Below are 72,089 nucleotides of genomic sequence, written 5' to 3'. Positions count from 1 at the left end.
CTCTGCTCCGTGCCCGGCGTCCTCTCCCCGCTCTGCTGTCAGCGCGCGCTCCTTCCCGGCGTCCTCCTCCCGCTCTGCTCTCAGCGCGCGCTCCTTCCCGGCCCCTGTGCTTAGGGCGCGCGCGCGCACCCCTCCTCTTAAAGGGGCCGCGCGCGCCGTCCTAAGGAGTCCCCGGCCAATGGCCGGAGGACTTCATCATATATAAGGCACCTCCTCCAAAATGGAGGTGCCCGAGCAATGTTGTTTGCACCTGTGTCTCACCTGTGCTTCAGCCCTCAGGTCCCGTTGCCAGTTACCTGCCAGTTTCCTGCCAGTTTCCTGCTAGTTACCTGCCAGTTACCTGCCTGATTCCTGCCTGAATACTTGTTACCTGTCTGCCAGTCTGAGGTCCGACGGTCTGCCTTACTACTCCTGTCAGTCTGTCTAAAGGACCAGCCTGCCCGCTCACCTGGGAGCGCATATCAGCTACCTGCCTGCTTGCCTGAGGTCCGACGGTCTGCCTTACTACTCCGGTCAGTCTGTCTATGGACCAGCTTGCCCGCTCACCTGGGAGCGCTTCTCCGTTATCTGCCTGCTTGCCAGCCCGGAGGCTCCGTTGTCACGTGCTGTGACCACCAGCTATCTCAGAGACTCTTGCCCGCTCACCTGGGAGCGCATCTCCGTTACCTGCCTGCTTGCCAGCCCGGTGGTCCCGTTGTCACGTGCGGTGACCACCAGCTATTCCAGAGACTCTTGCCCGCTCACCTGGGAGCGCTTCTCCATTACCTACCTGCCTGCCAGCCCGGAGGTTCCGCCGTCACGTGCCGTGACCACCTGCTATTCCAGAGACTCTCGCTTGCTCACCTGGGAGCACACATCTACCATCTGCCTGCTAGCCTACCCGGAGGCTCTGCCATCACAGGTCGTACCTACCCCTTACCCAGAGACTGCCCTGATCACTTGCCGTAACTCCCTGTCCGTTCACCCAGAGACTGCCACCCGCTCCCTTACAAGGGCCGCCCCCTTGTATAGTAGCTCAGAGGTTCCGCCTCCCGGACCCGTTACAATAGACTGTTAGCTGCTTTTTTCTTGCCATAATACAAATTCTAAGTAAAGAAAAACGAGTGGCCATCATTACTTTAAGAAATGAAGGCCCGTCAGTGCGAAAAATTGGGCAAACTTTGAAAGTGTCCCCAAGTGCAGTTGCAAAAACCATCAAGCGCTACAAAGAAACTGGCTCACATGAGGACCGCCCCAGGAAAGGAAGACCAAGAGTCACCTCTGCCTTTGAGGATAAGTTTATCCGAGTCACCAGCCTCAGAAATCGCAGGTTAACAGCAGCTCAGATTAGAGATCAGGTCAATGCCACACAGAGTTCTAGCAGCAGACACATCTCTACAACAACTGTTAAGAGGAGACTTTGTGCAGCAGGCCTTCATGGTAAAATAGCTGCTAGGAAACCACTGCTAAGGACAGGCAACAAGCAAAAGAGACTTGTTTGGGCTAAAGAACATTAGGAATGGACATTAGACCAGTGGAAATCTGTGCTTTGGTCTGGTGAGTCCAAATTTGAGATCTTTGGTTCCAACCACCGTGTCTTTGTGCAACGCAGAAAAGGTGAACGGATGGACTCTACATGCCTGGTTTCCACCGTGAAGCATGGAGGAGGAGGTGTGATGGTGTGGGGGTGCTTTGCTGATGACTGGGGATTTAATCAAAATTGAAGGCATACTGAACCAGCATGGCTACCACAGCATCTTGCAGTGGCATGCTATTCCATCCGGTTTGCGTTTAGTTGTACAATGATTTATTTTTCAACAGGACAATGACCCCAAACACACCTCCAGGCTGTGTAAGGGCTATTTGACCAAGAAAGAGAGTGATGGGTGCTAAGCCAGATGACCTGGCCTCCACAGTCACCAGACCTGAACCCAATCGAGATGATTTGGGGTGAGCTGGACCGCAAAGGGCCAACAAGTGCTAAGCATCTCTGGGAACTCCTTCAAGATTGTTGGAAGACCATTTCCGGTGACAACCTCTTGAAGCTCATCAAGAGAATGCCAAGAGTGTGCAAAGCAGTCATCAAAGCAAAAGGTGGCTACTTTGAAGAACCTACAAATTAAGACATATTTTCAGTTGTTTCACACTTTTTTGTTAAGTATATAATTCCACATGTGTTAATTCATAGTTCTGATGCCTTCGGTGTGAATGTACAATTTTCATAGTCATGAAAATACAGAAAAATCTTTAAATGAGAAGGTGTGTCCAAACTTTTGGTCTGTACTGTATATATATATATACAGTGTTTAGCATAAATCAGTACACCCAAATAGATTTGTCAGCAAACCTGTAGTTTCCTTTCAGAATCATCATTTTATATGGGATACCATACTACAAAATACTCTCGCAAATTTGAGCCTTTGAATGCAAACAAGATTTGGTATTTTGCAGACCCCAAAAAAGTAATTTTCTTAACAAACTCATTCAAGATCATGTTTCAAAAATGAGAACATCCCAGTAACAGTCTTAAGAGAAAAGCTAAGTTTAGACAACAAAATTCTAATTAACAAGAACTGAACCACAGGTAAGTGTAATTATTCATTAAACAGATGTCCAGCAGACAGGTGTCTGTAAAAGGAAGTTACTTAATAAAGAAAACTCCTTCCCATTTCATGCTATCAGCAATGGCACCACATAGAAGGGAAATGTCACAAAACCTGAGAAAGAAAATAATTTCTTTGCAATAAATGTGAAGTCTACAAGAAGATCAGCAAAACTTTACTTATCAGTCAGAATACTGTAGCAAAAGTGATGCAAAACTATAACAAAGATGGAACTGCAACCATCTTACAGAGACGTCCAGGCCGACTATGGAAGTTAACACCTAAACAAAAGCGTCCTCTGATGAGAAGGGTAAGTGGCACCACATAGAAGAGAAATGTCACAAGACATTTCTGAGAAAGAAAATAATTTCTTTACAAAAAATGTGAAGTCTACAAGAAGATCAGCAAAGCTTTTCTTATCAGTCAGATGGAAGTTAACATCTAAACAAAAACATCTTCTGATGAGAAGAAAATCGACAGGCAAATTCATTGCTATTAGCTGAAGAAGTAGAAAGCCAAACTAGGGTGAGTGTTTTCCATGACACGACACGGTGTACACTGCAAATGAATGGCATTCATGAGTGTCCTCCACAAAGGAAGCCTCTCTCCCTTAAAGCCCATGAACAATAAAAGTCCGTCTACAATTTGCCAGGGTCCATGCTTAAAACTATGAGGACTACCGGGACTCTATACTGAGTATGTGCATCTTATGTGTATGTCCGTATTTTATGTTTGTGTGCACTATGTATATGCATACGTTAAAATGTGTATAGAGTATTAGCATGTGCAAATTTTATATGTGTGCCTAATATAAATATACATGGAAATGTATATGTAGGTGGTGCCTGATGGAGGGTGGGGGGCCCAGATCAGAAGTCCTGATTAAGGGCCCTTCACTGTCATTGTCTGCCCCTTATATAAACAGTAAAATCCTCTTTAATAACTGGACTTCCATTGGGGTGGACTTCTCATAGATGGCCAGTATGCATACTATATTGTGAATCTGGGCATCTCTCACAGAAAATCTGATCTGGATATGAGGGTGGTCTTCTATAAGCGGTGATGTTTTGGAGAGATTTAGGGAAAAGTCCCAATGCTTATCCATCGATCTGGTAATTTGAGTAAAATATTTGTGTTGATAACTGATCACAAAGTCACAAAATATGTAAGATTTGGCATAACCTGGTTCATTTTTCAAAAAGTTATGCTCAATTTTTTTAGCACCAAGTTTTGTTGCTTTTTTGTAGATTTACACTAACTTAGTATATTGTGTGAGAATTAAATGAATTATGAATTAGTTGGCGCATTTTACCACACTCTGGGGGTCCCTGACAGTCCTTCTTTACCGGCCCTGTAGTGATGCCAATGTAAACTTCCAAGTGACCGCGCAGTCAATCACTGTCACGAATGCAGGACAACCTATGATTAGCTAATTTTTGGGAAATCCTTATAACAAAAGGGGATTGAAAATATTTACAATTATTTTAAAAGCATTAAAAAAAAACAGACCCAATACTTATAATTAGTTTGTTGAAAGTAGTCTAATTAAAGGGAGCTGAAAGGATTAGAGATTATGAACCCGATTCACCAGTGTTTTTGCCAGAAAACAGGCATAAAGCTCTTGAAAAGTTGCAAAGTTTTGTGACTTTTCCCATTTTCACATAATTTTAACTTCTTTAAAGCCCAAGACGTACTGATACGTATCTGCGCCCTGGGACTTAAGAGCCTGATACGTATTAGTACATCTTTGCGATCGCGCACACAGGCTGTGCGGGCGTGATTGCCGCCGGGTGTCAACTGATTGTCACAGCTGACACCCGGTGCTATGTGCTGGGAGAGGTCCCGCACATTAACCCCCGCAATGCTGCGATCGAAGTCGTTCGCAGCATTGCGGGGGCAAGGGGAGGTGATCGGGATAGTCACCTCTCCTGCCGGCGCCCAGCAATGTGTGTCGCGGCTTCCCGGATGTTGCCATGATGACCCGATTTACTGAGGGGTGCAGTTTTAAGAATGGTGTCACTTTTGGGTATTTTCAGTCATAAAGACCCCTCAAAGTGACTTCAAATGTGATGCGGTCCCTAATAAAATGGTTTTGCAAATTTTGTTGGAAAAATTAGAAATCGCTGGTCAATTTTAACCCTTATAGCTCCCTAATAAAAATAAATTTGGGTTCCAAAATTGTGCTGATGTAAAGTAGACATATGGGAAATGTTATTTATTAACTTTTTTTGTGTGACATATCTCTCCGATTTAGGGGCATAAAAATTCAAATTTTGAAAATTGCAAAATTTTCAACATTTTCGCCAAATATCTGTTTTTTTCACAAATAAACACAAGTGATATCGAAGAAATTTTACCACAATCATAAAGTACAATATGTCATGAAAAAATATTCTCAGAACCAGGGGGATCCGTTGAAGCGTTCCTGAGTAATTACCTCATAAAGTGACAGTGGTCAGAATTGTAAAAATTGGCCTTCTCATTAACGTGCAAACCACTTTGGGTTGTAAAGGGGTTAAGGACTCTACCTGCATATACAGTCATGGCGGAAAGTGCTGGCACCCTTGAAATTGTTTCAGAAAATTACACATGTTTTATTACACGCATGTTTATTTCCTTTGTGTTTATTGGAACAACACAAAAAAACTGAGAAAAAAAAGGCAAATTGGACATAATTTCACACAAAACTCCAAAAATGGGCCGGAATACATATATATATTTTTGATGGGACAACACTGAAGATGCGACACTTTGATACAATGTACAGTAGTCAGTGTACAGCTTGTTTAACTGTAAATTTGGTGTGCCTGTAAAATAACTCAACACACAGCCATTAATGTCTAAACCGCTGGCAACAAAAGTGAGTACACCCCTAAGTGTGTTCTCAACTGATGTTATTTGTTGGTTTTTCTTTGCATCCCGAACAATTTTCTTGGCAGTTGTGGCTGAAATTTTTGTTGGTCTACCTGACTGTGGTTTGGTTTTTACAGAGCATCTAATTTTCCATTTGTTAATCACAGTTTGAACACTGCAGACTGGCATTATCAATTCCTGGGATATCTTTTTGTATCCCTTTCCTGTGTTATACTCTTTTTGCCTCCCTTTCCTGTGTTATACAGTTCAACTACCTTTTCCCGTAGATCCGTTGATAATTCTTTTGCTTTCTCCATCTCAAAATCCAGAAACGTCAGTGGCTGGATCCCAGAAACTCACTCAGCTTTATGCACACACACTGATTACAAGCAAACAGGTCATAGGTGAGGATGTTACCTTTAGTAGCCATTCAAACCCATTTGTGTCAAATTCTGTTCATGTTATCAGGCCAAAATCACCAGGGTATGTGAACTTTTTGATCAGGATTATTTGAATGTTTTTTGGTTGTCATTAGTGATGAGCGAGCACTAAAATGCTCGAGTACTCGTTGCTCGGGTCAAGCAAATTGAAATACTCGGGTGCTCAACCCGAGCAATGAGCCCAATATAAGTCTAGGGGAAACTTGAGCATTTTTCAGGTGGCTCCCCACGGCGGTCTGCAGTTGGCCTAAAAATTGCCCAAATCGATGGGAACTGTGCTCAAATGACATGGGAACAGCATGGGGAAGACCCCTGGAAGCATCTCTGACTCCCAGATCACTGCTGTCAACAACGTCGTCAGAGTATTATGCCACTTTTATGGCGTAAGGAACATCTTTTCCAGGGTGATGACTTGTATATAAGGCAAAATAAATAAACAAAAACAAAAATACTCCTACACACCTTGGGCTATGTTCACACGTAGCATTTTTGACACGTTTTTGCACCTTTGCATTGCTTTCAACCAAGACAAATGCATTCACCAGGAAATGTCATTTTAACATTTTACAACCTTATCTGGCCATGTGGTGTGTGACACATCATCAGACACATGCATACAGTGCTGAAAAGACATGGGAACAGCAAGGGGAAGACCTCTGGAAACATCTCTGACTCCCAGGTCACTGCCTAAATGTGTGCCCATCATAAGTGATCCTTGGCACATGCGAAGATGCCTCCCGCCATGCACCTGTCATTGCAGACTTGCAACAATCACCGTCCACATCCTTGTCCCACTGCAGTGTTCAGTTGTCCCTACCCCATTCCTTGGAATGCAAGCACAAGAATGCCGGCAGCCACCCACCCACAGGCTGCAATACTATACTGCCAAATTTTTGACAGCTGCTTGCACTTGAAATGTGGCCTTTTAGGCTCGTGGAGGCGGAAGCTTTTCATAACCTCATGCCGGCGGCGGCCGGGTGTCCATACTCGGTCCCCAGCCGCCACTATATTTCCCGGTATCGCCTCCGCCTTCCACAAGCACGGGTCCCATAACATTACCCGTGCCCTCCCCAGTGCACTTACTGGGAAGGACCGCCTAACCACAAACACGTGGACAGGTGAATGTGGCCAGGGACGGTACGGAGCCAGTCCACAACTTTTTTTGCTAAGAGTTGTATTTAGCTCGGTGAAAGGACTGGCATAGAGGGAAACCGTATCTACCCTGCGTGTCATTTCTCCCAGAAAATCCTGTAATTGAGCTTGTTGCAGAAGCAATGGCAGCCCATCCAACATCAACTCACACTTGTCAATGGTGCTTTGACACATACACATCTTTCTTTGCGCATTTAATTTCTTGAATACAGAGTTGGAAAATGGCCTGATCCGTAATGCGTTTTGAGAAATAACATGCATAAGCATGGCCGATCAGCATTAAAAAAGCAGCCATAGAGTGTCCAGGAACCTTCCCCCACACTTTTCTTAGCCAGGGCTGCTTTTCGGCAGGGTTGGACGGGCCCACCAGAGAACCGGAGACTCCTCCGGCGGGCCCTGGCTTCTCCTTCAGGAGAGTTCATAGTGCCGAGGTGAGGCCATGATGATGATAGAGGCCATCATCTGCTTAGTTTTCTGTTACTTGGAATGCAATTGCAAGTATGCAGCCAGCCACCCACCCACCCACAGGCCGCAACACTAAACTGACAGATTTCTGGGCAGCTCTTTGCACTTGAAATATGGCCTTTTAAGCTTGTGGAGGTGGAAGCTTTTCACAACCTCATGCAGGCCAGTATTTTTCCCGGTATCGCCTTCGCCTTCCACAAGCACGGGTCCCACAACATTACCCATGCCCTACCCAGTGCACTTACTAAGAAGGACTGCCTAACCACAAACACGTGGACAGGTGAATGTGGCCAGGGACGGTACGGAGCCAGTCCACAACTTTTTTTGATAAGAGTTGTATTTAGCTCAGTGAAAGGACTGGCATAGAGGGAAACCGTATCTACCCTGCGTGTCATTTCTCCCAGGAAGTCCTCTAAAGCTGCTTGCACTTGAAATGTGGCCTGAACATTACTTTTCTGTGGGAATTTTCTTGCCTCCTACCAGCCTGGAATATTTCCAGCAAACTATGGTACAACACTATGGTATTAGCACTGCCCCCAGTACCAGTAGCGAAGCCATCCTCAATTTCCTTCTCTGGAATTTTATTTGGTAGACTGAGTGGCTGCCCAAATACATTTTCTCACAAAGGAGCTGATGATAGAGTGGCAGTAGGTTCAAGTTTCTCCAGCCTGTTAGATATTAGAGGGTGAACGGCAGCACATTGGATCAGTGGTTAGCACTGAAGTCTTGCAGCACTGGGACCCTGGGTTCAAATCCCAGCAAGGACAACATCTGCAAGAAATTTGTATGTTCTCCCCATGTTTGCATGTGTTTCCTCCTCAGTAAAAATAGAGTGTCCTGGAATCTTCCCACACACTTTTCTTAGCCAGGACTGCTTCTCGGACAGTCCCACCAGAGAATTCTCTGGTGTGCCTTGGCTTCTACCTCAGGAGAGTTCATGATAGCGCTAACTTTGCAGCTGCTATGGGGCTCTTGAGCGGGTGAGAAAGGTTAGCCCTCAGAAACAAATCCTCTGGTGGGCACAATGTTTTTCAATCTGAAACAGCTTCTCAGTGGGAGTTGTATTTCACCACAGCCATATTCTTTAGCTCTGTGAAAAGACTGGCATAGAGGGAAACCTTATCTACCCTGGTTGTCATTTCTCCGTCACCAGGTTCCGCCCATTGTAACACACGACCATGCCTGGCTGTATGTTCAGCGGTGAGAGCCACAGATCAAGCTGCTGTGTTACAGCTTTCAACAACTATGCAGCGCTGGGCACTTTGGAAGTGCATTGAGGTGAAGGGTACATTGCTGGAAAAGGAAGAAAAAAAAAAAAAAAAAAACTCTTTAAATCTCTCAGTTTGCGAGTGTGAACGAGCTGCGTGTGTCCGGAGCGTAAGTGCGAACGAAAGTAAGTGTGTGACTTGTTTTTCAGTGACTTTGGATTCAGGGAGTTTGGAAGGGAGGACTTAGGACTGAATTGCTGACTGTATTTCATTCTTTCTTTACTTTACTTTTTACTTAATTAATCCACTTGACCTACTTATCTGATTCCCCCGTCCATACTTGATACTTAACTGATCCCCCGCCGATATCTAATTGATACACTTGCACATCCCTAATTGATCCCCGTCCATACACCTATATATAAATAATTGTGTTTTGTACTTGTATATATATACTGACTGTATCCCCATATTTAGAATGACGTCCATGTTGGCCGGAGCCGTGCAGTGTACATCTTGCGCAATGTATGCATTCCGTGAGCAACCGCTCGAGGATCCATACTGCTGCGAGAGATGTGAGCATATCGTGCACTTGGAAGCCCAAATTCTGGATCTAAGTGCTCAGATAGCGGTACTGAGGAGCATCGACAACATGGAACGGAGTTTGCTGCTCACCGAGCAGACACTCAATGGGTCAATACTGGGGGTGGAGCATAGAGGGGAAGTGCAGGCTGAACAGGCAGGGAGCTGGATAACAGTTAGGAGGGATAGAGGGAAGAAGTATAGGAAGGCTGGTTCAGAACCGGCATTATTGGAGCACGACAGATCCTCTGACCGCCGGGGGAGTGTATGCTCCAGTAATGAGGGGGAGGGGGGAAGTGTAGGGCAGGCAAGACAGGTTCTGGTAGTGGGTGACTCTATTATTAGGGGGACAGACAGGGCAATCTGTCACAAAGACAGGGATCGCCGAACAGTGTGCTGCCTCCCTGGCGCTCGAGTCCGGCACATCGCGGATCGGGTTGACAGGTTACTGGGTGGGGCTGGCGAAGACCCAGCGGTCATGGTCCACATCGGCACCAATGACAAAGTAAGTGGTAGATGGAGGGTCCTTAAAAATGATTTCAGGGACCTAGGTAGGAAGCTTAGGGCAAGGACCTCCAAGGTAGTTTTCTCAGAAATACTACCAATCCCGCGAGCCACACAGGAGCGCCAACGGGAAGTTAGGGAGGTGAATAAGTGGCTAAAGAGTTGGTGCAAGGCAGAAGGGTTTGGGTTCATGGAGAACTGGGCCGACTTCGCGGTCGGCTACAGGCTCTACCGTAGGGACGGGCTGCACCTCAATGGGGAGGGTGCAGCGGTGCTGGGGAAGAAGATGGCTAATAGGTTGGAGGAGTTTTTAAACTAGAGACGGGGGGGGGAAACCAAGGAAATAGGTGGGATGTGAGGCAAGCAAGGGGGAAGGGGAGGAGTGAATATAATGAGGGTGGAGAGGGGGGTGGGGATAGTACAGTTAGATCGTTAGAGAAGAATAGGATGCTAAATAACCCCAAAGTTTTATCTTGCATGCTGACCAACGCAAGAAGCCTGACCAATAAGGCGGATGAGCTGCAGGCGCTTATATCGGAGGAGAGGTATGACATCGTAGGTATAACAGAGACTTGGCTAGACGATAGCTACGACTGGGCGGTAAATTTATTAGATTATAGTTTATTTAGAAGGGACCGGAAACAGGGGAAAGGCGGAGGAGTCTGCTTATATGTAAAGTCATGTCTAAAACCCAGACTAAGGGAAGATATAGGAGAGGGAGAAGAGGGGGTCGAGTCCATGTGGGTAGAGATAGAGGGAACTAAAAATAATAATAAAATATTACTGGGGGTCTGCTATAAGCCACCAAATATAACAGAGGAGAATGAGAATCTGCTATTAGGACAAATAGACAAAGTAGCAAAACATAATGAAGTGATTGTAATGGGGGATTTCAACTACCCGGATATTGACTGGGAAACAGAAACCTGTAGATCTCAGAAAGGTAAAAGGTTCTTGACAAATATTAAGGATAATTATCTCTCCCAACTAGTGCAGGAACCAACGAGAGGGAAGGCCGTGTTGGACTTAATATTGACTAATAGGCCTGATAGAATAACTGAGGTACAGATAGGGGGGCACCTAGGTAATAGCGACCATAATATTATCGACTTCAAAATGCCCTTCAGTAGGGTTATCAATAAGGGAACAACAAAAACATTAAACTTTAGGAGGGCGAAGTTTGATCAGCTGAAAGAAAGCCTTCAACTTATTGACTGGGACAAAGTTCTTAATCAAAGGAATACGAATAGTAAATGGGAAACCTTCAAAAGAATTCTGAATACTCAGTGCGAGAGATATATACCGTATGGGAATAAAAGGGCCAGAAATAAGAGGAAACCAATATGGTTGAACAAGAACGTAAAAGGGGCGTTAAATAGCAAAAAAGAGGCATTCAAGAGATTAAAATAGGAAAACAGTAAGGAAGCACTAATGTGTTACAAGGAAAAAACGAGAACCTGTAAAAAACAAATAAAAATAGCGAAGGAGGAAACAGAGAGACGTATTGCTAGGGAAAGTAGATCAAATCCCAAACTGTTCTTTACGTATATAAATAGTAAAAGGATAATATTGGACCGATAAAAAGTGAGGAAGGCAAAATCATAGAGAAAGATGAGGATAAAGCTAATCTATTAAATAATTTTTTTTCGACAACTTTCACAAAGGAAATCGAACTAACAGGAGAAATGAGAAGTGACAAACTTAATCCTCCACTAAGTATGACAAATCTAACCCAAGCTGGGGTACCGAAACGCCTCAGTAACATTAAAATAAACAAATCACCAGGACCTGATGGCATACACCCACGGGTACTAAGGGAACTAAGTAATGTGATAGACAGACCGTTATATCTTATATTTAAGGACTCTGTTGAGACTGGGTCTGTGCCACTTGATTGGCGACAGGCGAATGTAGTGCCAATATTCAAAAAGGGAGCGAAAAGTGACGCCGGAAACTATCGGCCGGTGAGTCTGTCCGTTGTGGGCAAAATTTTTGAAAGCTTCATTAAAGAGGCAATTACGGAGCATCTTGATGCTAATAATCTTTTAATCCCAAACCAACATGGATTCATGAGGAATCGCTCCTGCCAAACAAACCTGATTGACTTCTACGAGGAGGTTAGCTCTCGAGTAGATCAGGGGGAACCAGTGGATGTCGTGTATCTCGACTACTCAAAAGCGTTCGATAGCGTGCCACATAATAGGTTGGTATACAAAATGAGAATGATGGGGCTGGGGGAAAATGTCTGCAAGTGGGTAGCTAACTGGCTAAAGGATAGAAGGCAGAGGGTGGTTATAAAAGGAATATACTCAGATTGGGTAAGCGTCACTAGTGGGGTACCACAGGGGTCTGTACTAGGCCCAATGTTATTTAATATCTTTATTAACGACATAGTCAACGGGATAAATAGTAAAATATCAATATTTGCAGATGACACAAAGTTATGTAAAACAATTAATACAAAAGAGGACAGTGCAGACCTACAGAGGGATTTGAATAAGCTGGGTAGGTGGAGCATTAAATGGCAAATGAGGTTTAACGAGGAGAAATGTAAGGTCATACATATGGGAAGGAAAAATGGAAGTCACCAGTACTCACTGAATGGGAAATCATTGGGGAATTCAGAGATGGAGAAGGACTTGGGCATCTTGATTGATAGCAAACTAAATTGGAGTGCCCAAAGTCAGGCCGCTGCTGTAAGGGCAAACAGGGTAATGGGATGTATCAGAAGAGGTATAGCTGCAAAGCATGAGAACATTGTTATTCCACTGTACAAAGCACTTGGAATACTGTGCTCAGTTATGGGCCCCAATATATAGAAAGGATATAAATGAGCTTGAAAAGGTACAAAGGAGGGCAACAAAATTAATAAAGGGAATGGAGGGACTGCAATACCCAGAGAGGTTGGCAAAACTAGGACTATTCAGCTTGGAAAAGAGAAGGTTGAGGGGGGACATAATAAATGTGTACAAATATGTTAGGGGACAGTATAGAGATCTTGCCCGAGATTTGTTCAAAAGGAGGGATATTACGGTAACAAGAGGGCACTCACTAAGACTGGAAGAGAAAAGGTTTCAGCACCAGCATAGGAAGGGGTTCTTTACGGTAAGAGCAGTGAGAATATGGAATTCACTGAGTGAGGAGACGGTAATGTCGGATTCACTACACCAGTTCAAGCGGGGACTGGATGCATTTCTAGATACCAGGCAGATTTCAGCATATACTTAAAAATAAAATAAAATAGTAGGTTGATACAGGGATTTATTCTGACTGCTGGTTTCAGAGTCGGGAGGGAATTTTTCCTCAGGTGAAAATTGGCCAAATCATTTGGGGTTTTTGCCCTCCTCTGGATCAACTTTAGCAATTACAGAACTAACAGGTCGAACTTGATGGACGCAAGTCTTTATTCGGCTTTACAAACTATGTTACTATGTTACTATGTCAATTAAGCATTAAGCATGTTATCTTCAGCACAGCCTGTTGCTGTTTGGCCAAGGCAGTGCTGCAGTGCTGTTAGCTTGTGACTGATGTGGTCATTTCGGAGATGGAGGAGGAGGTGCATGAGCTGAACAATGTGATTACATTGAGGTTAAATTGGTGATGCTGTTTTTTATACTAAAGAAAGATCCTATTGTTATGTTTTTTTATGTTATTTTTTATGACAAATGCATTCACCGGGAAATGTCATTTTAACATTTTACAACCTCATCTGGCAATGTGGTGTCATCAGACACATCCTGTTTTATTTATGATGGAGGGACTCTGAAAGTCATAAAGCCTATTTTTATAGGGACATCAGACGGCCCTTACTATTCTTAAAAGGCCAGCAGTCGGCCCTAGCTATTGTTAGAGAGCCATCAGAGGGCTATGCTTTGTTGTTCCCATTATTAACAAGTGGGTCTCCTATACTGTTATTGCGCATCCAGTAACTGCAAGGGTTGTCAAAAATTTGGATGCAACCTAATACCCCTTTGAAGAGACATAGAGGAGGGTCTCAGTAAAAAAAATGTTCCCATTATAAAGGAGCGGGTCTTCTATAATGGTAATGCCCATGCTGTGACTGCAAGGGTGGCCAAAATTTTTGAAAAAAAACACTAACAATTTAAAGACACAAAGAGCATGGCCACAGTAACAAGGTACAACATGTTCCCGTTAGAAAGGAGAGGGTCTGCTATACAGTTATAGGGTATGCAGTGAATCCAACGGCTGACAAATTTTAGGAAAAACCCCACTAAGAATTTAAGGACACAAAGAGCAGGGCCACAGTAACAAGGTACAACATGTTCCCATTAGAAAGTAGAGGGTCTGCTATACAGTTATAGGGTATGCAGTGAATCCAACGGCTGACAAATTTTAATGAAAAACCCCAATAAGAATTTAAAGACACACAGAGCAGGGCCACAGTAACAAGGTACAACATGCTCCCATTAGAAAGGACAGGGTCTGCTATAAAGTTATAGGGTATGCAGTGAGTCCAACGGTTGACCAATTTTAGGAAAAAACCCACTAAGAATTTAAAGACACATAGAGCAGGGCCACAGTAACGACAAATTCCCATTAGAAATGATAGGGTCGGCTATACTGTTATAGGGTATGCAGTGAGTCCAACGGCTGACAGATTTTAGGAAAATCCCCACTAAGAATTTAAAGACACACAGAGCAGGGCCATAGTAACAAGATATGACATGTTCCCATTAGAAAGGAGAGGGTCTGCTATACAGTTATAGGGTATGCAGTGAGTCCAACGGCTGACCAAGTTTAGGAAAAAACCCACTAAGAATTTAAAGACACATAGACCAGGCAACAGTAATGACAAATTCCCATTAGAAAGGAGAGAGTCTCCCATAGTGTTGGACTATGCAGTGACTGCAAGGGCTGCCAAAAATTTGGAGGCACTTTAATGGCCCTTGGAAGAGACGTGGAGGAGCGCATCATAAATTTTTTTTACCATTAGAAAGGAGCGGGCCTCCTATACTTGTAATGCCATGCACTAAGTGTATGGGCTGACAAACATTTACTCCTGGGGGGTATACATGAACATACTGTATAAAAAATATTTTTTACGGGCATCATAAAAATGTAGCACCCCGAGGGCTCGGCCGCTACAGGGGTATTGCACCTCTGCCAGAGGTGTGATATTCCACTCCCGGGTAAGGATGGAGTATGGACCAGGGTTCAGTTAGCTGCATACAGCACACTCACCCCATTTCTGAGGAACAGCTCAACGGTGCTCCCATTAGACAGAAATGCAGGCACGACAGACCATGTCCCTGGCTGGAGTGGGGAGGGGGTAGGAATACCCAGTGATGTAGGAGCAGACAGGGGTTGGTTCCTGAGCGTAGATAGGAGCCCATTGTTTGCTGGTCACCTGGGCTCATGTTCTAGAGGGAGGTATAAAAGGTGGGCACTATCTTAGAACAGTGTTCAGTCAGAGAGAAGAAGTGACAGAGTGGGGGCCTCTGCAAGGGGCTCTGCTCCGTAGGCGGGCCTAGCCTCTGAGGCCCAGCCAGCACAGAGAGAAGAGAAGAAGAGAAGTTCAGTGAGTGGAGTAAGAGAAGGAGTTCAGCCAGAGAGGGCTGACAGGGAGCTGTGGCTCAGTCTGGGCCCAGCTCCACGAGGCAGGCCTAGGGTGAAGGCCAGGAACAGAAAGGAACAAGAACAGAAAGGAACAAGAACAGAAAGGAACAGAAGAGAAAGAGAAAGAGAGAAACAGAAGGGCTCAGGAACAAGACGGCAGAAGGGACCCTAAGAACCCACGAGAATACAGGGTGAAGAGTCAGGCAGATTAAGGATACCGGATCCCAAGTTGGTGGAGGAGAAACAGCCCTCAGCCAAAGACCGGAGGTCGTGATCATTTATTGGTGCGACACCTCATCAAACCTGCTAGGAAGGCACCATATAGGACAGCGGGGAACGGGAACCACGTTTACCCGCACAAGTCCGCGGCAGCTGGACAAAAGTGGGTCACTGGTGAGGCAGGCCAGAGAAAGGATTGAAGGGGTCCTGTGCCATGCTCCTGAACTGCCTGGGGTTGACCGAGCCCCTCACCTGGTGCACGCAGCACGGCTCGGGCGGTCATTGCTGACAGAAGTGACCCGGAGTACATGAACTGTGAGTAAAAGACATTGGACTGCAGTACGTTGTCTGTGTACTCTTTCGCTCCTCCAGCACTAACGGCACTGGGACTCTCTGCACCATCACCCCCACCATCCACTACACTGCCCTGGGGCTGCACTCTTCCCGTGGGGAGTCACACTACCTCAGCTGCATACATCATCAGCCCCAGCGGTCTGCCTTGCAGCGGCGGTTCATAATAACCGCAATCCACGGGTGGCGTAGTCGGACATCACTTAGGACTGCTAAAGGACTACCACTGGTCTGACCACCCTGAGCCACGGAACCGGGTCGCCACTACTACCCCCACCGTCTCCCTATTGCCCGGCTCCGAGTGCCCCACGGCCCAGGGGCGAGTCAAACACCCTTTAAAAAAATTATGTGGGTGTTGCATCATGGACCACGGTCACCCTGGTGATATGGTGGTGGAGGATGAGGAGAAGGAGGAGGACAAGAGCAAATCAGGAAGCGCCCAAATCAGGAAGCGTATACCCATGTGTGGGTGTGAAAAGGTGCATGGGAATACACCTCCCAAGAAAAGACACTGGATTTGAGTTTATGTTACTCTGCTATCATTCGGTGGTGTTGAGAAGTCTGGCCCAATCAAGCCCTTGTTCATTTTTATAAGAGTCAGCCTGTCAGCATTTTCAGATGACAGGAGGATGCGCTTATCAGTTATAATTCCACCAGCGGCACTAAAAACCCGATCTGATAAAACGCTGGCGGCAGGGCAGGCCAGGACCTCCAAGGCATAGAGAGCCAGTTCATTCCACATATCTAGCTTGGATACCCAATATTTATAAGGCACAGAGGAATCACGGAGGACGTTGGTACGGTACGGCAAGGTACTCCCTCAGCATCTTCCCAAACTTTGCACTCCTTGTGAGAGTACCCTGCGCCTCAGGGCCTGTGCGATGGGAGGGTCTGAGAAAACTCTCCCAGAACTTTGACAGTGTTCCCCTGCCTCTGCTGGATTGAAGTTGTGTCTCTCTCGCCTGTACTCCTTGGTTGTCGAACGAAGTGTGCCCTCTGCCTCCAGCGTTTTCAGATGGGAATTTTTTTAATAGTTCCGCAACAAGGGCCTTCTGGTACTGCCTCATTTTTGTACACCTGTCCGCCTCAGGAATAAGAGATATAAAGTTCTCCTTGTAGAGTGGGTCTAGAAGTGTCACCAACCAGTAATGACCTAAAATTTTGAGAATGCGAGGGTCATGGGAAAGGCAGCATAACATAAACTCAGCCATGCGTGCCAGACTACTAACAGGCAAGACTTCCGTGTTCTCACCAAGAGGATGACTGACCATGCTCTCCTCCTCCTCCTCTCTGTCCTCTGGCCATCCACGCTGAACAGACGGTATGACAGCTGTGCAGATAGCACCGTCTATAGTGCATGAAACTAGTTCCTGTCCTTCCTCCTCCTCCTCTTCCTCATTGTCACCCAATCCACGTTGGGATGAGATGAGGCTTGGCTGTGTGTAATCACCCTGTATGGTTAATTGCTCCATCTTATCGTGCTCCGCCTGCAATGCATCATCTTTGATTGTGAGCAGAGAGCGTTTCAGAAGACAGAGAAGCGGGATGGTGACGCTAATTATGGCGTCATCGCCGCTCACCATCTTGGTGGAGTCCTCAAAGTTTTGGAGGATGGTACATATGTCTGACATCCACGTCCACTACTGAGGTCTTATGTGTGGAGTCTGAACTGAATACCGATAGCCTTTTTGATGCTGGTACTCAACAACTGCCCTCTTCTGCTCACAAATCCTTCCCAACATCTGCAATGTAGAGTTCCAACGTGTGGGGACATCACACACCAGTCTGTGAGCCAGAAGCTGCAAACGCTGCTGAAACACTGCAAGGGCGGCGGAAGCTGCAGCTGACTTTCTAAAATGGGCACACAGGCGGCATACTTTAACAAGCAGATCCGGCAGCTCCGGGTAGGATTTGAGTAACCGCTGAACCACGAGGTTAAGCACATGGGCCAGGCATGGTACGTGTGTGAGCTCGCCTCGCCTCATAGCCGCCACCAGGTTCCGGCCATTGTCACACACGACCATGCCTGGCTGTAGGTTCAGCGGTTTGAGCCACAGATCTGCCTGCTCTTTCAGAGCTGTCCATAACTCTTCAGCATTGTGTGTTTTTTCACCTAAGCATATTAGCTTCAGCACAGCCTGTTGCCGCTTGGCCGAGGCAGTGCTTCCAGCTTGTGACTGATGTGGTCATTTCGGAGATGGAGGCTGAGGAGGAGGAGGAGGCTGAGGAGCATGAGGTTCAGGAGCTGTAGACTGTGGGGGCAACCCTGATTGACCTAGGGCCTGCAATCCTTGGCGTCGGGAGGACGTGTTCCGTCCCAAGGTCCGACTGGGTCCCGGCTTCCACTATGTTAACCCAGTGTGCCATCAGCGAGATGTACCGTCCCTGCCCACAAGCACTTGTCCACGTGTCCGTGGTTAGGTGGACTTTACCGGTAACTGCGTTGTTGAGGGCACGGCTAATCTTTTGGGACACGTGCTTGTGTAATGTGGGGACGGCACACTGGGAGAAATAGTGGCGGCTAGGGACAGAGTACCGAGGGACGGCCGCCGCCATCAGGTTGCGGAATGCTTCTGTCTCCACAAGCTTAAAAGGCAACATTTCGAGCCAAGCAGTCGTGAATTGTGAGAATTTAGTAGTGTGGCCTGTGGGACGTTGGCTGCATATTTGCGCTTGCATTCCAAGGACTGGAGTATGAACAACTGAACGCTGCGCTGGGACAAGGACATGGACGTGCTTCCTGATGCTGCTACTTGAGAGTGTGCAATGACAGGTGCAGGGCAGGAGGCATCTTTGCATGCACTATGGACAGGGGATTGACTTGCATGCACAACAGCAGAAGAAGCAATGGTGCCACCTGTAGACACTGTTCCTGGACCCTGGTGTTCGGCCCACAAAGTCGAGTGCTTTGCTGCCATGTGCCTGATCATGCTGGTGGTGGTCAGGCTGGTCGTTTTGCCACCCCTGCTGATGCTGGTCTGGCTCGTGATGCAAATGGCCTTTTTGGAGTTATCGGCAGAGTCTTTAAAAAACAACCAGACTCGGGAAGACCTAACAGTTGTAGTGGCAACTTCCTTCGTGTTGGTGTTACGGGAAACGGTAGCCTGCCTTCTGTCTGCGGCCACCACACTGCTTCTTCCTGCCTGTTGGGGTGCTCTGCCTCCCTCCCCCTGTGTGCTGCTGTCCTTGCTCTGCATGTCCTCCTGCCAGGTTGGGTCAGTTACTATATCATCCACCACCTCGTCTCCCAGTTCTGCACCCTGGTACTATTCCTGACTTTCTGCCAATTGTGTCTCATCATCGTCCACCTCTTGTGACAGTTTCCCACCGTCGCCTTCGTGTGACCGTGGCTGCTCAAATATTTGGGCATCGCTACACGTGATCTCCTCTTGCCCCGCTTCAAGTGGACCGGGCGAGAGGCCCGAATCTATAAATGGAAAAGTGAACAGCTCTTCAGATTGTCCAAGTGTGGGATCAGTTGTCTCTGGGTACTCGGCATGGTGGGAGGAAGGAGGATCAGGGTGAGGAATATGAGGTCCAGACTCATGGCTACTGAGACTTGACCGTGTGGAAGACAGGGTGGTGGTGGTGGTGGCTAAGTGACTGGAAGCATTATCCGCTATCCAACCAACAACCTTTTGACACTGATCTGGGTTCAATAGTGGTGTGCTGCAGTCCCCTAGAAATTGGGACAGGAAGGTCAGGCGAGAAGATGTGGGTGTTTGTTGTGGCACAATTTCGGCTTGCCCACGGTCTTGTCCTCAGCCTCTGCGTGCACCATTACCATCACGTCCAGTTCCCCGTCCCTTGCCACGTGCCTTGCCCATTTTAAATGGAGGATAGTATCTTCCACGCTCACTACAAATGACTGCGTTTGAAGCGAAGTTATATGTGATCAGTGTGATGGAGAAAACAGAGTTTTAAATACCTGGCCTGTAGGTAAGTAGTGTGAACAGCAAACTGCTGTGAATTGCTTCACTGACACACTGAAAAAATGGAGGCCAGAAATGGCAGTATTTTCTGACAACGTATATTGATCCGTGTGACGGAGAAAACACAGTTTTAAATAGCTGGATTTCTAGCGCTCTAATATGGAAAGGACCTGGCTGTATTCTGCAGTGCCAACAAGCAAATGGCGCAGAAAAACGGTGTTCTCTGGATTGCTTTATAAGCAAATAATGAGGATTAAGATCCAAAGAAAAGTATTCCTCGCCCCTGAGACCTGGGCCTTTGTATAGAAATATCTAACAGCAGCAGAAGGCAGAATTGGAATGGAGCCTCTTGTGCTATATGCACTGCAGTCTGCTATATACACTGCCTGCCTGCCTATATACACTGCCTGCCTGATATCTCTGCAGATGGATTAGTCCTCAGAAGAACTGTTTGTTAGGATGGATATGTGTAATGTGCGGTTTTTCTCACTACACTACCTAATGCACGATCAAATCTCTCCCTAACGCAGCAGCAGCTCTCCCTACACTGTCTGATCCGGAGTGACTGTGATGAGCATGGCGGCGCCAGGTCAGATATAGACCTGATGACGCTGTGCGGCCAGCCAATCACTGTAATGCCCACAACCAACATGGCTATGGCATTACAGTGCATGGCAGGCAATCCCTGCATGTTCATTGGCTCTGTAAAGAGCGCCAAACATGCAGGGAGGGGACCCGACCAACCCGGAAATACTCGGTGAGCGCAGAGCATCTCGAGCAGTGAGATACTCGGGCAAGCACCGAGCAGTAGCGAGCATGCTCGCTCATCACTAGTTGTCATTAAGATTTAAAAATAGAAAACACAGAAATGTGACAGTAAATGGCTTCACCCAACCAATAACCATGAGTGGAGAAAAAGTGTTTTTGTTATGATTCATTTTCTCTGAAACAAGGCCAAGAAACGAAAAATTCTGCCGGGGTATGTAAACTTTTGAGCAGAACTGTATATGCGCCAGCCCCAGTGTCTCCTATTCTATATACTCCAGCCCCAGTGTCTCCTATTCTATATACTCCAGCTTCTTCTGTGATGTATATGCTCTAGCCCCAATGTATCCTGTGATGAATATATGCCAGCCCCAGTGTCTCCTATTCTATATACTCCAGCTCCAGTGTCTTCTGTGACGTAGCTAATGTAGCCCTAATGTCTCTTATGCAGAGGCGTCGCATGATAAAGCAGTGGGACACAAGCTCCCTGCCCTATCACTATCTCTTTCATATGCCACAGATCGCCATAGGCCTGCAGTTAACGAGATGTCAGCATACTCACGCAGGTGGCTCGGTGACATCATTGCATCGCTCTGCTCTGCTGTCCCGCCATGGAAGAGGAGACAGAGGCCGTGATGTAGGGAATCAGGATTAAGTGAGAATAAACTTTGTTTTTTTAAATGATCGGGCAGTGGAGCCATCCTACTATATATCTGGAGTAGTGGGTCCATCATACTACATATGGAGTAGTGGGGCCATTATACTATAAGTATGTGGGGCAATGGGACCATCATAGTATATACAGGTGCATCTCACTAAATTAGAATATCTTCAAAAAGTTAATTTATTCCAGTTCTTCAATACTGTTTCAGTATGCTCCACAATCATGAGGAAGACTGCTGACTTGACAGATGTCCAGAAGGCAGTATATTGACACACTCCACAAGGTCCTAGAGTTCCAATTTTCATTTGGAAATCAAGGTCCCAGAGTCTGGAGGAAGAGTGGAGAGTCCACAATCCAAGCTGCTTGAGGTCTAGTGTGAAGGCTCCACAATCAGTGATGGTTTGGGGGGCCATGTCATCTGCTGGTGTAGGTCCACTGTGTTTTATCAAGACCAAAGTCAGCACAGCCGGCTACCAGGACATTTTACAGCACTTCATGCTTCCCTCTGCCGACAAGCTTTTTGGAGATGGAAATGTCATTCTCCAGCAGGACTTGGCCCCTGTCCACACGGCCAAAAGTACCAATACCTGGTTTACACACAACAGTATCACTGTGCTTGATTGGCAGCAAACTCGCCTGACCTTAACCCCATAGAGAATCTATAATAGAGAATCTATGGGGTATTGTCAAGAGGAAGATGAGAGACACCAGACCCAACAATGCAGATGAGCTGAAAGACAGCTTTTTGTATTGAAGAACTGAAATAAATTAACTTTTTGATGATATTCTAATTTAGTGAGATGCACCTGTATATGGAGCAGTGGGACCATCATGCTATATATATGGAGGAGTGGGGGCATCATACTAAATATAGAGCAGTGTGTGTGTGTCACCCCAGGCCTGGATGCCACAAACAATAATCTGTTTCTGAAAGCAGGAGGGAGATCCCCTGGTTAGGGACAATTAGCATACAGCACCTCCTGTCCCAGGCCAGCAGGGGGAGCTGGCTGCCCCTATAAAAGCTGGAACTGGGGGCAGGGTTAGAGAAAACTGGACGACCTAGCTCAGGAGTGAGACTAGTCCCAGAGAAGGAGGGACAGTTCAGCTGTAGCTGAGGAGTCCGTGAGGCAGAGGAGAAACTGCAAGCCAGGGACAGAGGCGACGAGAGCCGGTCCTGGCAGAGAACCAATCTACCGGACATTGGGGTCCGAGGCTGTCAGGGTTACAAGCCCAGCAGCAGAGAACCAACCTGCGAGGGATTTCAGGTCCCTTGGCCTAAGAAGCCTGGAGGCTCCGCCACACAGAGGGACCAGTACATCGAGGAGCAAGCAACAGGTACCCAAGGCCTGAGTCGCAAGCCATACAGGAGAGAAGTACACGGCCAGTTCAGGGACGTGGGCTATTACACCACGAAAAGGGGGATAGTCAGAAAGAGCATAGAGAGAACGGTAGGCATACACACTCACCCTGACCAGTGGGGCTCGCCCGAATGCTCTCAGACACCCAGGCCCATTCCTAACCGGTACTGTTGGGTCATTAATAATATCTACAATAAAGACCCTGAACTGTTTGAAGCGGACTCTGAACTCTTACTATTGCGGCCTGCACTATCACCCCCAACATCCACCTACACTGCCCTGAGGCTACACTCTTCCCGTGGGGAGTTATCCTACCCCTGTGCTGCACACCAACACCAGCCTCAGCGGTCTGCCTTGCAGCGGCGGTTATCTCCAACCGTAATCCACGGGTGGTGTAGTCGGACATTCAAAACACTGATAAATAGACTGCCACCATTTGGTCTGACCACCCTGAGCCACGGGATCGGGTTGCCACTACTACCCCCATCAGCACCGTACACTAGAAGGCCCGGTTCCGGGTACCCCATGGCCCAGGGGGCGAGTCAGCTTTGGCGTAGTCGGCAGAATTGTGACCAACCCGCCACAAACGGGTATTGCGTGCCTGGAAAAGACTCTATACATATCTGAGTGAAGTTTCCTGCCATTCGGGGCCATTTCCCGCCAATCGGAGCCGTTTCCCGCCATCGGGCGCCATCTTCGGGACGCCGCGCGGGAAGAAGAGGGGCGTGGATGTCCAAAAACGCGTGAGACCTGAAGCCCCGCTCTACGCTGAGACGCTGCGCAAGGTCCTGGAAGGAGATCCAGCGGATGCCGACGTCATCACCGAGCAACGCAAGGTCCTCGCCCAGAGCATCGCGAGCGGAGCCGCGGCCTACAGAAGAGGATCGCCAGAAGGTAGGCCACGGTTAACTAGGGGGGAGGAAGATGTCGGACGCGGAGGGACCCTCTACCACCAGCGTAGCCGCTGCAGCTGTGATGCCGTTTTCCATGACCTATATTCATAGGCGGATTATAATGAGGGCAATCCGGGCGACCGCCCAGGGCCCCGAGCCTGCAGGGGGCCCACGGCTCCAGGCGGGGTGTCTAATGCCGGATTGCCCTCATTATATGTGTGGGCCGCAGCGGCACATAGCGGTAGCAGTGGCAGGAGGAGGGGGGCCCGGACCGCTCCCCCAGCAGCGGCCGCCGCTACTTCTTCATCGGCCGGGCCAGCACTGCAGCAGTTAACTTCCCTGTGTTGGCCCGGCCGCGTCACTGCTAGGAGACACGGCCCTGTGCGCGGCTGTGTCTCCTAGCTGTGACGTCACGCAGTGCGCCCCGGCCTGCAGTGCTGCACCGGAAAAGAGAGAGAGCAGGCAGGAGGAATTGAGACGGGGGATGGTGAGTGTGTGTGTGTGTGGGCAGATGTGTGTGTGGGCAGGTGTGTGTGTGTTTGTGGGCAGGTGTCTGTGGGGGAAGGTGTCTGTGTGGGCAGGTGTGTGTGTGTGTGTATATGTGTGTGTGTGTATATGTGTGTGTGTGTGTGTGTGTGTGTGTGGCGGGGGGGGTACAGAAATTCAATGAACAACTCAGGTAGCTAACAACTTTTATCTTGTATTTCTCTGCAGGATATTTTGCTGATCTAACAATGGCCTCTACATCTCGCAGAAGACAGTGCTCAAATGATCCAAATATTTTTTGTTACATCTGTGGAAACTTTACTGTGAAGACTCAGAGGCGCAACATTACTGACTTTGTTAAGAGGGTGTATTTTGGGAACTTCAAAGTAAAACTTGGAGACCAAGACAAGCATTGGGCTCCTCACAAAGTGTGCAAAACCTGTATTGAGAGCTTGAGATCATGGTCTCAAGGAAAGAATGCTAAACTTCAGTTTGGAGTTCCTATGGTTTGGAGAGAACCAAGCAATCATTTAGAAGACTGCTATTTCTGCCTTGTTGATGTAAAAGGTTTCAATAAGAAAAACAAGCAATATTTGCAATACCCGAGTATGTCTTCAGGTATTCGACCAGTTGCCCATAGTGAAGACATACTTGTTCCAAAATTTACTGCGCTTCCAGAAAACGTTGACACAGATCGCTCCTCACATTGTTATACTGATGAAGAAGACAGTCCAGATATTTTTCAGCCATGTGATGAAGATTGTGACAAACCAATTCTGTTTACTCAGTCTGCTTTGAATGATCTGGTTAGAGATCTTTATCTACCAAAAGAGTCTGCTGAACTATTGGCTTCAAGACTACAAGAGAATCCTGTTGAAACCTGGTACAAGTGTCTCATTTTATCGCAACAGGGAAGCAGAACTGCGGAAGTACTTCCATTCAGATGGCCAGCTTGTCTATTGTACTGATGTTGAAGGGCTACTTCTCTTTATGGGACTTCCAGCATATGATTCAAGGGATTGGAGGCTTTTTATTGATAGTTCCAAAAGAAGTTTAAAATGTGTTCTGTTACACAATGGAAATAAGTATGGCTCTGTACCAATAGGTCATTCTGTAAAACGTAAAGAAGAATATAAAAACATCAGGATTGTTCTAGAGAGGTTACAATATAATGTTCATGGGTGGTTAATTTGTGTTGATTTGGAAATGGTTAACTTTCTTTTGGGTCTGCAAGGAGGGTACACAAAACACCCTTGTTTTTTTGTGCTACTGGGACAGTAGAGCTACAGCAGAGCATTGGGTGAAAACTGAATGGCCTCAGCGACAGAGTTTGGCATCTGGCGATAAGCATGTCATCCATGATCCTCTAGTGGATAGGAAGAACATTGTCTTTCCTCCCTTGCACATAAAACTTGGATTGATGAAGCAGTTCGTCAAAGCCCTCAATCACAGTGGAGAATGCTTTAACTATATACGTTCAAGTTTTCCTGGTCTTAGTGAAGAGAAGAAAAAGGCTGGAATATTTGATGGACCTCAAATAAGAACACTTATGAGAGACCCAAACTTTATCACATCAATGAATGAGACAGAAGAAAGAGCTTGGAACGCATTTTGTAATGTGGTGAAGAATTTTCTAGGGAATAAGAAAGCAGACAACTATGAAGAGATTGTGGAAGAGCTACTAATGAGTCTGCGAAATCTTGGATGTAGAATGAGTATCAAGATTCACTATTTACACAGCCATTTGGACTTTTTTCCAGAGAAGCTTGGGGATGTGAGCGAGGAACAAGGGGAGCGTTTTCATCAGGACATTAAAACAATGGAAGAACGGTATCAAGGCCGGTGGGACTCACATATGATGGCTGACTATTGCTGGAGCTTGATGAGAGACAACCCAGAAGCTGTACATCACAGATCAGCCAAGATAGAAAGTTCAAATAACTGCCATTTGCCATTCATCTGCGTGCCATATATATGTGTTTTTATATTTTGTAGCTTCATTCTGTAAGTATATTTGATTTGCTGTACATAGACTTTGTAATCTTTGTTATTCCTTGATTAAAAATATACAAAATGTAGTACCAAAAATCACGTGTTTTTATCAAAAAACATTCAATAGGAGTAATTTTCATCAAAAATTGAAAATATCTCGAAATCCTGATGTGATAGCCAAAAACGGAGTTCGTATTCGTAATCAGCAGCCAAAATTGACTTAAAATAGGTTTTAAAACCTTTTGCCAGAAAAATTGCGTTGACCAGTGAATCAGTTATTTTTTTTATTACATTTTTTAAAGGGAAATTACAATAAAATGCCCCCAATCCCTTTTTCTCTGTCTCCCATTCCATAATGCTGGAGTAAGATTATCTCTACAGAGACCCCTGTACAGGAATATTAGGGCTCCAGCGACATCACATCTATTATACAGAGAATAGCGCTATCTCCATAGCTCTGTACACAAGGACATAGAGATCAGACAAGGTCCTCATATTCAGGCAGCTTCTATTTTACTCCAACCCTCTTTATAAGAACAAGATCAGAGTCTCATTATACCGAGCAGAGAAGCTCCAGGGACAAAGACCCCGTCTGCTCCTAACACGCTGGGGGCCCGGAGTATCCAGCCACGGGGCCCGGATTCTCTCATTTGTGGCCCCAGCGTTTCTTGTACAATAAATCCCTTTCTCATCCAGTCCTGTAGTAATGACTTTGTTATCAGGTTTTGTAGGAGGGTTCGTCTGACTCCATCTTATGTCATCAATATCTGTGCGAGAAACAAGAGACGTCCGAGCGCAGTTTTACCGAGTGTCCAGTGTCAGTTCTTCTACATCTGATAAAGAGCCGCGGGGTCTCCGACCGAACCTGGGAGTATACAGCTGTATACAGCGTACACACATGGCTCTGCACACACACGGCTCCGTACACACACGGCTCTGTACACACACTGCTCCATACACACACGGCTCTGTACACACACGGTTCCGCTCCGTAAACACACATGGCTCCGCTCCGTACACCTCGTACACACACGGCTTCGCTCCATACACCTTGTACACACACGGCTTCGCTCCGTACACCTCGTACACACACAGCTCTGCTAAGTACACCTCGTACACACACGGCTCTGCTCCGTACACCTCGTACACACACGGCTCCGCTCGGTACACCTCGTAGACACACGGCTCCGCTGCGTACACCTCGTACACGCACGGCTCCGCTCCGTACACCTCGTACACGCACGGCTTCGTTCCGTATGCCTCGTAGACGCACGGCTTCGCTCCGTACGCCTCGTACACGCACGGCTACGCTCCGTACGCCTCGTACACACGCGGCTCCGCTCCGTACGCCTCGTACACGCGCGGCTCCGCTCCGTACGCCTCGTACACGCGCGGCTCCGCTCCGTATGCCTCGTACACGAGCGGCTCCGCACGCCTCGTACACGCGCGGCTCCGCTCCGTACGCCTAGTACACGCGCGGCTCCGCACGCCTCATACACACGCGGCTCCGCTCCGTACACCTCGTACACACACGGCTCCGCTCCGTACACCTCGTACACACGCGGCTCCGCTCCGTACACCTCGTACACACACGGCTCTGCTCCGTACACGCGGCTCCGCTCCCTACACCTCGTATACGCGCGGCTCCGCTCTGTACACCTCGTACACACGTGGCTCCGCTCCGTACACCTCGTACACGCGGCTCTGCTCCGTACACCTTGTACACACGCGGCTCCGCTCTGTACACCTCGTACACACGCGGCTCCGCTCCGTACACCTCGTACACACGCGGCTCTGCTACATCCACACTGTAAACCCCTCCTGACCCCACACATAAACTTCAGCTCATCCAGCACCATGCAGACACACGGCTCCGCTGCGTACACCTCGTACACGCACGGCTCCGCTCCGTACACCTCGTAGACGCACGGCTTCGCTCCGTACACCTCGTAGACGCACGGCTTCGCTCTGTACGCCTCGTACACGCACGGCTACGCTCCGTACGCCTCGTACACGCGCGGCTCCGCTCCGTACGCCTCGTACACGAGCGGCTCCGCTCCGTACGCCTCGTACACGCGCGGCTCCGCTCCGTACGCCTCGTACACGCGCGGCTCCGCACGCCTCGTACACGCGCGGCTCCGCTCCGTACACCTCGTACACGCGTGGCTCCGCACGCCTCGTACACACGCGGCTCCGCTCCGTACACCTCGTACACACACGGCTCCGCTCCGTACACTTCGTACACACGCGGCTCCGCTCCGTACACCTCGTACACACGCGGCTCCGCTCCGTACACCTCGTACACACACGGCTCTGCTCCGTACACGCGGCTCCGCTCCGTACACCTCGTATACGCGCGGCTCCGCTCCGTACACCTCGTACACACGCGGCTCCGCTCCGTACACCTCGTACACGCGGCTCTGCTCCGTACACCTTGTACACACGCGGCTCCGCTCTGTACATCTCGTACACACGCGGCTCCGCTCCGTACGCCTCGTACACACGCGGCTCCGCTCCGTACGCCTCGTACACACGCGGCTCCGCTCCGTACGCCTCGTACACACGCGGCTCCACTCCGTACACCTCGTACACACGCGGCTCCGCTCCGTACGTCTCGTACACACGCGGCTCCGCTCCGTACACCTCGTACACACGCGGCTCCGCTCCGTACACACGCGGCTCCGCTCCGTACGCCTCGTACACACGCGGCTCTGCTCCGTACGCCTCGTACACACGCGGCTCTGCTCCGTACGCCTCGTACACACGCGGCTCTGCTCCGTACGCCTCGTACACACGCGGCTCTGCTCCGTACGCCTCGTACACACGCGGCTCTGCTCCGTACGCCTCGTACACACGCGGCTCTGCTCCGTACGCCTCGTACACGCGCGGCTCTGCTCCGTACGCCTCGTACACGCGCGGCTCTGCTCCGTACGCCTCGTACACGCGCGGCTCCGCTCCGTACGCCTCGTACACGCGCGGCTCCGCTCCGTACGCCTCGTACACGCGCGGCTCCGCTCCGTACGCCTCGTACACGCGCGGCTCCGCTCCGTACGCCTCGTACACGCGCGGCTCCGCTCCGTACACCTCGTACACGCGCGGCTCCTCTCCGTACACCTCGTACACACGCGGCTCCTGCTCCGTACACCTCGTACACGCGCGGCTCCGCTCCGTACACCTCGTACACGCGCGGCTCCGCTCCGTACACCTCGTACACGCGCGGCTCTGCTCCGTACACCTCGTACACGCGCGGCTCCTCTCCGTACACCTCGTACACACGCGGCTCCGCTCCGTACACCTCGTACACACGCGGCTCCGCTCCGTACACCTCGTACACACGCGGCTCTGCTCCGTACACCTCGTACACACGCGGCTCTGCTCCGTACACCTCGTACACACGCGGCTCTGCTCCGTACACCTCGTACACACGCGGCTCTGCTCCGTACACCTCGTACACACGCGGCTCCGCTCCGTACACCTCGTACACACGCGGCTCTGCTCTGTACACCTCGTACACACGCGGCTCTGCTCTGTACACCTCGTACACACGCGGCTCTGCTCCGTACACCTCGTACACACGCGGCTCCGCTCCGTACACCTCGTACACGCGCGGCTCCGCTCCGTACACCTCGTACACACGTGGCTCTGCTCCGTACACCTCGTACACGTGCGGCTCCGCTCCGTACACCTCGTACACGCGCGGCTCTGCTCCGTACACCTTGTACACACACGGCTCCGCTCCGTACACCTCGTACACACACGGCTCCGCTCCGTACACCTCGTACACAAGGCTCCGCTCCGTACACCTCGTACACACGCGGCTCCGCTCCGTACACCTCGTACACGCGGCTCCGCTCCGTACACCTCGTACACACGCGGCTCTGCTCCGTACTCCTCGTACACACGGCTCCGCTCCGTACACCTCGTACACACGCGGCTCCGCTCCGTACACCTCGTACACACGTGACTCCGCTCCGTACACCTCGTACACGCGCGGCTCCGCTCCGTACACCTCGTACACGCGCGGCTCCGCTCCGTACACCTCGTACACGCGCGGCTCCTCTCCGTACACCTCGTACACACGCGGCTCCGCTCCGTACACCTCGTACACACGCGGCTCCGCTCCGTACACATCGTACACACGCGGCTCCGCTCCGTACACCTCGTACACACGCGGCTCTGCTCCGTACACCTTGTACACACGCGGCTCTGCTCCGTACACCTCGTACACACGCGGCTCTGCTCCGTACACCTCGTACACACGCGGCTCTGCTCCGTACACCTCGTACACACGCGGCTCCGCTCCGTACACCTCGTACACACGCGGCTCTGCTCCGTACACCTCGTACACACGCGGCTCTGCTCTGTACACCTCGTACACACGCGGCTCTCCTCCGTACACCTCGTACACGCGCGGCTCCGCTCCGTACACCTCGTACACGCGCGGCTCCGCTCCGTACACCTCGTACACACGTGGCTCTGCTCCGTACACCTCGTACACGTGCGGCTCCGCTCCGTACACCTCGTACACGCGCGGCTCTGCTCCGTACACCTTGTACACACACGGCTCCGCTCCGTACACCTCGTACACACACGGCTCCGCTCCGTACACCTCGTACACGCGCGGCTCTGCTCCGTACACCTTGTACACACACGGCTCCGCTCCGTACACCTCGTACACACGCGGCTCCGCTCCGTACACCTCGTACACAAGACTCCGCTCCGTACACCTCGTACACACGCGGCTCTGCTCCGTACACCTCGTACACGCGGCTCCGCTCCGTACACCTCGTACACACGCGGCTCCGCTCCGTACACCTCGTACACACGCGGCTCCGCTCCGTACACCTCGTACACACGCGGCTCTGCTCCGTACACCTCGTACACACGCGGCTCTGCTCCGTACACCTCGTACACGCGCGGCTCTGCTCCGTACACCTCGTACACACACGGCTCCGCTCCGTACACCTCGTACACACGCGGCTCCGCTCCGTACACCTCGTACACAAGACTCCGCTCCGTACACCTCGTACACGCGCGGCTCCGCTCCGTACACCTCGTACACGCGCGGCTCCGCTCCGTACACCTCGTACACGCGCGGCTCCGCTCCGTACACCTCGTACACACGCGGCTCTGCTCCGTACACCTCGTACACACGCGGCTCTGCTACATCCACACTGTAAACCCCTCCTGACCCCACACATAAACTTCAGCTCATCCAGCACCATGACAACCAGCACAGCAGAGTCCTGCATCCACTGAGGCCCCTGATCATGTGACCCCTGACTCCTCCCCTCCTGTGACCTCATCACAGCTCCTGTGCGCACAGAGCAGCCATATATGTGGTGGCGGCTCTGCAGGTGGAGGTATGTGGAGACCCCATTACTGGGCGCAGGGGGCATTAACCCCTTCAGCACGGAGACTCTTTTGGGGTCTTGTGTTGCCCCTTTATAAGAATCATAAGGTTTTTGTTCTGTTTCCTGTAATAGATACATACGACCCAACTATGGAGACAGGAAGGGAGGAAACGTATTGTTCTCATAGTACAGGGCCCCTTTACTGGCCCCACAGTGTAATGCCCCCATTATGCCCCTTATGCAGGATGTATGATGCCCCCACAGTGTAATGCCCCCATTATGCCCCTTATGAAGGATGTATGATGCCCCCACAGTGTAATGCCCCCATTATGCCCCTTATGCAGTACGTATGATGCCCCCACACAGTGTAATGCCCCCATTATGCCCCTTTTGCAGGATGTATGATGCCCCACACAGTGTAATGCCACCATTATGCCCCTTAAACAGTATGTATGATGCCCCCCACAGTGTAATGCCCCCATTATGCCCCTTATGCTGGATGTATGATGCCCCCCACAGTGTAATGCCCCCCTTATGCAGGATGTATGATGCCCCCCACAGTGTAATGCCCCTATTATGCCCCTTATGCAGTATGTATGATGCCCCCCACACAGTGTAATGCCCCCATTATGCCCCTTATGCAGGATGTATGATGCCCCCACACAGTGTAATGCCACCATTATGCCCCTTATACAGTATGTATGATGCCCCCACACAGTGTAATGCCCCCATTATGCCCCTTATGCAGTATCTATGATGCCCCCACACAGTGTAATGCCCCCATTATGCCCCTTATGCAGGACGTATGATGCCCCCCACACAGTGTAATGCCCCCATTATGCCCCTTATGCAGGACGTATGATGCCCCTCACACAGTGTGATGCCCCCATTATGCCCCTTATGCAGTATGTATGATTCCCCCCCACACAGTGTAATGCCACCATTATGCCCCTCACACAGTGTGATGCCCCCATTATGCCCCTTATACAGTATGTATGATGCCCCCACACAGTGTAATGCCCCCATTATGCCCCTTATGCAGTATCTATGATGCCCCCACACCGTGTAATGCCCCCATTATGCTCCTTATGCAGTATCTATGATGCCCCCACACAGTGTAATGCCCCATTATGCCCCTTATGCAGTTTGTATGATGCCCCCACACAGAGTAATGCTCCTACAGTACCACCTTCCCCCCACACACAATATAATGTTCCCATAATATCGCCTGAGGTCCTGCAGTTGGAATAAGTCCTGAGGTTTTACAGTTGGAATAATCCCTCTGGGATTGGTTTTCCCTCTGCCTGCTCCCCTCCATGTAGACCCTCGAGCATGTATACATGCATGTAGGGGAGCAGGACTTACTAGATATCGAGGATGGTATCAGAGGAGTAAGACATTTCTTGAAATCGAGATCAATAGAGTGTAGCAGACATAATGACTTCATGGAGGATCTTCTAAAATTTACTCTTGTTCATAACTTCTTTCTTTTTGACAGGAAGTTCTTCACCAGCTCAGGGGTACTGCGATGGGGAGCCCCTGTGCCCCCTCATATGCTAACCTAGTTTTGAGCTGGTGGGAGGAAACCACAATATTCTGGGATGATCATAAGTGGTGGCATCCATATATTGGGGTATGGTATAGATATATTCACGACATTTTTATCATCTGGTCAGGGACGAGTGAACAATTTCTTGAATTTGTCAAGGAACTCAATGTCAATAGAGTGGGCCTTAGAGTTACATCAGAGGTTAATTATAGCCAGTTGCTTTTCCTGGATGTACTAATCAAGAAACAACTGGATGGGACCCTAGGGACACTCATCTACTATAAACCGACAAGCACTAAGGGTCTATGGAAGTGGGATAGCCACCTCTCCATCCCCCTAAAAAAAGGAATACCCAAGGACCAATTTTTACAGTTGAGAAGGAACTGTACTAATGTCACAGATATTAATATACAGGCAATAGACATGAACACCAAATTCAAGGAAAAAGGGTACCCACAGTACATATTGGATTTCACACGATTGTTTGCAGAAAAATTGGGAGAGACAGACACTCCTCCATACCTAACCAAGAGACCAAGAAAAATTTGGGATAACACAATTAATAGGAAGTTGTGACAATCAGAGTGACCATATCTTTAATATCCTCAGAAAACACTGGGATATACTTGTGGTCGACCCGGACCTGAGGGTGCTGTGGGATGTACTCTCAAAATAACTTTCAGAAAGGGTCGTTCAATTAGGGACCGTTTAGTGCATAGTTTCTATAAAAAAAAAACTTCACCGAAGGGGACTTGGCTAGATAGAAGAGTTTGCTTTTTCTTTAGATGTGGAGAACGTTGTACATGTAATTGGATGAGACCATGTAAATCTTTCTCGAGTTCTTCCACGAATAAAACCTTTTTTTCAGAGGGATTATTCCAACTGTAAAACTTCAGGACTTATATATATGGCCACATGCACCTGCCCCCTAGATTATGTATGCAGGACCAAGAGTTAGTTTAGCATGAGGGTGGGGGAGGGGGAATTTGGGCGCTATACACCATGGTCGGGACACTCCATTAGCGAGACACATGAACAGTGTACATCGATGTGAAACTGGAGACATCTCCTTATGTATAATTGAGATGGTTAAACCCAATGTGAGAGGAGGTGATCACAATAGATGTATCCTCAAAAAAGAAAGTGAATTTTTAGACGTTATTCACTAGCCCCTCAATGAGCAAATTCCCTATGCCTGTTTTGTATGAATACAGCCCCATTCTGGATTACATTTTTGGATTTTATACTCTACTCATTGCTACTCCGTTCCCTGTGAATGGGGTTCACATGTTGTACTTCATCGAGATATTTGAGCTTTTATATAAGAATTATTTCTTATCAGTTATATTACACACATATACTATTTAGTAACTAACAAGTGTGGTGATCCTTGTGTATCTCTAATTATACAATAGGGATCAAATTTGACTATTTAGGAATATACTGTGGTCCATCATCCCTATTTTATGTAGTGATATAGTAGATCTACATGCCTATTACATGATGGGAGGATGAGCAATTCTTGTTTTTCTCAGAGACAGGACTTTTCTATATTGCTGGAATGCAATCCAATATTATATGCACTCCAGCATGGAACGCATGCACAGTCATACATAGGAGACCGTAATGCTCTCCGGCACACACATCCAGACATGCGTAATCACTGACAATGACCCTAGATGCGCTCTGACATGGAGTGCATAACTACGGCCATGCGCAGTGTTAGACGTCAGGCGTTTGCTGGATCTGAAATTGGGTCAGAATCATCAGTGGATTCTGTGGTCTCCCATTCTGGTCCAGCCGGGGCTGATGCTGCTCAGCATCGCCGTTAGTCCTAACGTCTAGCTAGTGCACGAGATGTACATGCTGTCTCTCTGGTCTTTGTTCCTAGTAGTGTTAAGAATAGGTTGCGGAGGGGAACAGGGCTGCTACTGCCTAAGTCCAGGGTGCACTGCACTGAGCATGCCCGTGACATGGCGGACTGTGATTGGTGGTTGGATGTCAGCTGATCCGGTGACCTGGCACCGCCTGATTGGTCGCGGGTGACGTCATCAGTAGTGCGACCAATAATGCGACTGTGGGCAGGGCTTAGTCTTTAAATAGCCCGACCACAAACATGGCGGTGCGTTCTGATCATTCCGTTTAGGTTGTGCTCTTGTGTGGATGCTTGTCTGTTTGGGCTCCACGTGCTCCCTATCTGCTCTCTCCGTGACCTGCCAATGCCAGAGTTCGCTCGGCTGATTAGCACAGGTCGCTTAGGCAGGCTCAGCTGTGCTTAGGCAGGTAGTTCCCGTTTGGCAGTCTGGCTCCTGCAAGGGGGTTGCTATACACCCCGAGCAGACTGCGGGTTCCGCATCCCTGGCACCGCCTGCTAGCCACTTGGAGAGTTACTCCGCAGGCTGGTCACACACCGGCTGGGAGCACGTACACTCCGGCGTGAGTCACACACACCTCCTAGCGCCTGCTGCGTAGCCTCTGTGCAGTCAACAGAGCTACGGCTACGTTATTTGTCGCACATCTCCCGTGCAGTTAACGGAGATGGTGCGAATCCCTTTTCCCGTCCCGGTGTGTAGTAACACTGGAGGGATTTATAATTTAGTTGCATGTTTTACATTCTTACCCGGTAGGTGTTCGGCTGCAGTCTTCTAGGCTTTATCGCGGACCCCGGGTTCGGTTGTTTTCAATTGTAATAAAGTTGTTGCAACCGTCCCCTTAACACGCAGTCCCAGGTACGAGTGGCACGGAGGCAATCAGTTTATCTGGCGTTTCAGTGTAAAGCACGTCACTTCCGGACATGTACACTAGGAGATGGACATTATCGGACCTCTAGCGCATGAGAAGTAGCGCAGGCGCAGTACATTATTGTAGACAGACTCCATTCTATATATCCTGTGACAATTCACCTTTAGGAATAGGAATGGGTCTCCTAGTCTGTGGAGGGGGTTTGGATGAAGTGGGATATTTATACATGGACACCTGGCTATTAGGCACACTATGCTCAACATCATGAATTATCATCCCTGTATCAAGCCTCCTGATGAAACTAGTGGGGAAATACACTGAGGTGGATTATTGAAACATTCTCTGATGAGTAACATACCCTTTCCTTTATATATACAGTACAGACCAAACTTTGGACACACCTCCTCATTTAAAGATTTTTCTGTATTTTCATGACTATGAAAATTGTACATTCACACTGAAGGCATCAAAACTATGAATTAACACATGTGGAATTATATACTTAACAAAAAAATGTGAAACAACTGAAAATATGTTTTATATGCTAGGTTCTACAAAGTAGCCACCTTTTGCTTTGATGACTGCTTTGCACACTCTTGGCATTCTCTTGATGAGCTTCAAGAGGTAGTCACCAGAAATGGTCTTCCAATAATCTTGAAGGAGTTCCCAGAGATGCTTAGCACTTGTTGGCTCTTTTGCCTTCACTCTGCGGTCCAGCTCACCCCAAACCATCTCGATTGGGTTCAGGTCTGGTGACAGTGGAGGCCAGGTCATCTGGCGTAGCACCCCATCACTCTCCTACTTGGTCAAATAGCCCTTACACAGCCTGGAGGTGTGTTTGGGGTCATTGTCCTGTTGAAAAATAAATGATGGTCCAACTAAACGCAAACCGGATGGAATAGCATGCCGCTGCAAGATGCTTTGGTAGCCATGCTGGTTTAGTATGCCTTCAATTTTGAATAAATCCCCAACAGTGTCACCAGCAAAGCACCCCCACACCATCACACTTCCTCCTCAGTGCTTCACTTTGGGAACCAGGCATGTAGAGTCCATCCATCCGTTCACCTTTTCTGCATCGCACAAATACACGGTGGTTGGAACCAAAGATCTCAAATTTGGACTCATCAGACCAAAGCACAGATTTCCACTGGTCTAATGTCCATTCCTTGTGTTCTTTAGCCCAAACAAGTCTCTTCTGCTTGTTGCCTGTCCTTAGCAGTGGTTTCCTAGCAGCTATTTTACCATGAAGGCCTGCTGCACAAAGTCTCCTCTTAACAGTTGTTGTAGAGATGTGTCTGAAGCTAGAACTCTGTGTGGCATTGACCTGGCTCTAATCTGAGCTGCTGTTAACCTGCGATTTCTGAGGCTGGTGACTCGGATAAACTTATCCTCAGAAGCAGAGGTGACTCTCGGTCTTCCTTTCCTGGGGCGGTCCTCATGTGAGCCAGTTTCTTTGTAGCGCTTGATGGTTTTTGCAACTGCACTTGGGGACACTTTCAAAGTTTTCCCAATTTTTCACACTGACTGACCATCATTTCTTAAAGTAATGATGGCCACTCATTTTTCTTTACTTAGCTGCTTTTTTCTTGCCATAATACAAATTCTAACAGTCTATTCAGTAGGACTATCAGCTGTGTATCCACCAGACTTCTGCACAACACAACTGATGGTCCCAACCCCATTTATAAGGCAAGAAATCCCACTTACTAAACCTGACAGGGCACACCTGTAAAGTGAAAACCATTTCCAGTGACTACCTCTTGAAGCTCATCAAGAGAATGCCAAGAGTGTGCAAAGCAGTCATCAAAGCAAAAGGTGGCTACTTTGAAGAACCTAGAATATCAGACATTTTCAGTTGTTTCACACTTTTTTGTTAAGTATATAATTCCACATGTGTTAATTCATAGTTTTGATGCCTTCAGTGTGAATGTACAATTTTCATAGTTATGAAAATGCAGAAAAATCTTTAAATGAGAAGGTGTGTCCAAACTTTTGGTCCGTACTGTACCTTGAGACATATCTGATCCTATTTAATTTATCAGTGTTTTTTTTATTTATATATATATATATATATATATCAGGGTTAACTAGGGCTTCTGAGGGACAGCCATCAGTGAGTGGAGGTGCCATTGTTGTTCCTTAGGGTGCCAACCTCTGCGGTTAGGCAGTATCAGCTTTGTTTAGGTACAGGATAGGGTAAGGTAGTGACTGTATCAATTATTCAACAGCATCATTGTTTACATCTGTTTATATAGATCCACAACAGTATCTCGGACCTCCCTCTCCTTCCCCATCATCACAGTTTCCGCGACATCCACATTCCCATGACGGTGATACCATTGAGTAGAATAGTGAATCAGGAGTTGAAAGCTCCCTGATCCACCATTCACCCTTCGCCTGTGAGTCTGAGACTCCGTGCACAGCAGGCACAAAGACGTCACTACATCACGGCTGTAGTGTGGAAACTCGGTTTGACCAAGGTTTCTGACCTTAATTAGCCGTTGTGTTTTTGCTGCAAAGAGATGCAGAAACGTTACCGAAATTTCTGCACCAAATACTCAATGTGCGCACATACCTTAGGGTTATGGCTTGTTCACTATCATCGTTAGAAAAGGCCAGGTGATGCAAATTTCCCAGATTTATAAAAACCCAGCCTCCTCTAACCCTGTGCCAAAAAAACGCAGCTTTGGGTTCTTCTAAGCAGCTGCCGAGCACTCTGAAAATGAAAATGGTGGAGGCCACAAAGCAGGAGAAGGCAATAAGAAGATAGCAAAGCGTTTTCAATTTACCCTTTGTTACCGGGCGGTATTCCGTATATTAATTATTAATGCCAGCCTTGACTATCAATAACCAATATCCGGCTAATACCTCACATGTTACGTACTCTGATTCCCTTGCTATAAACTATACTGAACGGCGACTAAGTGAGATGAAACCGCGTACGAATGAAAGATATTTATTACACACAAGTCTTCAGTTATTATACTACTAATTACCGCACTATCACAGTACAAATAATAATATATAATTAGCCCCACAATAACCTAATTATACTTCCCACCCACTTACCTAAAAACATACATACATTAATAACAGTCCGCCCGCCCATCACTAACTATCCCTACAGAGAACAAGGGGTTAATAGCAGCGATATTTAGCAGAGTCCAGGTACTGTGAAGCTGAAGATCCAGCTTGAGGGTGACCACAGTTGCTTGATGGTAGGAGAGGGGGTGCTGCAGCCTGAAGGAACGCTGGGGTCATGTGGGGTGAAGAGAGGCAGAAGATCAGGTCAGAAGGTGAGCAGCAGAGTGTGACAGGCTGCCCGCTGCGGCACACAGGGGGACATGGAGAGAGGAGGAGGGGGCCATGGATGAAGGGGCTGCTGCGGAGTACAGTGCAGGACGGGAGCAGGGCTGAGGCTGGAGAGCAGAGGAGATGAAGCGACTGCAGGCAAAGGATGACACAGAGAGGAGGAGGAGGCCATGGATGAAGGGGCTGCTGCAGAGTACAGTGCAGGATGGGAGCAGAGCTGAGTCTGCTGAGCAGAGGAGATGAAGGGACAGCGGGCAGAGGATGACACAGAGAGGAGGAGGGGGCTATTGATGAAGGGGCTGCTGCGGAGTACAGTGCAGGACGGGAGCAGGGCTGAGGCTGGAGAGCAGAGGAGATGAAGGGACTGCGGGCAGAGGATGACCGCGACCAATCAGCAGAGCGGGGTTTAAATTTGGCCCCAATACTGCTGATTGGTCGCGGCCAGCGACCGCGACCAATCAGCAGAGCGTTGTTTAAATTTGGCACAAAAAACGAAGATTGGTCGCGGCCGGTGGTTGCGACCAATCAGCAGATTGAGGTCTAAATTTGGCGCCAATGCTGCTGACTGGTCACGGCCGACAACCGCGACCAATCAGCAGAGCGGTGTTTAAATTTTGCGCCAATACTGCTGATTGATCTCGGCCAGCGACCGCGATCAATCAGCAGAGCGTTGCTTAAATTTGGCGCCAATCTCGTTGATTGGTCGCGGCTGGAGTCCGCGACCAATCAGCAGAGCGTTGTTTAAATTTGGCGCCAATCTCGCTGATTGGTCGCGGATGCCGGACGCGTCCAATCAGCAGAGCGTTGTTTAAATTTGGCGCCAAGCTCGCTGATTGGTTGCGGCTGGCGTCCGCGACCAATTAGCACAGCAGTGTTTAAATGTGGCGGCAAGATCGGTGATCGGCCGATATTTTAATTTGGCGCCCAAATCGGTGATTGGTCGCGGGCAGCGCCTGCGACCAATCAGCGATTTTTAACACAAATGTCCGGACCTTTGTAACACCATGCGGATACTGTGGGGACATCAGCGGCTAGGGTGTGAAGGGAGGACGGGGAGCGGCGCTGCGGGTCGGGATACTTCTGCTCCGAGCGCCCGCTCATGTCCTGGGTTCTCGGAGTGGAAGTATCCGCACAGGCAGCGCCGCTGACATCCAGGCGGCTAGGGTGTGAAGGGAGGACCAGGGAGCGGCGCTGACATCCAATTGGTCGCGGCCGATATTTAAATCTGCCGCACAAATCGGTGATTGGTCGCTGTCTTGGCCCGCGACCAATCACTGATCTTGGCGCCAAAGTTAAACACTATTGTGCTGATTGGTCGCGGACGCTGACCGCGACCAATCACCGATTTGGGCGCCAAATTTAAATATTGGCCGCGACCAATCACCGATCTTGGCTCCACATTTAAACACCGCTGTGCTGATTGGTCGCGGCGGATATTTAAATGTGGTGCCCAAATCGGTGATTGGTCGCGGGCGGTGTCGGCGACCAATCAGCACAGCGGTGTTTAAGTTTTGCGCTAAGATCAGTGATTGGTCGCGGTCTTCGGACCCGACCAATCATCGAATCGTCTTGGTGAGGACCGGGGAGCGGCGCTGCCTGTGCGGCTACTTACGCTGCGAGAACCCGGGACATAGCGGGCGCTCGCAGCAGAAGTATCCCGACCCGCAGCGCCGCTCCCCGGTCCTCCCTTCCGCATGGAGGTCAGCGGCGCCGGCGGTCCTTCCGCTGCTACCGGCCGGGAGATGAGCGCCTCGCGCTTCTCATCTCCCGGCTGCATCTCCGTCCCGCAGATGGGTCCGGCGGTCGGGTTCCTTCTGCTGTTGCCGGCCGGGAGATGAGCCGCTAACGGCCGCCATCTTTTTTCAGAAATCCCGCGGCGCTGATTGGCTGCTGCCAGACCAATGAGCGACGCGGGATTTCCTGGACAGACAGACACACAGACAGACAGAGGGGATAAGACGATTATATATATAGATGCATATACAGGTACTTCTCACTAAATTAGAATATTATCAAAAAGTTAATTTATTTCAGTTCTTCGGTACAAAAAGTGAAACTCATATATTATATAGAGTCATTACACACAGAGGGATCTATTATATAGAGTCATTACACACAGAGGGATCTATTATATAGAGTCATTACACACAGAGTGATCTATTTCAAATGTTTACTTCTGTTAATGTTGATGATTATGGCTTACACCCAATGAAAACACAAAAGTCATTATCTCAGTAAATTAAAATACTTTATAACAACAGCTTGAAAAATGTTTTTAAAATCCAAAATATTATCCTACTGAAATGTATGTTCAGTAAATGCCCTCAATACTTGGTCGGGGCTCCTTGTGCATCAATTACTGCATCAATGCGGCGTGGCATGGAGGCGATCAGCCTGTGGCACTGCTGAGGTGTTATGGAAGCCCAGGTTGCTTTGATAGTAGCCTTCAGCTCATCTGCATTGTTGCATCTGGGGTCTCTCATCTTCCCCTTTAACAATACCCCATAGATTCTCTATAATAGATTCTCTATGGGGTTAAGGTCAGGCGAGTTTGCTGCCAATCAAGCACAGTCTTACTGTTGTTTGTAAACCAGGTATTGGTACTTTTGGCAGTGTGGACAGGGGCCAAGTCCTGCTGGAGAATGACATTTCCATCTCCAAAAAGCTTGTCGGCAGAAGGAAGCCTGAAGTGCTGTACAATATCCTGGTAGACGGCTGCGCTGACTTTGGTCTTGATAAAACACAGTGGACCTACACCAGCAGATGACATGGCTCCCAAACCATCACTGACACTTGTAGCCCATGTCCTGCATACGTCTGTGTGTGGTGGCTCTTGAAACAATGACTCCAGCAGCAGTCCACTCCTTGTGAATCTCCCCCACACATTGAATGGCCTTTTCTTAACAATCCTTTCAAGGCTGCGGTTATCCCGGTTGCTTGTGCACCCTTTTCTACCACACTTTTTCCTTCCACTCAACTTTCCATTAATATGCTTGGATACAGCACTCTGTGAACAGCCAGCTTCTTTAGCAATGACCTTTTGTGGCTTACCCTCCTTGTGGGGTGTGTCAATGACTGCCTTCTGGACATGATTGTGGAACCTACTGAAACAGACTAAGGGACCTTTTTAAATGCTTAGGAAGCCTTTGCAGTTTTTTGTTAATTATTCTAATTTTCTGAGATAATGACTTTTGTGTTTTCATTGGCTTTAAGCCATAATCATCAACATTAACAGAACTAAACAATTGAAATAGATCACTCTGTTTGTAATGACTCTATATAACATGAGTTTCCTTTTTTTATTGAAGAACTGAAATAAATTGACTTATTTATTTATTATTCTAGTGAGATGCACCTGTGTATATATATATATATGCATTCGCAGTAGTATGGTAGTATGAAAAAACACATATATATATATACACTACTGTTCAAAAGTTTGGGGTCACCCAGACAATTTTGTGTTTTCCATGAAAACTCATACTTTTATTTATCAAATGAGTTGCAAAATGAATAGAAAATATAGTCCAGACATTGACAAGGTTAGAAATAATGATTTTTATTTGAAAGAATAATTTTCTCCTTCAAACTTTGATTTCGTTAAAGAATGCTCCCTTTGCAGCAGTTCCAGCATTGCAGACCTTTGGCATTCTAGCTGTTAATTTGCTGAGGTAATCTTGAGAAATTTCCCCCCATGCTTCCTGAAGCCCCTCCCACAAGTTGGATTGGCTTGATGGACACTTTTTGCGTACCATACGGTCAAGCTGCTCCCACAACAGCTCAATGGGGTTGAGATCTGGTGACTGCGCTGGCCACTCCATTACAGATATAATACCAGCTGCCTGCTTCTTCCCTAAATAGTTCATGCATAATTTGGAGGTGTGCTTTGGGTCATTGTCCTGTTGTAGGATGAAATTGGCTCCAATCAAGTGCCGTCCACAGAGTATGGCATGGCATTGCAAAATGGATTGATAGCCTTCCTTATTCAAAATCCCATTTACCTTGTACAAATCTGCCACTTTACCAGCACCAAAGCAAACCTAAGCCAACACATTACCTCCACCATGCTTGACAGATGAGCTTCCAGCATCTTTTCAGTTGTTCTGCGTCTCCCAAATGTTCTTCTGTGTGATCCAAACACCTCAAACTTTGATTCGTCTGTCCATAAAACTTTCCCAACCCCATTTATAAGGCAAGAAATCCCACTTATTAAACCTGACAGGGCACACCTGTGAAGTGAAAACCATTTCCGGTGACTACCTCTTGAAGCTCATCAAGAGAATGCCAAGAGTGTGCAAAGCAGTCATCAAAGCAAAAGGTGGCTACTTTGAAGAACCTAGAATATAAGAGATATTTTCAGTTGTTTCACACTTTTTTGTTAAGTATCTAATTCCACATGTGTTAATTCATAGTTTTGATGCCTTCAGTATGAATGTACAATTTTCATAGTCATGAAAATACAGAAAAATCTTTAAATGAGAAGGTGTGTCCAAACTTTTGGTCTGTACTGTATATATGCATACATATTTTAGGACAATTATCTTTACACTCTTTCCTCAGTTCGAAATGTAATTAAGAAATGGCAGTTAACAGCAAGGAAGACCAAGCTAAATTTCAGTGAGAGCTGCTCGTAGGATTGCTGGAGAGGCAAATCAGAAACCCCACTTGACTGCAAAAGACCTTCAGAAAGATTTAGAAGACTCTTTAGTTGTTGCACATTTTTCTACTGTTCAGAGACACCTGCACAAATATGACCTTCATGAAAGAGTCATCAGAAGAAAACCTCTCCTGCGTCTCACGATAAAATTCTGTGTCAGAAGTATGCAAAAGAACAACTAAACAAACTAAACAAGCCTGATGCATTTTTGGAAACATGTTCTGTGGACTGATGAGGTTAAAATAAAACTCTTTGGCCACGATGATCAAAGTTATGTGGAGAAAAAAGGGCACAGAATTTCAAGAAAATAACATCTTGCCAACCATTAAGCATGGAGGTGGATCAATCATTCTTTAGGGTTGTGTTGCAGCCAATGGCACGGGATCATTTCATGGGTAGAAAAAGGAATGGATTCAATGAAGTTTCAACAAATTCTTGATGCAATAACACCATCTGTAAAAAAAAAACTGATGTTGAAAAGAGGATGGCTTCTTCAAATGGATAATGAATTCTAAACACACTTCAAAATCCACAATAGACAACCTCAAAGGCACAAGATGAAGGTTTTACAATGGCCCTCACAGTCCTCTGATCTGAACATCATTGAAAATCTGTGGCTAGACGTCAAAATAGCAGTGCATGCAAGACGACCCAGGAATCTCACAGAACTTGAAGAATTTTCCAAGAAGAATGGATGAAAATCCCTCAAACAAGAATTTAAAAACTCTTGTCTGGCTACCAAAAGCGTTTACAAGCTGTAATACTTGCAAAAGGTGCTGCTACTAGGTACTAACCATGCAGGGTGTCCAAACTTTTGCATCGGCCCATTTTCCGTTTTGTAATTTTGACCATGGGTGTTTAAACCTTTACATGCCACTGTGAGTAAAGGGAATTAAGTTAAGGAAGGATTCCTTATCTTAGACGAACAGGATTTAAACAAAGAGTTGTATATACTAGAGAGGAAGCTACAGTGTCGAATAACTGGGACATCTGTTCTCCTAAGAAGAGCTGAAGATGCAGTGCCACAGCAATGAGTGTGTGGCCCTCATCGAATGGATTTTGAAAGTACTAGCGAGGAGTCGTACCGATGCACCTCAGCCAGTGAGGTCCTCACAAATCAACTGGGAGCTGTGAGTTGCCCTGAGGGGCTGTAACGACTAATCTCAACCTGTATGCTCCTCACAGGGATGATGGACCTTCCCATAATGGCTTGCTGGACTGTTGTAGCTTTTAACAAAAGTTATGTACCACCACATGTAACCATAAAGTTCTTGACTCTGCATAATGCAGGAGAAACATTCACAAAGTGTTGTGCCTGCTATCTGATATGTATACTTGTCATCAAGTTCTTGTTAAGTAAAGTAAAGTTTATTTTTGGACTTTGGTCTCCTTCATTTATCTCCATACCATCTGGACTGGGCCTGCCAAGTACAGTGGCATCATACGGTCTGCAGGTCGGGAATTATGACTCCGCCAAACTAAAGTCTGTGATGTAACGTGTCATTGGTGGATGGAACAAGACCTGATGTCCCAGATGTGCTTGATTGGATTCAGGTCTGGGGAATGGACAGGCCATTCCAAAGCATCAATGCCTTCATCATGCAGGAACTGCTGACACACTTCAGCCACATGAGGCCTAGCATTGGCATGCATCAGGAGGAACACAGGGCCCATTGCACCTGCATACGGTTTCACAATGGATCTGAGGATCTCATCCCAGTACCTAATGGCAGTCAGGGTACCTCTGGCTAGCACATGGAGGGCTGTGCGGCCCTCCAAAGAAATGCCTCCCCACACCATTACTGACCCACTGCAAAACCGGTCGTGCTGGAGAACATTCTCCACGGCATCTCCAGACTCTATCTCGTCTGTCACATGTGCGCAGTGTGAACCTGCTCTCATCCGTGAAGAACACAGGGCGCCAATGTGGAATCTGCCAATCTTGGTGTTCTCTGGAAAATGCCAATGACCCTTCACCATGTTGTACTGTAAGCGCAACACCCAATTGTGGACTTCGAGCCTTCATACCACCCTCATGGAATCTGTTTCTGACAGTTTGAGCTGACAAATAAATGTTAATGGCCTGTTGGATGTCATTTTGCGGGGATCTTACCTTGCTCCTCCTGTTCCTCCTTGCACAAAGGAGGAGGTAGCGGTCCTGATGCTGGGTTGTTGCCCTCCTATGGCCCCCTCCACATCTCCTGGTGTACTGACCTGTCTCCTGGTACAGTATATGCTCCATGCTTTGGACACTGTGCTGACACACAGTTACCCTTCTTGCCACAGCTCTCATTGATGTGCTATCCTGGATGAGCTGCACTACATAAGCAACTTCTGTGGGTTGTAGACACCGCCTCATGCTACTGTACCTCTAGGGGTGAGAGCAATGATAAAATGCAAAAGTGACCAAAACAGCCAAAAAGGATGAGAACAGAGAAATGTTCTGCAGAACCACTCCTTTATAGGGGGTATCTGGCTAATTGCCTATCATTTCTACCTGCTGTCTGTTCCATTTACACAACAACAGGAGAAATTGATTCACAATCAGTGTTGCATCATAACTGGACAGGTTGATTTCACAGAAGTGAGATTGACTTAGAGTTACATTGTGTTGTTTAAGTGTTCCCTTTATATTTTTGAGTAGTGTACTTAACTGCCCCATACACGAGATATGTGTTGGCTGAACGGTCATTTGACAGACGGCTATTTTTACCAACTCCCCCATACACACAAATATTCCAGCTTTCCTGTGGTCTGTATGAGAGTCACCTCCAGACTCCTCTAGCAGGGGAGTATCTACAGGAAGAACAAACAATTAGCCTCTAAAATTCAGGATCCCAGATCCTTCTCTGCCCTGACATCATCTGTCGGGAGGCCCCCAAATATATTATATAGTCAGCCAACCCCCAATTCATTACTTCCATAAAAAAAAAAAATGTACCTCATTTGACGCTGCCTCTGGCCCGGCCTAATAGACTTTCGTACATTGCAGGCCCAGATATCATTATTAGGTATTTAAGTATCATAGTAACTAGACCCCATACTATTGAGTACTTTAGGGAGGAGGGGCATTCAGTCGAACTCTGTCAAACCTTTTGAGATGCCATGTTTGCTTTAGACACCAGCAATTGGTTAAACTGCCAGGGATTATGTTGCAGCCCCACCTGTGCCATCCCTGTGGTGAACATCTATGTTCTGGTGCTCAAAGGAATTAATTATTTTAAAACAAATGTTTAATGTGTTAGAAAATAACAAAATGTGTCTTATGCTGTTTGCATGTTTTTTTCTTTTTATAAGAATTGTTGGTGCCAATTTATTTTGAAACATTTTAATTTCTGCTTTTTTTCTGGTGTTTTTTCTTGTAATATAGGAAAGACTAAGGCCAGAAATAAACCCCATAAAACACTGTACAAGGAGACTTTGGTATCAAATAATTTGTGCCCGCAATATTTGTGCAAACAAAAAAAGGTTTTATAAATACAGTGGTGGCCAAAAGTATTGGCACCCCTGCAATTCTGTCAGATAATACTCAGTTTCTTCCTGAAAATGATTGCAATCACAAATTCTTTGGTATTATTATCTTCATTTAATTTGTCTTCAATGAAAAAACACAAAAAGAATTGTCCTAAAGCCATATTGGATATAATTCCACACCAAACCTAAAAAAGGGGGTGGACAAAGTATTGCCACTGTTTGAAAAATCATGTGATGCTTCTCTAATTCGTGTAATTAACAGCACCTGTAACTTACATGTGGCACCTAACAGGTATTGGCAATAACTAAATCACACTTGCAGCCAGTTAACATGGATTAAAGTTGACTCAACCTGTGTCCTTGTGTGTACCACATTGAGCATGGAGAAAAGAAAGAAGACCAAAGAACTGTCTGAGGACTTGAGAAACCAAATTGTGAGGCAGCATGAGCAATCTCAAGGCTACAAGTCCATCTCCAAAGACCTGAATGTTCCTGTGTCTTCCGTGCGCAGTGTCATCAAGAAGTTTAAAGCCCATGGCACTGTGGCTAACCTCCCTAGATGTGGACGGAAAAGAAAAATTGACGAGAGATTTCAAAGCAAGATTGTGCGAATGGTGGATAAAGAACCTCGACTAACATCCAAACAAGTTCAAGCTGCCCTGCAGTCCGAGGGTACAACAGTGTCAACCCGTACTATCTGTCGGCGTCTGAATGAAAAGGGACTGTATGGTAGGATACCCAGGAAGACCCCACTTCTTACCACAAGACATAAAAAAGCCAGGCAGGAGTTTGCCAAAACTTACCTGAGAAAGCCTAAAACGTTTTGGAAGAATGTTCTCTGGTCAGATGAGACAAAAGTAGAGCTTTTTGGGAAAAAGCATCAACATAGAGTGTACAGGAAAAAAAAAGAGGCATTCAAAGAAATGAACACGGTCCCTACAGTCAAACATGGCGGAGGTTCCTTGATGTTTTGGCATTGCTTTGCTGCCTCTGGCACTGGACTGCTTCACCGTGTGCATGGCATTATGAAGTCTGAAGACTACCAACAAATTTTGCAGCATAATGTAGGGCCCATTGTGAGAAAGCTGGGTCTCCCTCAGAGGTCATGGGTCTTCCAGCAGGACAATGACCCAAAACACACTTCCAAAAGCACTATAAAATGGTTTGAGAGAAAGCACTGGAGACTTCTAAGGTGGCCAGCAATGAGTCCAGACCTGAATCCCATAGAACACATGTGGAGAGATCTCAAAATGGCAGTTTGGAGAAGGCACCCTTCAAATATCAGAGACCTGGAGCAGTTTGCCAAAGAAGAATGGCCTACAATTCCAGCAGAGCATTGTAAGAAACTCATTGATGGTTACTGGAAGCGGTTGTTCGCAGTTATTTTGGCTAAAGGTTGTGCAACCAAGTATTAGGCTGAGGGTGCCAATACTTTTGTCTGGCCCATTTTTGGAGTTTTGTGTGAAATGATCAATGATTTGATTTTTGCTTCATTCTCTTTTGTGTTTTTTCCTTGCAAGCAAATTAAATGAAGATAATAAGACCAAAGAATTTGTGATTGCAATCATTTTCAGGAAGAAACTGAGTATTATCTGACAGAATTGCAGGGGTGCCAATACTTTTGGCCACCACTGTACATCAAACTTCTGTATGTGAATCAGACATAAGATCTAACGAGATAGAAGATTACAGTCCGGGGAAGACAGGAAACATTCCTATAGACGGCCAGAGGTGATGTAGTCAGTGATGGACTCTGGCCAAATATGTTTCTGGAGCAGTAGAAGAAGATGAAGATGTCGTCCTCCTCATGAAGTAGTTATTCCTCATGTCACGTGTAATGAATATCTCCTGCAGTATTGCTAATGCCGATTCCAATGTCAGTAAATGAGATGACAATTAGCTTTATGGAAGATGAGTCTATGAGAAACGTATTCAGCTGCAGACTCCAAGGAAGAAACTGCTTGTTGTCTGTGTTCTAAAATATATTTGTGTTATTAGCAGATATAAAGAAAAAACTAAATAGTGTAAAATAATAAATCTCCTCATATTTTTCTCTAATTATCTCCAGTAATTGTATTATTACACAGGATTTTTATAATGTTACATCTACTTATCTTCTTCTCATTCAGGTCCCTACAATATCAGATCATCTCAGTGAAGATCTTCTATATAAGAGAATTTTCCGGATTTACCCATCAAAACTGGATATGGACAAGGACAAGATGGCGGAGAGGATATTTCACCTCACCCTAGAGATCCTCTTTCGTCTTACTGGAGAGGTGAGAGATTCTGATGACGTCACATTACATCATTCTTATCTATGGAAATAACAGATGGACAGAACTGGAGAGGTGAGGACTCTGGAAATGTCTGGAGTGAGATTTATTAATGTGTCTCTCCATAACCAGGATTACACAGTAGTGAAGAAGACCTCTAGTGAGCGCTGTCAGGACCCTGTGTCTGAGGGATGGGGAAGACCCTTGAGCCCAATCACAGGGCCTCCACCTCACCCCCTGATACATGAGGACATCAATGACCAGAAGATCCTAGAACTGACCTACAAGATGATTGAGCTGCTGACTGGAGAGGTGACACTGCTGGGAATGCTGGGACATTATACAGTAACGCTATGAAGGGATCGCAGTAATGACATTATCATTGTATGTGACAGGTTCCTATAAGATGTGAGGATGTTGCTGTCTATTTCTCCATGGAGGAGTGGGAGTATATAGAAGTACACAAATATCTGTACAAGGACGCCATGATGGAGGTTCCCCAACCCCTCACATCACCAGGTAATAGACAGGACTAAATACACACGGCCTATAATTATCTGTATGTAAAGAATGAATTCAGTCCCTGTATGTGTTTCCTCCAGATCTATCCAGTAAGAGGACACCAGAGAGATGTCCCTGTCCTCTTCTTCCACAGGACTGTAAACAAGAAGATCCCAATGTTCCTCAGGATCATCAGGTAGATGGAGAGAAGGTGTAATGAGATCTCCCCTATGATGTGTAGACGGCTGTAGAGGTCTTGTGCTCAGCTGGGCTGAGTCGGAGTCCATTTTGGCGCAGTCGGAGTGGTATAAAATGGACCGACTCCGACTCCTAAAATATATAATAAATTGGGTACAGTAGTTCAATGCAGTTTGTGGGGAATATTTTTTCATAAGAATTTGAGAAATTTATGAAATGTCCTATAAATGTCTGTCCTATTCCTGATCTAAGGGTCTAGACTTTTAGCTGAGATGAATCTGTGCTACAGTAAATTTACCACTTTAATAATGGACCATGTATGAGGGAGTCGTGGAGTCGGTGTCATGGAAATTGAGGAGTCGGAGGTTTGGCTTACCGACTCCACAGCCCTGGTGCTCAGTCTTGTTTTATCCACCAGTATTATATGTTTTATACTTGTGTAATGAGAACGGTGGAGATGGCAGGATTAGAGCCGATCATAGATGTGACTTCTCCATCTGTCTGTGACTTTTACAGTATTTGTTTCAGGGTGAAGATCTGACCCATATTAATACTACAGAGACATATGTGAGGGGTGATGAGCGGTGTAAAGAGGAGATTCCTACATATGACTACCCAGGTGAGTAGTAACCACTAAATGCAGAGAAGTCACAGATTCTTCTCAGTCACCAGCTATGGCTGCTTTATCAGTGGTGTAGTCCGTCTGTATCACAATCGTGTGATCACCATTCTTCCTCTAGACCACAACATTCTCCCCTACACAAAACTGTTAACCCCTTTCTGACTTTGTAAGTAATAATAAGTTTCTGTGCTCTGGACCTTATGGACCAGGTACGTATTATTACGACATGGCGATCGCACCCGCACACAGGCTATGCGGGCGCAATCGCCGACCGGGTCAGCTGATCTGACACCCGGCACGCAGTGCCCGCACCGCTCCCGGCAGCACTTTAACCCCCTAAATGCTGCAATCGCTGTGATTGCAGAATTTAGCGAGTGAGCAGAGGGACAGCAGCGGGGTCCCGATCGTTGCCATGGTGACCCGATGTCGTCATGACAACATCCGGGTCACCAGCCCCAGCAAGTTAAGTTTGATCATGCGCAGTGCATGATCAAAGTAACTTGTGTCTGCAGAGCTGACAGTTTATTAGTTATAGCAGTGATCCTGCTCTGCTATACCTTATAACTGCGATCAGCCAGTTGTAAAAATATATTAAAAAATATATATTTTTACAACCTACATTAAAAATAATATATGAAAAAAATAAATAAATAAACAATATAAGCACACATATTTGGTATTGTCGCTTCCGGAACCACCTGGCCTATAAAGCTGTTCCACTAGTTAACCCCTTTAGTGAACACCGTAAAAGAAAAAAAAAAACTAAGCAAAAAACGGTGCATTATCATCATATTGCCAAACAAAAAGTGGAATAAAACGCGATAAAAAAGATGAATGTAAATAAAAATGGTACCGCTGAAAACATCATCTTGTCCCGCAAAAAAGAAGCCGCCATACAGCTCCATCATCCGAAAAATAAAAAAGTTACTGCTCTCAGAATAAAGCGATGCAAAAAAAAAATAGTTTTTATTGTGTAACAGCGCCAAAACCTAAAAAAAACAATATAAATGTAGCACGGCTGTAATACTGATCCGAATAATAAAGCGGCCTTATAAATTTTTCCACACGCGGAACGGCATAAAAAGAACCCCAAAAAAACAATGCCTGAATTGTTGATTTTTGTTTATTCCGCCTCCCAAAAATCGGAATAGAAAGCGATAAAAAAAAAGTCACGTGCCCAAAATGAGTACCAAAAAAACCATCAACTCATCCCGCAAAAAACAAGCCGTCACATGACTGTCGGCCGAACTATGGAAAAATTATAGCTATCAAAATATGGCGATGCAAAAACTTTCTGTGCTGCTGAATGTCCTCATATGGTCCCTACAAGACCAGGTCCAGTCTTTCTGGCCAAACTTCACTTTTATGATCTACAACATTAAATGTGCAGTGAGGGCCAAGTGTGAATTTCTGTACAATAACAACAGAGTTTCCCTTTATCCTGACTTTTCAATTTCTTTTCAAACCAACTAACTTCAAACAGGATTGTGATAAACTACATAAAACATTACACCTGTGCCATGATAGATCTCTAAGCTGTGTGTGGCTGATGGCTGTAATATACATTTATTCACGCCTGCAGGAGATGTGTTGGCTCCAGCCCTGGTTTCATGGATTCACTCCACGTCATAAATTCCATTATGTTTTCAATCCTAAGGAATTCAGATTACTGCACAATCTCTCCTGAAATGGGGGCACTAATACTTTCTCTACTCTCCTGGTCAGGACTCATAGTAGCTCCAATGGTCCACCATAAATGAGTGCGACTCCGATTCAGTGTTGGAGCTCTCCCTGATACATATATTGTTGTTAGAGATGTAACATAGAATAAAAAAAATGTATTTTTTTATAGTTTTTTTCTGTATGATAGTTTGATTGTGGTGGGATTGTCCTGCCTCACTTATGTGAGTCTGTAAATAACTGATATTCTTTAAAAGAAGATCTCCATTGCCTCTTCCAAATGTCCAAGATCTAAATTTAAGACACCTCAGCTCTGCAGTATTATAAAAAGTTCTCTTTCAATGTCTATTTTTTCTTTTTGAAACTCATCTGACAGAAAATATTGGCCCTTACGATAGTTTAGTTTGCCAAGAGCCACCGAGCCCCATACTCTAATTACCCCAGAGAGGTTTCACCACTAGTTACTCATTTATTACTGATGAAGACTGCTGAGTTTGATCATTTTAGTAGATGTGTTCAGGTATATAGTCTTAGTTTTTGACTACAGTAGTTAGTGCCCAAATTTCTCTGATTTAACCCCTTCCTGCAGCCAGTTTTGTGTTCCTCTCTGGGCCCATTTTTCAAATCTGACGTGTGTCACTTTATATGGTGATAACTTTGGAATTCTTCACAAAGGATAATAGGAAACAAATGGACCTTACAAATAATATTCCAACTTCTCTTGAATCCAACAATACCCTTTATACAGCTGTACACTACTGTCTGGGCACAAGGGAAGGAGCGCCATTTAGGTATCTGAATGCAGATCTTGCTGGAATAGTTTGCGGACACAATGTATTGGGGGCGCTGATCATGGTCACCTGGCAGCTCAAAAGATGGCTACCACGAACAAGCTTGGCGCTATATACTTAATTTTCCAGATCCCAGGGTTTGTCTTGCTCATCACCCTTTATCCCTTCTACATGGATCTGGACTTACACAGAGACCCCTAGGCTTGGGCCACAATGTTACCTGCTGTTCTGTGGAGTGAGATGGGAAGAAGAATAGGCAGGTAGTTGGGTCAGAACCAGGAGAGCAGAGAAAATACAAAATCAGAAGACACAAGAGTAGTCAGTAAACGGGCCGGGATCACAACAGGAAACAAATACACAAGCCGGGAGCTGAGCACAGAGGACTGAACCAGAGGAGAACAAGGCTGTATCTGGCAGCTTCCGGCAATATGCTTCCAGCTTTAGTAGGGTGTGGTGCTTTCCAAATGGCTGAAGCAAGGAGCAGATTACTCCAGCTGGACAGCACACACACCCATACTGCCAGACTGGATGGTACTACAGGTCCCAGCAACCCTAATCTTACTGGCTGGACAGAGCCTGTGCCGCCCAGAGCTTCTGGTTCTGACATCTCCTCCATCACCAGCGCTGCATGCAGAATGAATAAGGCGGCTCCTGGTGACAAAGTACAAAGTCGCTGCGGATTTCAATGGGGTAAGGTGACGGCAGCCGGGGTATTTGTTAGTCCGTCATTTTCTTTATTAATCAAATGGCTTCACAACATGTTTCGGCTAATACCGCCTTCATCAGGTGATGGCCAATATTACCACACAAGCACTTTATATAGAAGTTTAGACAATTAACCAGCAGGTGCCAACAATTAACCAGTTAACCCTCAAATCCCCATTACCATTACATACAGGTTCCCATTCTAAGGGCCAACCTGACTTGGCTGATAACAGAGACAAAACATCAACAATAAAAATAAAACTACATGAAAAATTCTATATATATATATATATATATATATATATAAGAAGAATATAAAAAGAGTAAAAGCTGCATATATTCATAATTACACATATTAAAAACCTAATAAAAATAAATATCCACTACATTTTTCAATTCTATATAAATGATGTTACTTAGTTAAGTGAGAGATTCAGACCTTCCGGGGATAAAGTTCCCAACTTATAGATCCAATAATTTTCCCGGTTTACCAACCTTTTCTATCTATCATGCACCGTGTCAGATATATGATCAATAATGGTAAGGTGCAGATATTTTGGATCTTTCTGATCTTCTAAGAAGAAGTGCTTTGACAACTATGGAACAAATCTCCATTTCTAATATTCTGCCGATGTTTATTTAGCCTGGCGCGCATTGGTTGTATGGTGCGACCTACGTACTGTAGACCACATGTGCACGCCAACAAATATATCACATATGAAGAATGGCAGTCTGTCCGGCATCTAATCTGAAAAGTCTCCCCCGTGGTGTGCAAACTAAAAGTTTTTGTTCCATTATTAAAGATCCCACAACAGAGACATTTTGATGGTCTACATCTAAAGCACCCATCCCCCCTTCCTTGGTTTATATTTTTATACTTTATACACTGCTCAAAAAAAATAAAGGGAACACTTGACAATCAATTTCACATGCTGTTGTGCAAATGGAATAGACGTAAACTATTGGCAATTATCAAGACACAATCAATAAAGGAGAGGTTCTGCAGACCACATCCCACACTAACACGGGGAGAATATACAAACTCCTTGCAGATATCGTCCTTGGTGGGATTTGAACCCAGGACCCCAGCGCTGCAAGGCTGCAGTGCTAACCACTGAGCCACCATTCCGCCCTCCTCCTGGGGAAGTAAATCCCTCAACAAGCTAATAAAATGTGAAGAATATTTTAAATAAGATTCAAGCCTAATCACATATTTTTGTAAAAACAAATTGACATAATATGATAAATTAGCTGTTATAGATTTTATCCCCGAAATGATGGGGCGACCAGGGGGATTGGTAGTACTTTTATCGATCTTGGGTCGGAAATAAAAATAAGGGGTCTGAAAAAATTGTATGTCCAAAAATCTTTTCTCTCTCGCATCTAAGATCCCCTCCCTAAGGGCCCCCTTAGTTAAGCTTTTATATTCCATAAGATGGTGACAGAATTATCACAATCTAATTTATTATAATAATCAGTATCACTGAGTATCCGCAAACCTTCTCCAGTGTACCAACCCCGATTCCTCACCACAATACCACCGCCTTATCAGCTTCCTTAATAATTATTCCTTTATTCTTCCGTAAACTAGAGATGGCTTGTCTTTCTGGAGCCGTCAGGTTATCCCTCTTTTTAATATGAGTAAAAGTGCGAATGTCTTTTAAAATCAGTTGCTGAAAAGTCTCGAGATGACTTCCCTTATGGTGAGTAGGATAAAAATTACCACCTAGTGGAACATGGTGGAAACCCATAGCGGGCACATGATTTTCGACTCCATTATTAGCAAGGGGTATACTGGCGTTTATTGATTTACGCAATCGTGAGATCTCAGCCTCAGACAAGGTGTGGTCAGACAGGGTAAAATGCCTACCATTTTCTGCTTCTCATCTTTTTCTCTTTCCTCAATATTTACCCTAATGGCTTTGTCTTTTTAATTAGCAAATCCTACAGGGCTGCTATTTTTTGGGATGGCTCTACCTCGCCCCTACATCCCTGATATTTCTTTTTCTTTTTGGTTGGCGAGCTTGGGCCGGCTGAAAAAACTGTGGGATTTTTGTATCATAAAGGACCGCTGTGTTTCTTTTTACCATTGAGAGGCGGTGCAGTTTCATCAGTTAATATTACAGCTGGTGATATCAATTATATTGAAGAAGTTATATTTTGTGGAGGTGGTAGCTTCACTGATTTATCAGTGGAACCTTCCTCTAATGATGTATGCCCTACACTTAATGACTGAGATATTGTTGGTAAGGAATTTTGGGAATCAGGATGGATAGTTAAAATAGAAAAATCCAATGCACTAACACTCTGCGTTGAGGTTGCACCAATTAATTCATTTAACCCAAAATCAACTAGTGATGATTCCTCTGTATCATTAGAAACACCACTATCCTTATTCACCACTGGTAAGATAGAATTAATAGCTCCACCAGTGTTTGCTTGATTCTCCCCAATAGGAGAAGGACACAAAGTAACTATTGCACTGTTAGTTTCCATATCCATAGTTTGACTCCACAGGCACTTTCTGCACGGTGGATGTTGGAGAGTGAAAATTGCAAATATTCCATTTTATTACCGAACACATTGTCTCCTGGATCACAATCTGGGCACTCACATACCATAAATGAAGTGGGTTCTTCTCACTATAGTAATGCCAAATACATGGATGCTAAATGTGGTTTGGGCGCACTGCAAGGCTCAGAAGTGAGGGGGAGATCTGACTTTGGGAGTGCGGATATTGCTGGATTGGGTTATGGAAGCCATGTTGCTTTTCTAGAACCTTTGAGCCACTAATAATGTGGAAACCTCTGTTATTACACTGGCAGATGATGGGCCTGAGTTGAGGGTTTGTTTTTGTGAGATGAGTAGACATTTTTATTGATATTATTTTCACCTACAACGGTGAAAATAACTATTTGATACACTGCTGATTTTTCAAGTTTTCCCACCTACAAAGAATGGAGAAATCTGTCATTTTTATCGTAGGTCACTTCACCTGTGAGAGACAGAATCTAAAAAAAAATCCAGAAAATCACATTGCATGATTTTTACTTAGTATTTGGTACAGAAACCTTTGTTTGAAATTACAGAGGTAAGATGTTTCCTGTAGCTCTTGAACAAGTTTGCACACACTGCAGGAGGGATTTTGGCCCACTCCCCCATATAAATGTTTTCCAGATCTTTCAGGTTTTGGGGCTGTCGCTGGGCAACATTGAGTTTCAGCTCATTCCAAAGATTTTGTATTGGGTTCAGGTCTGGACACTGGCTAGGCCACTTCAGGACCCTGAAATGCTTCTTATGGAACCACTTCTTAGTTGCCCTGGCTGTGTGTTTCGAGTCATTGTCATGCTGGAAGACCCAGCCACGACCCATGTTCAATGCTCTTACTGAGGGAAGAAGGTTGTTGGCCAAAATTTTGTGATGCATGACCCCATCCATCCTCCCTTCAATATGGTACAGTTGTCCTGTTGAAAATCACCCCCAAATTGTGTTTCTCCCACCATGCTTCACGTTTGGGACGGTGTTCTTGGGTTTTTACTCCTCCTTCTTCTTCCTCCAAACACGGCAAGTGGAGTTGATACCAAATAATTCTATTTTTGCCTCATCTGACCATATGACCTTCTCCCATGCCTCCTCAGGATCATCCAGATGGTCATTGGAGAAGTTCAAACGGCCTGGACATGTGCTGGTGTGAGCAGGGGGACCTTTTGTGCCCTGCAGGATTTTAATCCATACCAGCGTAGTGTGTTACTAACGGTAATGTTTTAGACTGGTCATTTACCAGGACCTCCCATGTAGTTCTGGGCTGATTCCTGACCTTTCTCAGAATCATCCTTACCCCACGAGGCGAGATCTTGCATGGAGTCACAGACCGAGGAAGATTCAAAGTCATCTTGTGTTTCTTCCATCTCTTAATAATTGTGTCAATAGTTATTCCATTCTCGCCAAGCTGCTTGCCTATTGTCCTTTATCCCATCCCAGCCTTGTGCAGATCTACAATTTTGTCCTTGGTCTCTTTAGACAGCTATTTGGTCTTGGCCATGGTGGAGAGGTTGGAGTGTGATTGATTGAGGATGTGGACAGGTATCTTTTATACAGGTAACGAGTTCAAACAGGTGCAATTAATACAGGTAATGAGTGCAGATTAGGAGGGCTTCTTAAAGAAAAACTTAACATGTCTGTGAGAGCAAGAATTCTTGCTGGTTGATAGGTGATCAAATACTTATTTCATGCAATAAAATGCAAATTAATTATTTAAAAATCATACAATGTGATTTTCTGGTTTTTATTTTTAGATTCTGTCTCTCACAGTTGAAGTGTACCTACGATAAAAATTACAGTCATCTCCCTTCTTTGTAGGTGGGAAAACTTGCAAAATCACTAGACTATCAAATACTTATTTTCCCAACTGTACATAACATTGTTTGACTTATTTCATATTTGGGAGGCAGAATGAACAATCAGTTGAACACCACACTTTACTGGTTTATGCTATAAGGTTTTCTATTAGACTGTGAACTGTCATTGTCCTGGTGAATAATTCAATATTTTTACATAACTTGCCATTTTTACAGTTTAAGTAGAAATTTGGTATTGGGTGAAGGAGTAGCTGTAAGGCTCGTCACTACCAGTGGCAGCGAATTTGTGGACAGGGAACCAGGGGTGTCCAAGTTAGTGTTAATCTAATTTAGGAGGTGTAAATTCGCGCTGGTGGTAGTGAGGAAAGAGAGGGCACGAGAGTTTTACAAGTACAAGAAGTAATTTTATTGATACAAAACAGGTGATTAGAATGGCTGATTAAAAATAGATAAAAGGGCTTAAACCCAGTGATTTCACTGGGTGGGATACGTAGATAAGTATTAAAATAGATAGGTATACACTAGATAAAAGTACCTAAAAAATATTAATAGATAAATGGGTTGCTTCTCAGAATCTTGTGATGGTCGGTCGGAGTTGATGGTTGAAGAGACAGTGGTTCTTGGACCTAGTGGGACAGATAGGGATATGTTAGATAGGTATATTAAGAAACGATTGGGGGGGGGGTAGGTTATCGTCTGTAGTTACCTGTTGATAGGACTTTGTAGTGGGTACGGTGGTTCTTTGGCAGCACGTGGTGGTGCCTGTGGTGGAGAACAGGAAGTGCCTAAGATAGGGCACAGGAGGGTTGGATGAGTGGGGATAGTATTGAGCGGTGAGTGTTTATGGCAGACTAGAATGTAGGTTGGGAATTACCTGCTATTGATATGGCAATCAGCAGGCTGTGGACGTGGTTGTTGGTTGCTCCTCCCAAGTAGCTCTGTAGGGAGGGAGAAAAAAAGATATTTGGTGTACACTTATTGGGTGTAATGTAATCAGGTTAGGGTGCAAGACCCAGTCTAAATAGTGACAGACTTAAAATTCCCTGCTATTGATATTACAATCAGCAGGCTATGTGGATGGTTCTGGTTGCTGTTCCAGAGTAGCTCTATTAGGGGGGGGGGGGATAAGAATTGAGGATAGGATATGGAGCCCAGTGGTTATAGCGTTGAACTATAGTTACCTGCTAGAGGGTTGTAGGGGGTGTCCAGGCTGTAGGGTGTGCTAGGAGGTAGGGGTCATTGTCCTCCTTAGATAGAGATTGGAGGTATGCCACAGAGGGCTGCTGGTTGCTGGTCCTGAGTGGATCTGTAGGGAGGGAGGGGAGATAGAGATAGAGGATTAAATCTAGTAGGGTTTTTTCTGATTGTAGCTGTGGTGCACAATCTTAGTGGCAAAAAGGTCTTAAGTTACCTGCTTAGTAAGTCCAGGGGGTGTCCAGGGATGTCTCAGGATAGGTTGTAGGTAGTATTCCTGGTCCCTGTCGGGTGGAGGCAGCAGGAGACTTTGGTTGTATTAAAGATGACCAGAGGTGGGGTGCAGCAGGAGGCTCAGGCTGACAATTGGTGTCTTTGTTGGCTGCTGATAAATCTGTAGGGAGGGGGAGGAAGTAGGCACATATGACTACTAAGGTATTGCCTGGTTGTGGCTGTGGTATACAGTCTCCGTGACAGGAGGTCTTGATTTACCTGTTTGGTAGGGGCAGGGGGTGTCCAGGGATGTCTACGGAGAGTGGTGAGTACTTCTTCTTGTCTCCGTGGTGTGGATGCAGCAGGAGGCTGTGGTAGGAGACTTTGGTTTGGTCAGAGGTGGCCATAGGTAGGGTGCAACAGGAGGCTCAGGCTGACACGTAGTGTCTGGGTATGGTGCACCAGGAGGCTCTGGCTGGCTGCTTAGTTTTGGGTTACAAAATACAGCGGTATGGGTGGCTGGGGGTGCGGAGCCAGGTGAGGATACTGGCTGCAAGTGCTGTGGGGATAAGGAGAGAGAGGTCAGCTGGGTCTAGTCAGCTGGAAAAGGTCAGCTGGATCTAGTGTGGAGTCGGTGGGGCTGAGGCCTGTTCTTACTTACGGTCTGATGACAGCTGTGACGTCGGGAGATGATAGGGATCCGGAGCGAGAGCGGAGTACCGACCCGTGACTGCCGCGTGCTCGCTGGCTTCCGGGTAGGGTGAGCGAGAGAGAAAGGGGAGAAGGTGCGAGAGGATGTGCGTCTCCAGGGAAGCGCGCGAAAAAAGAGCAGCATGACGCGAGGTCACGTGGTGTGCAGGGTGCACGAGGTACGGAGGCCTGTGGGCGCCTCTGCAGCTGGGTTAGGGGTCAATCCAACGCGTTTCGACAGCTGCGGCTGTCATCATCAGGGTAGAAATTTTCAAAACTATAAAATTCAAGGATATTTAATTCAAAAATAATAATTGATTTTATTCTTTGCAGATGACTGTACCAGGAGATCAGAGGTACAGCTGACATCTTCAATTTGTAAATCAGATGATCTTGAGATCCCACAGGACTCAATTGAAGTGAATGACATTACTCCAGATTTACCATCATCCCTTCACAGCAAAGATCTGTCATCTGATCCTTTGAAACAGGTCCTGTCTTCTGATTCATTACCAACTATTAAGGAAAATCAAAGTCACAAAATAATCATTAAAAAAGGAGTTGCTCCTAAAGCAAAGAAGCCATTTTCATATTCTGAATATGGAAATAGTTTTCCTCTCAAAATGTCTCTTCTTAAACATCAAAAAATTCACACAGTAGAGAATATATTTTCTTGTTCCAAGTGTTGGAGATGTTTTAACCAGAAATCAAATCTTGTTAGTCACCAGAGAACTCACACAGGGGAGAAGCCTTTTTCATGTTCTGAATGTGGGAAAAGTTTTACAGAGAAATCGAATCTTATGAAACATCACAGAACTCATACAGGGGAAAAGCCATTTTCATGTTCAGAATGTGGGAAATGTTTTGCCGAGCAATCAAGTGTTATCAGACATCAGAGAACTCACACAGGGGAGAAGCCTTTTTCCTGTTCAGAATGTGGGAAATGTTTTAACCGGAAATCAAATCTTGTTGGTCACCAAAGGACTCACACAGAGGAGAAGCCTTTTTCATGTTCAGAATGTGGAAAATGTTTTACACAGAAATCACATTTTGTTAATCACCAAAGAACTCACACAGGAGTGAAGCCATTTTCATGTTCAGAATGTGGGAAATGTTTTAACCGGAAATCAGATGTTGTTATACACCAGAGAACCCACACAGGGGAGAAGCCTTTTTCATGTTCAGAATGTGGGAAATGTTTTAACCGGAAATCAGATGTTGTTATACACCAGAGAACCCACACAGGGGAGAAGCCTTTTTCATGTTCAGAATGTGGGAAATGTTTTACACAGAAATCAAATTTTGTTATACACCAGAGAATTCACACAGGGGAGAAGCCTTTTTCATGTTCAGAGTGTGGAAAATGTTTTACACAGAAATCAAATTTTGTTAATCACCAAAGAACTCACACAGGGGAGAAGCCTTTTCCATGTAAAGAATGTGGAAAATGTTTTATTGTGAAATCAGATGTTGTTATACATCAGAGAACCCACACAGGGGAGAAGCCTTTTTCATGTACAGAATGTGGGAAATGTTTTAACCGGAAATCAGATGTTTTTATACACCAGAGAACCCACACAGGGGAGAAGCCTTTTTCATGTTCAGAATGTGGGAAATGTTTTAACCTGAAATCAGATGTTGCTATACACCAGAGAACTCACACAGGGGAGAAGCCTTTTTCATGTTCAGAATGTGGAAAATGTTTTACACAGAAATCAAATTTTGTTAATCACCGAAGAATTCACACAGGAGAGAAGCCATTTTCATGTAAAATGTTCTGCGAATAAATAATCTCTTAGTCACCAGAGCTGTCACACAAGGAAGAAGCCTTTTTTTATATTCTTAATGTGGGAAATGTTTAACTTCTATAGACGCACTTATTAGCAAGAAAAAATGTTTCCAATAAGTGAGTGCGTCTTATAGACTTTAGGCAGCTTCCTGTTACTGAGGAGAACATTGAAACAGTGTCCTTCCTGATCAATCAGAAAATTGCTCTCTCCTCCACGCCACTTATCTAACTGATCGGTGTAAAGTAGGAGAAGAAACTACAGGGACCTGCACAGAGGCTGCATGTCCTGAATGAGCAGCTGAAGACTTCCTCAAGGACCTTTTAGATCATGTAACACTGTTTTACATATTTTCAAAACTTGTCAGGTTCATTTCTGAAATGAGCCATTTTTTAATGATTTTGACCATGTGAATTCAAATTGCACAATAAAAACTTTTAGTTGCCTCTTGTTTCTGTGATATACTGCTGATATTACTGCTACATATAATTGATGAAAAAACACAGCAAAAAAAGAGCAGCAGGGACCTGCCCAGATCCTCAGAACTAAATGCACTACAAGGGTTCAGCAAACCCACATAAAGATGGCGGCTACACAGGTGCAAAATACTGATGAGACAATCACTCACAACTAGTGTTGAGCGATACCTTCCGATATCGGGAAATATCGGATCGGATCGGATTGGATCGGACCGATACCCAAAAAGTAACGGATATCGCCGATTCCGATACCGTAAACCAATGCAAGTCAATGGGACAGAAATGTCGGAATGAAAATAAACCCTTTCTTTCCTTGTTAGGTTAATTCTACATGAAGGAAAACAAGGAATAATGTAGAATGTATTGGGGGAGGTGGGGGAGACAATAAAGGCCTAGAGGTTTAGCCCAATCAAATGGAATATCAGGAATTAATATTTTTTTTAAGACGTTCTGAGTTACGGAAATATTGACTATGTTAAGTATTTTTATATTTTGTCAGATATTTATGTTTCACTACTTCCATGCTCTTCACCTTCTTTTTTACTTTTCCCACACTTTCTCCTTCATCATCCTCAGCATCTTTTTCATCAACTTCTTCTTCATCTTCTTCTTCTTCACCTTCTTCGTATTATTCTTTTTTTTTACATTCTTCATATTCTTCTTATTCAACTATTATTATTCTTCATATTCTACTTCTTCATCTTCTTCATATTCTTCTTCTTCATCATATTCTTATTTGTGACTGGCATTCCTGTAGTTGCTATCTATAAAAAGTTTGAACATTACACCTTTCGTTCTGCCCATCACAAACGATTTACAAAAGGATTTGTCCACGTTCAGTTTGGCCTGCAGCAGCAGGTCTTTTCCAGGGGCACCACGAGGAGGAACGGACTCACCTCCATACACTGCTTAGTCATCTTCTGCTTATAATTTAGATATTATCTTTTGCTCTGATTTTTAGTCTTATGCTTAAAGTTCTTCCGCTTTTTGTTCTGCAGCTTCTTGTACTTCTGCTTCTTGTTTTTCTGTCTCTTGTTCTTCTGTATCTTGGTGGTTGTCTTCTCTTCTTTGTCCTCTTGGTCAACTTCTTCAGGGTCATCTTCTTGGTCTTCTTCGGGGTGGTCTTCAGGGTCCTCATCTTCGGGGTCCTCGTCTTCGGGGTCCTCGTCTTCTTCGGGGTGGTCTTCAGGGTCCTCGTCTTCTTCGGGGTGGTCTTCAGGGTCCTCGTCTTCGGGGTCCTAGTCTTCTTCGGGTTGGTCTTCAGGGTCCTCGTCTTCAGGGTCCTCGTCAGGGAGATCCAGAGTGATTACCAAGAACCATTTCAAAAAGCTTGAACTTGGAAATGTAGCAGAAGGTACAAGAAGGCTGAGGAACTACCGAGGACCAGCTGACGGTACTGGAACCCGGATGGGTAGCAGAAGGTACAAGAGCCAATGGAACTACCGAAGACCAGCTGACGGTATTGGAACTCTGTTACTAAGCAGGAGGTACCTGTGCCAGAAAGCACTACCAAGGACCAGTAGACGTTGGTGGAACTTGGATACCGAGAAGGAGGCACCTAAGCCAAAGGCACTGCCGAGAACCAGCTGACGGTACTGGAACCCGGATGGGTAGTAGAAGGTACAAGAGCCAATGGAACTACCGAAGACCAGCTGACGGTACTGGAACTCGGTTACTAAGCAGGAGGTACCTGTGCCAGAAAGCACTACCAAGGACCAGCAGACGGTGGAACTTGGATACCGAGAAGGAGGCACCTAATCCAAAGGCACTGCCGAGAACCAGCTGACGGTACTGGAACCCGGACGGGTAGCAGAAGGTACCCATGTAAAAAAAAAGTTTCAAGGCCGCGAGCCGGCCGCAGTTACCAAAACCCACAGTCCTACAGGGGGTGCTTGTCCTATTGGCACTATGGAACCAGCCTTCATTGCCAGATCCCGCAGCCCACATAGGAGTCACCTAAACTGCAGGCACCATAGAGTTGGCTAACCCGACCGCAACACGACAGGACAACGCATTGGTTTACACTACCCGGAAACAGCTGGCGTGCTGGAACCAGGCTGGGCAGGAGGGAGTACTCGTGCCAAAGACACTGCTGGGAAACAGCTGGCGGTGCTGGAACCCAGGGTAAATACTAAAAACAGAGTGGAGCCAGAGGCTTAATTGGAGCAACTTTAAAATCTGTAGTAGTGTGAATGTGGACAAAGCAGGAGAATTTGCCAGACACACAGCTGGGGAACAGCTGACGTTACTGAACCCCAATAACACTGGAGCAAGCGTTGACTGTGCAGACGGCACTTCTGAGCAGCAACTAGCGGTATTGGAGCCCAGGGAACATACTAAAAACAGAGCAACCAGAGGTGTAATTGGAGCAAGTTTTAAATCAGTAGTACAGTGGATGTGGACAAAGCAGGAGAATTTGCCGGACACACAGCTGGGGAACAGCTGACGTTACTGAACCCCAATAACACGGCAGCAAGTGTTGACTGTGCAGACGGCATTTCCGAGCGCCAACTGGCGGTGTTGGAGCTCAGGGATCATACTGAAAACAGAGGAGCCAGAGGTGTAATTGGAGCAACTTTAAAATCTGTAGTAGTGAGAATGTGGACAGAGCAGGAGAAATTGCCGTCCGCACAGCAGGGGAACAGCTGACGTTACTGAACCCCAATAACACGGCAGCAAGTGTTGACTGTGCAGACGGCACTTCCGAGCGCCAACTGGCGGTGTTGGAGCTCAGGGATTACAGTTCAGGTGGTAGAAACATGAACACAACAGGAGACCTGGATACTGTTGCCAACCAATTATTTATTCTAGAAGAGGACTGGCAAATTCATGAGAGATCCAGGCCTTGTTCATTTTGAGAAAAGTAAGCCGGTCAACGTCATTGGAGGATAGTCGCATGCGACGGTCTGTTAGTACACCACCTGCGGCACTAAAGACGCGTTACGATAATACACTAGCAGCAGGGCAAGCTAGCACCTCCAATGCATACTGACTAAGCTCTGGCCATGTATCCAGCTTACAGACCCAAAACTTGAAGGGAGAAGAGCCGTCTGGGAGTACACTAAGAGGGCAAGACATGTAGTCTGTCACCATCTGACGGAAACGTTGCCTCCTGCTGACTGGAGCCGTCTGTGATGGTGTAGACATTTGTGGCGGCGGGGACACAAAACTTTGCCACATTTCGGCCATACTGGTCTTGCCTTGTGCTGAAGCACTGCTTCTGCTCCCTCTTTGTGCAGAGCTTCCTCCACTGCCTCGACGCACTGAGCTGCTTTGTAAAGCACTAGCAGCACTGCTCTCGGTTGGAATGGAGAACATGATGGAATGCACCAGTGCGTCTTGGTACTCCCGCATTTTACGCTCCCGGTTCAACGGTGTTATGAGGCTTTGTAAGTTGTCCCGGTAGCGAGGATCTAGGAGGGTGGACACCCAATAATCAGCCGTGTTGAGATTGTAGGCGATGCGGCGGTCGTTTCTCAGGCACTGCAGCATGAAATCAACCATGTGCTGCAGACTGCTAACTGGCCAAGGAACGCTGTCCCCTGCTTGAGGCGTGATCTCTGCCTGCTCTGCATCACCCCACCCTCGCTCTAGATACTGACTACTAGAGCATTGTGTACCTCCCTCCTCTGGACAGATGTCTTCCTCATCCATTGACTCCTCCTCATCCTCCTCACAAAGTGTCCCCTGCCTAGGCCTTTGTGAGGAACCACGCTGCGCAGACTGTAGAGAAGCAGATGGCATTTGTGACTCCTCATCCTCCACCTCTTCCAAAACCTCGTCCCTTAGTGCTTGCAGTGTTTTTTCAAGCAGGCAGATAAGGGGGATAGTCATGCTGACTAGTGCATCATCTGCACTCGCCATCCGCGTGGAATAATCGAAGGCACGCAAAACATGGCAAATGTCCTTCATAGAGGCCCACTCAGTGGTGGTGAAGTGTGAACGGCGCGCACTGCGACTTGTTTGTGCCTGCTGCAGCTGGTACTCCATTACTGCTGCCTGCTGCTCACACAACCTCTCCAACATATGTAACGTTGAATTCCACCTGGTGGGTAGGTCACATATGATGCGATGTTCCGGAAGACGTAATCGGCGCTGCAGAGCTGCAATGCGTGATCTTGCGTTGCTGGAACGCCGCAAGTGAGCGCACTCTATGCGGACCTTGTGAAGCAGTGCATCAAGATCCGGATAGTCCCTCAAAAAACTCTGCACAACCAAGTTGAGCACATGTGCCAGACATGGGATGTGAGTGAGGTTGCCTAGGCCCAGAGCTGCCACCAGATTTCAGCCATTGTCACACACTACCATGCCTGGCTGGAGATTCGCTGGCACAAACCACACGTCGCTCTGCTGCTTGATGGCATTCCAGAGCTCCTGCGCTGTGTGGCTTCGATTCCCCAAAGAAATTAATTTTAATACGGCCTGTTGACGTTTGGCCACGGCTGTGCTCATATCGGTCATCATAACAGGTAACCGTTCACGGGTCGATGTGGAGGTAGACCGTGACGGCTCCTGCAGCGCTGATTCAGAGGAACTGGAGTATGAGGAGTCAATGTGTACAGACTGGATTCCTCCAATCCTTGGAGTTGGCAGAACACGTACAACGCCACTCTCAAGATCTGTACCCGGCTCCACAACATTTACCCAATGGGCAGTGAGGGAAAGGTATCGTCCCTGTCCATGCTTACTGGTCCACGCATCGGTGGTCAGGTGGACCTTGCTACTGAAGGCGTTTTGTAGCGCTTGTTTAATTTTTCCCTCCACATGATGTTGCAGGGCAGGGACAGCTTGCCTGCTAAAATAAAAGCGGCTGGGCACGTTGTATTGTGGGACTGCCAATGCCATAAAGTTACGGAAGGTGTCAGTCTCCACCAGCCTGAATGATAGCATTTCAAGGGCCAGTAGTTTAGCAATGCCAGCATTCAGAGCCTGTGCTCGGGGGTGGTTTGCCGAGTATGGGCGCCTTTTCTCCCATGCCTGTGCTAACGATGGCTGTAGACTGGCCTGGGAGTGTGAGGATGACTGGGAAAGTGGTGCTGTGGGTGGAATTACACTGTGTCTCTGGAGATTCTTCCATGGCGATCCTGTGAGGAAGCCGAACCAGCTGTGTGTGAGCTGGAGGAAGAGGCTACAACACGAGCTGAAGAGGTGGTAGGTGGCGCTGTAGGTTGGCCTAGGTCTTCAGTGTGTTTTTGTAACTCCACCACGTGCTTGGTCCGCACATGTTTCCACATATTTGTGGTATTGAGGTTGCTGACAATTTTCCCTCTTTTCACCTTCTGATTACACAGGTTGCATTTGACAAAGCAAATTTTCATCTGCAACGGTGTCAAAAAAGGACCAGGCACTGCAAGTCTTGGGAGCGCCCGCTTTGGATTTTGGCAGAGCCATGCTCCTAATGGGTGCCGAAGTGGAGGCTACAGGCAACCAAGTCTGCCCCCTCCCTCTCCCTCCTTTTTGGGCCGTTCGGGGAATCTTTTCCTCAGAGCTGCTCCCACCACCTTCCTGTCCCTCACGCCATGATGGGTCAAGGACCTCATCATCTACACCACCCTCTTCAAACAACTGCTTCTCCTGGGTAGTCTCGACAGCACAGTACGCACCAGAAAGTGGCACCTGAGTCTCATCATCAGATGCGTACTGAGGTGTGCTGCTGACCATAGGCACTGGCCCACCCGCCTCTTCAGATTCAGAGAGACAAAACGGTTGCGCATCACTGCATACTACCTCTTCTTCAAATTCTTGAATTCTGCTTGTCTGGCCCCCTCTTTCCCAGCCAAGAGATTCAGAGAACAGAAGTAGAGATGGCTCCTGTCCAGGGCTCTCTGACTGCCTGGGCAATTTGGCAGGTGATGAAGAGACAGATGGGTGCTCTTCAGTGCTCAGGACCTGAGAGGATCTGGAACTAATTGAAGTCGATGCGTTAGCTGCCATCCATCCGACAACGGCTTCAATTTGGTCCTCCCGCAGCAGTGGGGTATGGCTATCTCCTACAAAGCTGCGCATAAAGGACTGTTCCCTGGTAAAACTGGGGGATTGTGAGTCACGGGTGCCCGCAGCAGGCACAGAATCCCCACGTCCTCTCCCTGCAGGCACAGAATCCTCACGTCCTCTCCCTGCAGAAACTCCACGCGCACGACCACGACCACATGCCTTACTCCCTGCCTTCTTCATCTTGGTAGACTGATAAAGATAGGCAGAAAAGTACTAAGGGCTTAGTGTGCTTATTCCTGAACAGCTGCTAACAGGTATAAGAAACACTAATTTTATAAAGTGTGGACTAGACTTTAATATGAGCTAATGTGGCCTACACAACTGTAAAGTGGAGTGTTTGGTGAACTTTATTTAGGTTTTTTTTGTCGCAAAAAGACACTGGATGTGCCCAAAGAAGTAATACCGATAGTATCACAAACTTTTTGTAGCTATTACAATGTAGGAAGGTAACCTACACTGCAATAGATGAGGCTACAAAAAATAGGATAATACTAATCTGGCTGGGGCTGCAGGGCACAATGCTGCAGAAAGGCTCCTCTAACTACTCCTATATAGTGTGTTTGGAACCAATGTAGCTGAATACGGATGGAACCACCACACTAATAGGAGAAATCAGGAAAAATTATAAATTGGCAAAAAAGGACAATGTATGAGGCAGTGACACACACTGAGTGCACTACAACCAGACGTGGCTGAAGCACACACTACAGGGTGAGCTGCACTCACACACCAGACCTTGCAGACAGCGGTGAACAGTACAGATGCAGAGCACTGTGCAATAGCGCTGCAAGACAAAAAATATTTCTCTATCTACTCCTATATAGTGTGTTTGGAACCAATTTAGCTGAATACGGATGGAACCACCACACTAATAGGAGATATCAGGAAAAATTATGAATTGGCAAAAAAGGACAATGTATGAGGCAGTGACACACACTGAGTGCACTACAACCAGACGTGGCTGAAGTACACACTACAAGGTGAGCTGCACTCACATACACAGACCTTGCAGACAGCAGTGAACAGCACAGAGAACTGTGCACTAGCGCTGCGAGGCACAGCGGTTTATAAAGTAGCTTGGGTAAAGCAGAATAGACCAAATAGGTAGCTAAAACTGTCCCTCAGAACAACAGCGTCCTATCCCTAACTGAATTCACAGCAGAGTGAGCTCAAAATGGCGGCGGCGGCTTTTATAGTGCATCATGACATCATTTCAGCAGCCAATCACAGCCATGCCATTAGTTAAGATGCCTACATGCCTAACAGGATGTGCCCACACTTCTTAGGATCCTCATTGGCTGAATAAAATGAAACTGGCTCATTGCATTATGGGAACTTCCGATTCCGGTATACAATATTGCAAAAGTATCGGAATTAAGTATCGGAATTGCGATACCGCGAATATCGGCCGATACCCGATATTTCAGTATCGGAATGCTCAACACTACTCACAACCTACCATTTCATGGAGGGGGTGACTGCTTAGTATTTAAATTGCACAAAAAAAGGATTGTATTGGGTGCTGTTCACACTAGGGTAGTGCACAGTATCCGGTTTACAGCCTACTACTTAAGCCCATACTATTAGATTAGGTGGGCTGCTCGGTACTATCCAAGTTCACCCCATGGGAACAGACACCCCAGTTTACAATGCCCGAATTGATGGGCCTGGCTGCACCCTGGAATAAAAAAGTGCAAAAATACATATATATAATATATGAGGTATTAGTTTATATGTTGGCCAAAATACTTAAGTTCGTAACCCGCGACAAGGGTCCTCATGCTTACGAGCCCTACTCTAAACACAAAAAGCAAAGCCACACCAAGAAGAATTAAAATTCCCCCTAGTGTGAACAGTTTTTTTGTGTGCAATTCAAATACTAAGCAGTCACCCCTCCATGAAAGGGTAGGTTGTGAGTGATTGTCTCATCAGTATTCTGCACCTGTGTAGCCGCCATCTTTATGTGGGTTTGCTGCACCCTGGTAGTACATTTAGTTCTGAAGATCTGGGCAGGTAAACACTGCTGCCCTTTTTTGCTGTGTTTTTTTCTTGAATTTTTGGGGGAATTTTAATTCTTCTTGGTGTGGCTTTGCTTTTTGTGTTTAGAGTACAGCTCGTAAGCATGAGGACCCTTGTCACGGGTTACGCGCTTACGTATTTTGGCCAAAATATCAACTAGTACCTCATCTATAATATAACGTTACAAGCGTCCCTTTGTCTGAAGCTCTATAGACTGCGCAAGCGCGACACTCCTGCACAGTCTGGTTCCAGACAGAAGAACACATGGAGCCGTTACAGGTAAGAGGAGTGTATGGTGCCGGAGATTGCGGTATGCGTAGACACTGAACGCATACCCCGATCTCCGGCGCCCTACTTACATACTTACCTGACCAGGAGGAGCGTTGCCGCGGCGCCTCTCTTCTCGCCGGAGACCGGGGACGGAGTGAAGGCTTCGGAATCGGCGCATGCGCATAGCGCTATCCGGCGCCATTTTACTGAAGACACATTTGCAGTGTGTCTTCAGCAAAATGGCGCCGGACAGCGTGGTATGGGCACTCACGTACTCCGGAGCCACACTTCTTCCCCGGCCTCCAGCGGAACAGGACACAGCAGCGCTGGAGCACAGGGAAGAAAGGTGAGTATAAGTGGTTTTTTTTTGTATGTGTGCAGCGTGAAAGGGATGAGGGGGCCACACATACCAGGATGGGGAGGTGATGGGGCCACACATACCAGGATGGGGAGGTGATGGGGCCACACATACCAGGATGGGGAGGTGATGGGGCCACACATACCAGGATTGGGGGATGAGGGGGCCACACATACCAGGATTGGGGGATGAGGGGGCCACACATACCAGGATTGGGGGATGAGGGGGCCACACATACCAGGATTGGGGGATGAGGGGTACCATACATACCAGGATTGTGGGTTGAGGGGGCCACACATACCAGGATTGGGGGGTGAGGGGTACCATACATTCCGGGATTGAGGGGTACCATTCATACCAGGATTGGGGGGTGAGGGGTGCCATGTATACCAGGATTGGGGGTTGATGGGACCATGCATACCAGGAATGGGGTGAGGAGACCATGCATAACAAGATTGGGGGATGAGGGGGCCACACCTAACAGGATTGGGGGATGATATGTACCATACATACCCCCAATCCTGGTGAGGGGACCATGCATACCAGGATTGGGGGATGAGGGGTACTACACATACCAGGATTGGCGGATGAGGGGTACCACGCATACCAGGATTGGGGGATAAGGGGTACTGTGGAGGTATCACCAATTTAAGATACAATAGGTAACTGCTCTCCTCCAAATTAAAGATGAATGAACCACGCAAATGGCATACTTTATTACGTAGACATGGGGTTATATAGTATTCTCCTTCTAGGTGGAACTAGTAAAATTTATTGCTCTTTTCTGATAACTTGGCACGGTGTAATTTGTTCATCCATGTATCTTTTGACCTTTGTAACGCC

General features: G+C 46.6%; 1 protein-coding gene across 1 annotated transcript; it reads left to right on the top strand.

Annotated features, from left to right (window-relative positions):
* Positions 1–31,304: 31,304 nt before the first annotated feature.
* On the top strand, positions 31,305–62,577 carry LOC141201427 (uncharacterized). The gene is made up of 7 exons (XM_073663415.1): positions 31,305–31,386; positions 49,241–49,390; positions 49,520–49,699; positions 49,783–49,906; positions 49,990–50,084; positions 50,615–50,705; positions 60,673–62,577. Exons 2-7 carry the CDS (start codon positions 49,319–49,321, stop codon positions 62,124–62,126), a joined length of 2,016 nt encoding a protein of 671 aa, XP_073519516.1. The 5' UTR covers positions 31,305–31,386; positions 49,241–49,318; the 3' UTR covers positions 62,127–62,577.
* The last annotated feature ends 9,512 nt before the right edge of the window (positions 62,578–72,089 follow it).

This window comes from Phyllobates terribilis, unplaced genomic scaffold (assembly GCF_046119375.1).
Source record: "Phyllobates terribilis strain yellow unplaced genomic scaffold, ASM4611937v1 Scaffold_115__1_contigs__length_5345438, whole genome shotgun sequence".
NCBI lineage: Eukaryota > Metazoa > Chordata > Amphibia > Anura > Dendrobatidae > Phyllobates > Phyllobates terribilis.
The sequence above is the reverse complement of the archived record's forward strand: the minus strand, read 5'-3'. Positions and strand labels throughout refer to the sequence as shown.

Coding starts and splice junctions, on each gene's coding strand:
- LOC141201427 (XM_073663415.1), top strand. CDS start 49,319: ATGGACAAGGACAAGATGGCGGAGAGGATATTTCACCTCACCCTAGAG. Junction 49,391..49,519: donor TCTTTCGTCTTACTGGAGAG/GTGAGAGATTCT, acceptor CTCCATAACCAG/GATTACACAGTAGTGAAGAA. Junction 50,706..60,672: donor TCCTACATATGACTACCCAG/GTGAGTAGTAAC, acceptor TATTCTTTGCAG/ATGACTGTACCAGGAGATCA.